At 45.3% G+C, this 56,832-nt stretch overlaps 1 protein-coding gene across 3 annotated transcripts; it reads left to right on the top strand.

Moving 5' to 3' along the window:
- Window positions 1-13,719: 13,719 nt before the first annotated feature.
- On the top strand, window positions 13,720-54,933 carry LOC149330442 (fibronectin-like). Of its 3 annotated transcripts, none has more exons than XM_089561010.1 (14): window positions 13,720-14,171; window positions 17,398-17,480; window positions 18,369-18,595; window positions 20,274-20,579; window positions 25,797-26,108; window positions 27,587-27,880; window positions 30,426-30,743; window positions 31,342-32,274; window positions 34,207-35,148; window positions 36,827-37,783; window positions 38,296-39,234; window positions 40,398-41,330; window positions 50,685-51,686; window positions 53,312-54,933. In XM_089561010.1, the coding sequence occupies exons 1-14, from the start codon at window positions 14,088-14,090 to the stop codon at window positions 53,656-53,658; spliced, it is 7,677 nt and encodes a 2,558-aa protein (XP_089417136.1). In that variant the 5' UTR covers window positions 13,720-14,087; the 3' UTR covers window positions 53,659-54,933. The 3 variants fall into 3 exon arrangements, with proteins under 3 accessions (XP_089417136.1, XP_089417138.1, XP_089417137.1); XM_089561011.1 differs by having other exon boundaries at window positions 13,725-14,171; window positions 31,345-32,274; XM_089561012.1 differs by lacking the exons at window positions 50,685-51,686; window positions 53,312-54,933 and adding an exon at window positions 44,238-48,466 and having other exon boundaries at window positions 13,723-14,171.
- The last annotated feature ends 1,899 nt before the right edge of the window (window positions 54,934-56,832 follow it).

Below are 56,832 nucleotides of genomic sequence, written 5' to 3'. Positions count from 1 at the left end.
ATTACACGGGAAAGGGGGGAGGGGTGTTCTTGAAAGAACATTCGACCTCTCTTATATTTTTCGTTTCTTCTAAGAGTACACCATGCGCCCTGCTTCAGCACAGATGACGTGCACTGATCTCACGCAAGCAAGAAGGCACCATGCCCACCTGGATGACAACAGTCCCTGGCTAAGCCTCGCCATGCTGCCGACCCGGTCTGTCCAGCGAGCCTGCATCACGGGCAGCTTTTCGTTGGCCGCGCAAGCCAGGACCAGAGAGTCGCGAAGCCTAGCGTGGTGCACTTGTAGTCGCTTGGCGACCAGCACGACACTGCTGCAGCCGTTGAGAGCGTGGAATATCAGCAGCGGCAGCAAGAGGCCGGACACTGAGCACATACCTCTTTCTTCTTCTTCTTGTTCTCCCTTAGTAAAAAGGGCACATACCCATGCGGGGGGACTGGCCAAGGTACAGTTGTGAATGCCAAGAAATTATTTGTGCGGGAAAAAAGAAGGTGTGAGGCGCTGACGTAGAATAGTAGAATGACTGAAGCTAATAAACAAATATATTAATAAAAATAGATTATTAAAAATTATATATTAATTGTTAACAATTTTAAATAAAGTAAACAAATTTGAAGTACCAAGAATAGAAAAATACATCTTTTAGACATGTGGTAGAATTTTATGTTTAGTTAACAAGGTAACCGACAAGTTTCAATGATGTAACCATGAAGGTAGCCGCAAACACTACTTAACCAGATTCGCTTGGCGCTCACAACGCACAACAGAACTGGTAGAGACACAGGGAGTCCTTACTTCGAAAGAGGGACCTCCCAATATTGCTTTCTCTTGGAAAAATTAGAAAGATTCGCTCCTTTCGCTTAGAAAAATTACTATTCTTCACTATTATTTTTACGTTAATACTTTGAAATTATAAACAAGAACGCTTAATATCCGAAATAACCATTTTTTTTATGTTCACGGATTTTATCCTTGTTTTAACAGTTCTACTGGAAGGTATATTAAAGAAGCTTGTTTCCACTCAGTTTGCCTTGTACAGGCCTAAGTAACCCCTGCACACCGAAATACGATAATCCGTACATTGTCCCTCTTGCGTTCAGTGTAAAGCGCACGTCCTCAGTTCGTTAACTCCATCGCGCCTTTCCGGATTCGACTGCAACCCGGCGCGCCTCGCCGCGGACTCCCCGTCGTTTAATGGTCACCACGTGCTGATCCGCTGACCGAGCAGTTTGTCCACCTCCCAACAGAGGTCGTTGCCTGGAGCGTCTGGCTCCAGCGGCGCTGACTATGAATCAGGTTGCCTTTCAACATACCGGCTACAGGAAGGGGAAAAAGAAAACACCGATAAAACGCCACAAGATATGCGACGCGGCGCCATGTCCGGTCAGTCGACGTCACTTTTTCCTTATCTTTTCCGGATGCATTGTCCGGTCTTCGCTTTCAGTTTTTGTTTCTTTATGGCTCCATTAATCGCTCTCCTATGCTGTGGTGCCTGCGGTGGAAAATGAATTGGGCAATTCTGGGAGCTCAGAAAAGCTGATCGGTTGGTCTTCTTCATTGTTGTTTCTTTTTTAAATTTCGTTTCTCGCGGACTGGACTGATACATCTGGTTGTCGTGCGAGATGGGGTTCGATGTAAAGCTTAGTTCCGTTTTTTAGCTGTTCGTCGTTTTCGACGGCGGAAGCAGTGCTGCGGTGCATTCTGATTCTCGAAGGTTATACAGGAGGACGAATTCTAGTTTCAAGTTTGGGTAGACCCAGACATCGGTGACCTGCTCCTCCACTACGCTCAGTTACCCGCTGTGAGATGTTGACCTCTTGGGCCAGAGTTCATGAACGATCAGACTCGCACTGATGTATCCTGAGCTTAGAACCTCCCTAAAAAAAAAGCACTGCAAGGCGGTCAAGAAATTCTGTGCCATGAGGAGGTGAAAGTGAAAGGTTGTTATGGAGACCACATCGCCGCCGTACACTCTCCGGCGAGCAACCTTGCAGTGAGGCGGCAGGGGACGTGGATAGAGGGTCAAGACTCTTGACCCTCTATCCACGTGAATAAATCATTTGTCTTTAAACACTCTTGACTCAAGAGTGTTTGAAGGTAAATGATTTAAGTGATCACGGATGTATCGTGACATATCGAATTCCCTTCGATTATGGCAGTATATTTGAAATGAGCAAAAAAAGACGGTCGCCCACAAGTTGCTTCATATGTGCGGAATCTTGACGGATTGAAAGAAAATGTATTAAAGCATTGCGCCATCTTGAGAGGAATTCGACGAATGTTGCATAATTTTCTTCATCAAAGGTTTTTTGTGTTTTCTTTATTGCACTGCTATTCTTCCTGCGGTTAATTAGTCATTAACGGGAGAGAATGCGCGTGAGATGGTAACGGTAACATGACGAAGGAGGTATACGGAAAGACAAGATAGGAACGAAAGCAGGAAACGAGAGGGAGAGTGAGAGCTAGGAGAAGTCAACTACACGTTGAAGTGTGCACCCAGATTTTTGGCACAAAGTTAAACCTCTTTCCTGGATCTCGTCGGTAGGCAGAATCTATGGAGAATTACCACTGGAAGGCTGTGAGAACGCGATAAGGGATGGTCAAATGGTTTGGCTTAAATGGATCAAGCCAGTTTTTTTTTTCCACCAAATAACCAGTGAAAGGTAGTGCACTATAAGCATCATCGCCCACTTATGTACAGTGAGTTCATCGTTGATGAGCAAATAAACCAACGCAGTGTCGGGCACTTCCCCTCAACACTGCTGTCATGCTTGCTACCGTACGTGGGTACCTGAAGCATTACTAAACGGGTTCTTGCGCAGTTTCTGCCTGCTGTGGAGTAAAATAACCTCAACAATATTTCTTTTTCTTTGAGGCTATCTGAAACTTGGAACCTAACAACAGCGCTTGAATGTGCATTGATAAAATGATAAAGGTGTAACCGATACAAAGAAACAGAACGCAATGTAATATAGGCCGAGCTCTAGTTAATTATGCCTCAACGGAAAAAAGCGATTGACGCTGAGGGTAATGAGTAGATTAAAACTTGGAAATAGACGTTGAATGTGGATGTTATCCGGAGAACTGATCCTAATTTGTCTGCTAGGGCAACAGATCGATTCTAAGGAACGACACATATCACAAGGTGTCAGAGCTTGAGGCGGAATAATTAAATTTAAAAAGTTGTCGGTGTGGAGGGGCGAGGGGGGATACTGGCCGCTGGTTGTTCCACCTAGAGCTAATTGGAAATAAAGGGTAGAGAGCCTTGTGCAAAAGTCGACACAACCCGACCAGTTCTATGGTGCACCTTTATTACGTCCTGTGTCCGCAAGCATCATTTCTCGGAGTTGCAAGCTGTTGCTACCAAGCGACCATGATAGGGCTCTCTGCAAATGTACTGTACAGATATTAGAAACATCGATACTCTCTGTCCACAAAGCTGCTGCTTAGGTGTGATCTAGGGTGTGCCATAACATGGGCACATATGTGTAGGCAACGTGAAAATATCTTCTGCCTCCAAAAACAACTGTACCGCCCATCATTGTCTAACGCTTTAACGGACAATGTGAGCAGCCGTTTGTATTTTGCTGCTGTTATGCAAACCTCGAAGATAGGGCGCAATAAAGGGGGTGATCTTTGCCAGAGCCTGCCCGTTCTTTCCCTGCGGAATCAGCGATGCTGTCACTATCACTGCGCATGTTTGCACCTTTGGTGTTTTACGAGGGCGAACGGCAAGGTGCACGGTCCGCGATAACGGCACACGGGCTTGCAACGAAGGAGGTACCGTACTTACTCGCATACAGACGTAGCCCAACAAAATTAGACCCATGAAGGAAAAAAAATAAGGTAAAGGTACGAACATGACCATAATTCTGCCGCATGTCCGAAATATGTATTTTATCCTGGTACTACAAGTTTGGGTAATTTATTTAAATTTTTCAGCAATTAAGTTTTTTTTTTGTAGTTTCAGTCATTCCACTATTCTCCTTCGCTGCCTCACCTCTTTTTTTCCCGCCCAAATAATTCTTTGGCATTCAGCGCCGTATCTTGGTCAATCCCTCCGCGTGGGAATGTACCATGTTTACTGAGGTAAACAAATGCAACAACAACATGACTATAGCTTCGACGCGCATAGACAGGTCCGCGTAGTTAGAAACGGTGCCACTCAAAAAAACAAGATGTTATTCGCCGCTGTCACAAGTAGACGCTTAGTAAACGGCGCTACTAAAACTGTAGTCCTTCTCGTCTTTATGCTGGAAGATGGTTTTTTCATGGCACCGTTTTGAGAGACAAACACTGACTCAATCCTTTTGTGAAGATAGTTTGTCCCCTGTTGCCAGTAGATGTGCGTTTGATATCGAGAAATACCAAGAGAGCTTGGAGCATGAATTAAGCATATTTTTTTTTGCTCCGGTTCATGCCTGTACGTCAACTAGAGGCACCTGAGAAACTCAATATTTTTTATTACCGATTTTGACACGCGATGCGACCTATAGCGGGGTGGATGCGGTACACGTGGCTCTCTGCACGTGCCGTCGGCTCGGAAGGCGAGGGTAGACGGTCGGAAGTGGAAATCCGGCGCGTTCCCAGACGAAGCGGCGTACGGGCGTCGTGTGATACGTGCGGAGACCCCGTACACTCACCTCTGACGTCAGGTATTGACGCAGGGAAGCGGATGAGTGAAGAGTTAAGAAGCTTTCAACGCGGAAAAAGAAAGTCTTGTGCGTCTCTGAAACAGCGACTACAGCCCCTGCGATTCCGTCCGGGATGCTTTTCAGCAGAACAGTTTCCTTCCTTTTTCTTCATTTCCTTGAGGTTGGCCTCAAACCACTTTGCTCTTCAACACCAAACAATACTTTTAGGAGCAAAGAATTAAGTTAAAAATCGTTAACACCTCTAACTAAAAGCATCAAATTGCCAAGTCACGAAGAGAGAGAGAGAATAAATTTTATCCAAGTTAACTCATTGTGCAAATCTACTTGCCTTCCTATTACATAGACCAGATGACCGGAGAGCAATAAAATCTCTTTTTGATGAATTAAGCACAATTCCATTCACCAATGTACGTGAGTACAAAACGGCCATTTTAGTCCATCAGATAATTAGCACGAACTCTCCACTTCCTTCTTCCATATTCATCTCTCCCAAACGTGACACTAGGCAGGTACAACATAATAATTTCAATTTACCCATAGCTCACAACATATACGGCCGGCGCTCAATGTCTTTTATAGGGGCTAAAATATGGAATACCGTTCCGTGTGACATGAAATACACGTCGAACTTTGTGTCTAAACGAAAACGGCACTATCTCAACAAGGAATTTGATGCATCAACACATGTTGTTCATAGCAATGCTCCATATAGTGATTGTTTAACTCTGATAATGTTTGTAATGGATCCATCACTAGCTATAGCGGCTAAGGATGCAGATGACGACGCAGCAACTTCTGTAACAATTTCTGCGTGAATAAATGTTCTGGTTCTGTTCTGATTCTGATTCTGACCCGATTTACCATCCCGTTAGCATCAGCGTCGATGTATTCTGAACAGTCGTCATCCTGTCTGGTCACAGTGCGCAGTTGGGGTGAGGTAATACTACTATATTTTCATAAAACTAAAAACTATCACGAAAACATAGTATGTAACCTGTGAAAACTGGACATTATAACAAAAAATAGTAAATTTGTTTCGAAGCAAAATTCAGGCAACGCTTATGCAAACGAGCAGGCACACAAACATATTTTCTACGCTCTCACGGAGTAATGCTGAGTTTCTAAAATGAAAAGGAAGTGTGTATACTATATTCATGCGTCCGTTAATATCCTCTGTTCGGTGAGGTTCCGACAACCGTTTACTGCGCCACAGCCTGCATCGAATTTTACACTGTACTCAATGAGCTTATCTGTAAGTAAGGAGAGGATGGCCTCAGTGCCAACTTACAAGTGAACACAGTCGTTATTAGGCAGCACCATCTCCTACGGACAGAATTAAAAGAAACTCGTGCTCATAAGTCAACTAACCCGTGCTCTTGTCATGTGAAACATACTGTCATGCCGTCAACACGATCGTCTTGCGGTCAGGCATCAGGCATCAAGAAACGGCCTGAGACCGCTTACATAGAGCCACCAGCTTGCGAAACTACGAGACGTCCACGTCTGACCAAGCGCTAATGAGAATGAATGAACCAGAGCGAAGCCACGACCTTCCGGACCAGAACGACATCTCCTACCAGCCCTTGGTCAGTGTGTCTTTAGCCTTGCCCATTAGGCAGAATTTTTAACAACCAATGTTTGACCAGGTAACCACCATTTCGTTTGCGCGTCTCTTCTCAATTCAGCGAGACACACAGAACCAATCTGGTTGAGTTGTGGCTAACCAAGACAGGAGGGAACGGCACAGAAGTGAAGGAAATAGCTTTCCGCTGCAGTAGCTTTTCTCTTTCAATTGTCATGCTGAAAAACAAGTGCGCTGATGTCAGAGCCACTTTAGGGTCGTCATATAAAAAGGAAGTGGGCGTAGGGCGCCATGCAGGTAGCAAATGGGCCGTCCGAACGCCGATATCCGCACGAGTAACGGAACGATTCATCGAATGCAACGGGCGTAGTTTCTAAGAAAATGTCCGCTACGTAGAAAGCCCACGCCGTTCCTCGCAAGTCGAACTATGATGTATGTACGTTGCCCAACCACACGATATGCCTGGTTAGAACAATGCCTACATATGAAAGTCTACGCAATAGTACCACGGATACCGATACCTTTAGGTGACCTTGGCCGATAATTCTTGGTTAGGAGCCAGATACTTCAGAAGCGAAGGACAATCTGTTTTGTCCGCTTTGTGCAAGAAACCTGAGCTGATCTGCACGAAGCAGTAAAGGTGAATTTATCGATGAACAATCGGAAATTATAAACGCTGCCAGAATTTTGCATTAGTAAGCTTCGGAGGCGTCATGGGACTTTGGGGACAGAGAGCTAAATGTGAGATCGATGAAAGATGAGGTCGTTTGGAGCCCAAAAAATGTTGCTTTTTAACAGTACACGGGTGGGAATTCGTATTGAGTGTCATGTTAAAGCACATGGAATCCGGTGCAGTTTGATCGAATATGCAGTTACCTTTGCTGCAAAACATGTAAGTGGTGCTTATTCGTTCGAGGACAGTACAGTTTGTTGACCCTAGTAATGTCGTAACACAAGTCTGTAACCACAATGCTGCCTCATTTTGTCACAGAAGTGAACATTTCAGTTACGATGTTAATTTTAGGCCCTTATTGTGACATATTTCTGATTATTCCTAGTCTAGGACCTTACCAACTTAACCATCAAAGTTGTTTCTTCATTCAACACAGTACAAAATCAGTTGCCAGCCACAAAACACGTGTAGCATCTGGGTATTGGCGCTAATATAATGAAACAGATTCAGATTTCGAACCTCCGTCCGTTGTGACCTTTTGTTCAATGGCTCACACCCCTTCCCAACGTTCCTCTTCAGTCCTTTGACTACCGCTAATTTCTATATATAGTTAAGCGGGACACCAAAAACAAGCAATAAAAGCGTGGACTCTTTTAACTGCGTTACGTAACGACAAATATTCCTCTATTTCCTGCGTCCTCACACGCGTCGTTTCCTCCGACATCTTCTTCACTAGCCCCACTACCCGCGCAGGATAAAGGTCTCTCTCATACTGATCCCCAATTAATCCTTGTCCTGCGAAACTTGCAATCACCATGTCCCTGAAAACTTCCTAATCTCATCTGACCCCCCCTTCACCCAACCTAACTCTGTGCAGCCCCCTGCTACCTCGACACCCCACCACCTTGCGAGTGAGCATATACCGGTTGACACCCAGACATCATCACACCTCAGGTGTGAAGCCGCTGCCAAAGATTTGAACAGCCACGGGGTTAGACATGGCATTGCTCGCTGACGAGTCTCTACTTTCGGTGGTGTCGAGTAATGACCGTACTTGCTCACACGACTTATGCGAAAAGCCCGTCTTTGACAAAGATAAGTTGAGCGCAAATGGGGACCTCGATCCCGTGCGACAGGAGCTCCTGAAGCTCAGAGCTGACGCTCTGCGAATGACAGTGTACTACAGTGCGTGGAACTGAATTCGCTGCGTTCGAGATTTCGCGTTTTTCACTAATGAATGCAAGATGACTAGAAGTAGCGTAACAGATGACCGGCAATTAGTTTTTGCCTATAAGAAAGATTTTGAAGCCTGAAAAAGCATTCTCTATGCAGAGGTGGAATGCAGCCTCTACTCGGATTGCTGTTTCTGCCGAATTACGTTTTGAATAACTTATAATGTATTACGAGAAGATACCTGAAAATATTTAAGGTGAATCTAATTTCCGTAGAGGGCGAGAGTTAACCCGGTTGATTTCTAAACATTTTTTTCCCTCGAAAACCGGGAACACTGGAAGTATTTTGCCGTGTTTGAGGCTTTCGTCACAGAAAAATAATGAACCACAACCAAAAATGATCAGCGCTGCACTCTGCAGAAACTTATCTAACAAACTACGCAAAATTCACTGGAATTTCTTTCATAGGTAAAGAAATATCACTGTGCTAACTGCAAGAAAAAAACTGAATAGCGAAATCCTGGAGGGAAGTTAAGGATATTTTTCATACATTCTATACTGTGTCCGTGCACTGTGCGATATAATAATATTCATAAGCATTAAACGCACCCTGCACAATATTGCTGCTAGATTCAGCACATCTAAGTAGGTTTTTTCGCTTTAATTGACGAAACTTGTCTTATGCGATATGTATCAAACGCGGGCAGCTACTACTTGTGAGGCACCTAATATTCATGTAAATAAACAGCATATTGCGTGAAACCGGCTTAATAGGTGTTATAATGTATAGCACATAGCCCTGGGCTACAAATTAAGGCGGCTTATACATACATTCCCATTCGCATTTATGCTCCTGAAAATGCAAGACAACGCACATTCTGAGGCAAGCTAAAATGTTTTAATGCTTTAACGTTTTAACGAAAATCCTGCACCGCGGTGCGATGCTCGTGATAGTGGTAATCCTGTAGTTTTGCACGGGTGAGTATAGTTTATTATTTCATGTAGATTTATTCCTGCTTGAGAGGTGGTGGTAAGGTGAGCATCCAAAGTCGGGGAGACGTTCGTAGCCGATGGTGGACATTTTAATGTCTGTGTCAGTCCCCGACCTTGGGCCAAACAGTTTGGCCAGTTTTGGGCAAAGGTCGGCTCAGTTTGCGGCTGATTCTTGCCCAAGGTTATAGGGAAATTTCTTTTTGCTTAGGCCACAACTTTCCTCAGTCAACAACGGTTTTATTTTAAGAGAACTTCTTGCTGGGCTAGTTGGTAATTCATTGTAAAAGTAAAGGCGCCAAAAAACCACACACACACACACAAGACAAGAGAACGGGACAGAGCGCCACTCACAACTAGTTTATTTTTCACACCACAGATACATATATACACACTCTTGTCTCTTGTCTTGTCTTGTTCTCTTGTCTTGTGTGTGTGTGTGTGTGTGTGTGGTTTTTTGGCGCCTTTACTTTTACAACGGTTTTATGTTTTTCTTTTAATCGTTCCCAACATATTTCTTAACTGCTGGAAGCTGGTAGTGATTAGTGAGTCTGAAAGACCTGTACGTGCCGTACATGAGAGTTCCTTCTGGGCAAAATAGTTCTCATGTGCAGCATCGCGCGGCTTAATATATGGTTTGGAACTTTCATTTGCTAACGAACGCTCTAAAGAAGTATAACAGCCGGCTCTGCCGTTCAAGGCGATGGAAGTTTGGAATACTCCAAACATAAACACGGTAACAAGGGTGTACCCCGCCATCCATTTCCATGGATATGCACACGCCGCGGTGCCTTTGTAATTATGGCGTTAGTCTCTAGAGCCCATGGTTGCGGGGTCGAATCCACGACCGCAGCTGCCGAGCTGCAGTGGCCGCAGAATGCAAAAACTCCTTATTCTGAATGACGTCCATGCCCACTAAACAACCCCAAGTGGTCAAAATTATCCTGGTCTTTCACTACAGAGCCCGTCACAACTCGCACGCTGCTTTAATGTGTTAAATTCCATGTATTCCATTCCTGGAAATTTACCTCATCATTTAATCTCTTTTACGCAGGTCCCCTCTCAGTCCACTCTTGTCGCACTAGCTCTTCACAATGTGCGCAGCTGGGAACAATTGCATAGATAAATATTTTCAAAAGGTACGTATTACGTCGTCTCCCCTCGGATTTCCCCACCTATCGTCGTCCTTCGCCAAGTTCCGCTGTTAAGATGCAAGAGCGCGTCAATGGTGACAGTTTTTTCTCCTTCGGTGCGAAGAGATAGGGCACGGGGTGAAGATAACACGCAGGAGATAAGCTCAACGCGCACCGAGGACACCCTCCAACAATGCGCGCAGCTATGCGCTTCTTCTAACGCGTCGTTTATCGTGCCAACTACCGCTGATGTCAAGGCTCCAGCCACTCCTCCTTTCAGGGTTGTTGAGCTGTGCGTACAGTCGGCAGAAAAAGTTTGTGATGCCGGTGCTCAGTAATGCACTCGTAGCGCTGCCTTGAGAACTCAGTCGCCTGGAATTGACGCCGGCAGATGGAGCTTGCATGCACACAAAATTTCACTTGACTGGCCTGATGGTCTGCGCGGAAATAATTTTCTTTTGGCGCTAATCCTCATCTCATTCACTCTTCCTGCTGACTTTGGGTATACAGAAATCGATGCACACGCTCAATGTGTGTGTTTGCGCATGCTAGTGTGTGTGCTGTAAAAAAAAATACATTGTTTTTAACCTGAATGGTACCCTTGTGAAGCTTACCAACCTGAAACCACTGTTGTAAACCTGTTTTAGTTATCTGTGCAGCAAATTTCCTTTTGACCTGAAAGGTACCCTTCTGAAGGCTACCAGTGAGAAACCACTGTTGTAAACCTGTTTTAGTTATCTCTGCAGCAAATTTCCTTTTGACCTGAAAGGTACCCTTCTGAAGGCTACCAGTGAGAAACCACTGTTGTAAACCTGTTTTAGTTATCTCTGCAGCAAATTTCCTTTTGACCTGAAAGGTACCCTTCTGAAGGCTACCAGTGAGAAACCACTGTTATAAACGTATTTAGTTATATGGGCAACAAACTTTTAACCTGAAGGGTACCCTTTTGAAGGTAACCAGCTCGAAACCACTGTTATAAACCTATTTAGCTATATGTGCTACGAAATTGCTTTTGATCTTAAGGGTACCCTTCTGAAGGTTACCAATGAGAAACCACTGTTACCAACATACTGACCTGTGCAACAAATTTTAACCTAAAAGGTACCCTTCTGAAGATTACCAATGAGAAACCAGTGTTTAAACCTATTTAGTTATATGGGCAACAAAATTGCTTTTAACATGAAGAGTACCCTTCTGAAGGTTACCAGTGAGAAACGACTTGTACAAACCTATTTAGTATTTTAATGTGCAACAAAATCCTTCTTCTTCAGCAACTTTGTCATGCGTCCACGTTGTCCGCTTCTTGTCAATTCCCGTCGTTTATTCACCCCGCGTGCGGACAAGTGTCTTTTGGTGAATTCTAATAACAGATCTGGAGTCGTCCACATGCTCCGCTACGTAATATCCCACCCAATCTGCAGAGGAGAGCCCCTTCCCCGAATGCGCTTTTAGAACACGTGGTATGCTCCGGTCGGGGCGAGCTCGGGTACTTCTGGCGTGGGCGGTGAAGGGATTACCCGGCATTCATTGCGCCACCCTGCGGGAGTCCTATCGATGTACAAGACGGACTTCGGCTTCTTCTACTGTAACAAATGCAATGGTGAATGCGCATGCGCACTGGTTCTTCCGCGTCAACGTCTCAACACAGATCCTCAGCACGCACTCACAAGGATATATATCCACGGCTGTGGCCAGAATGAGGATCGTTTCTCAGCGGAATACTGTATTAAAAGGTGAGCCGGGAAAGATGCGGCTGAGGGGCTCAAGGGGCTGCCGCTATAGAAGGTGCACGTCATGCAGACTTGCTGTGGATTTCGCTGCAGCTGTTAGGATTGCTCCTCAGTGTGGTTTTCACTCGACAGCAGCTTTCAACTTGCGGCCGAAACACGCGGACTACGCTCCTTATTTTCCGTTAGAATTGCCGTGCTTCGATAAAAGAGCAGGAAATGGTGTTCCGTAGTTCATTTGCGTCGGGAATTAGCGGCATTATCATGTTTTAATTATTAAAAATGCGTTGAATCAAAACCAAGAGTGACCTGTGGTTACCAAAATACATACATAAAATACTAAATGCCCAGTCAGTTAAGCAAGCTTATTGGAATGCAAAATGACGCCTGAAATTGTGTCCGCTTGTGAGTTCATGCATGAGAATGACAGCTGAGTCGTTCCTCTGAGCGTTCGTGCCTATTTAAGCGGACCTTATTTAGCCTAAACCTTACCGAACCCAACCTGGACAAAAACATTTTTGAACAGAAAAGTATGAGCACAATTTTATGATATATTTTAAGATTTTACTTTAATAGTCAATATATCCGCAGATTTCCCGTCGACAGCCTTCCATTTTTTTCTTATGAACGTTTTTGCTATCGTCAAAAGCTCTGCCCTTTGGTTTTTTTGTTTTTTGCCATCTTGAGCTGTTGATGCTGTGGTTCGGTTTATGGGAGTTTAACGTCCCAAAGCGACTCAGACTATAAGGGACGCCGTAGTGAAGGGCTCCGGAAATATCGACCACCTGGGGTTCTCTAACGTGCACTGACATCACACAGTACACGGGCCTCTAGCATTTCGCGCCTATCGAAATTCGACCGCAGCGGCCGGGAACGAACCCGTGTCTTTCGGGTCAGCAGCCGAGCGCCATAACCACTGAGCCACTGCCGCCGCGGTAGCTCAGTGGTTACAGCGCTCCGCTGCTGACCCGAAAGACGCTGGTTCGATCCCGGCCGCTGCGGCCGAATTTCGATACAGGCGAAATGCTAGAGGCCCGTGTACTGTGAGGTGTCAGTGCACGTTAGAGAACCCTAGGTTTTCAAAATTATCCCGGAGCCCTTCACTACGATGTCCCTCATAGCCTGAGTCACTTTGGGATGTTAGCCCCCCCAAACTATCAAACCAATCATATGACGCCTGAAGCTATCTAAAGAATAGTCATTTTGAAAACTTTAAATGTGACGCCTTACTCAGCGCAGGCAGGTTATTTCAAAAGTACAATAAAAGAGGCTGCCAGCTTGCAAGCATGACTCTGTGTCCTGAGCTGCGTGTGGTGGTTTATATTTCGCTTAAATGTCCGCGGCGTCATAATCTAACCACTTGGTATGTTTTTCCATGGCGCTCAAAAAGTTTTCCATAGCCGCTCTAAATACGCAGCGATAGGCTATGCATAGTTAGCTCAGGTAGACGTGTGCATGTACAGTAAAGCACATGCACTGATGCACGCATCATAGGTGAAATGTCATTGTCATGCCACGGCATCCTTAAACATGGACAACTCTAGAAAAGAAAATCAAAGCCCGCCCACGCGTGACACGTCGGCGCGACGTCAACCCTAGTATACACCGGTATTGGCCGATAATCGCTTCACGAGCCAGGCCTTCCCCGAGCGACACAGTTAAAAACAATGCGCAGACAACAGCAGTTCCGCTGTGTTTGACAAGCTCCGTCACCGCGTATCACCGACACGCGTTCGCACGCGGACAGGAGTAGAGGCGAGGGTTCGACTCCCTTCCCTTCCTCCCATCTTTCACTTCCCTTCGGGCTGTAGCGGCATGTGCGTTGCCGGCGTATGGTGCAAGGGTGGATTGGCCCAACAACCCGGCGTCACATCCACAGCCGGCTGCTTCTGCTGCTGAGAGAGCGGGTGTAACTTTATCTACCGGTAGACTGAGAAGAGTGAGGACGGCATTCGAGCCTCCCTTTCCTCCTCGCCCCTCGAGTATATATGCAAAGCCGGGGTGCTCGGAAGCTTCAGGAGGGAGTCGGCCCAAGCGCCGCTTTTTAGTTCACGATTGGGGCACGGGAGACCGATGCGGAGTGGTGTGTAACACGGAACGAGAATTACTAGGCGGCGGAATTAGGAGGGCTGTTTGCTTTGTTTTTTGTTGCGCGATGGCCCGCCATTTGGAGGTGGCGAAATGGAATCTCTTGGGGATGGCGTTTGTGCTCTTCGTGGCAGCTATGGATCACGCTCAGGTGAGTAAATATCTCGTCACCCTCATTTCTCATTAAAAAAAAAACTGCTGTCCTAGCTCAGGCTAGAACGAAAGGGAGCTGGTAATTTCAAAATCATGTTGAAGTATGCCACGCCTGCATGCAGTTCGAAGTGTGAAACGAGAGTGTCAGAGTTCTTAAATTCTGAAAGGGCAACTCTTTGACCTCCCTGACCCTGAAATTTCGGCCATCATAGTTCTGATTGTCGCGACCTACGGAAACGTGTCGCATCCTCCACGTACTTCTCACATCTTGCCTTCTCCCTACAACGGTTGCCCTTAATTTTACGTAATTGCCGTTTAGATGGAGAATTCTGATACGAAATGGTACCAACCGGTATTCTCTTAAGGTGTTGTTTATCTAAATCGAATATTTTTTTTTATTTTATGGTATGCCTCAGTTTTTTAATTTTTTTTTCCATTTCTGTAACGATGAAAAAAAATCTCTCAAACGCAGAATAAAACCACAATGAATTTTTTTTTTGTTGTCTCTCGGACAAGAGATGTCAATGTTGCCTTTAACTTTGCATTTGAAGGATGTTCGTTGCCCCTCATGCCTCGTATTCAGCGCTTTAAGCTTGATCTTTATGTGTATGAAACTGTTTATTCAATAGAATTTGCTTTCTTTTTCGCGTTGCACTTGTGTTTCTTTAGTTTTCTGTTTCTGACTGCGAAAGTTTCCACCTAAGTAGCAAGCTCATTTGAATGCTTTTCTGGTATACTGAATACATAAAGATAGAAACAGAACTCAAAATGAGGACAAGGCAATATAATTATCTTCATTTATTTATACACACCCATAAAACAAAGCGCTCTAAAGAGAGGGAGGGGGGGCTGGCAGAAAATCAGTTTAAAAAGCACGTAACGCTGCAGTATTAAGAATGATCAGTGTCAGAGCAGTATGCAATAAATTGCACTGTACTGCATACTACAGAAACTGCCGTCTAAACAACTTCACGAAGTACGTGCCAAGTGAGATTTTTTATACCTGCCGAGTGGGTACTTTCCTTAAATAGATAGTCCATTCAACAGTCATTGAAAAAAACATCCGTAAGGCGGGTTTGAGCACGTTCATGACCTACGTCGGTTAGTCTGAATTGACTGTGATTTTGAATTTTATGGCAGTTTGAATTATTTTACTAGATTCTTTTTCCCTGGAACTCGGGGACGAGGAGAGGCATTATACCAGGTGTTAAGGAAGAACGCAAATTTTTATAAATTGGTTTCTTTTAGATAAAGAGGGCACTTTTTTGCGGAGCAGTATTAACATTGTAGGCGGCAACCAAAAAACGGGCAATTAATGTTAAGTTGCAAAGTGATTAACTAAATTCCAATACTTCACTTTTTAACTCTTACCAATAGGCTTCTGGTTGCAACTGGGGTTTTTTTTACCTTGTCATTAGTAATAGGCATACTAGTTTCGAAAACACGATTGCCCTCGCCTCTGTGCCTCAACAAAGTTTGGCCATCTCCCGTGCAATTTGAAAACTGCGCGCCTGCAGTGCGCGCGGAGTGATATCCGTCAAATGCGTCACTCCGTGACACTTAAGCCACGTGACTTTTTATGTCCTGCTTGCGCTGCACTGCTCAACGCTCCTCACTGTTCAAGCCAAGGCGGGGCCGAGTAGGTGATGTGGCATGCTCGCCATTGAAGGACCCGTCTGGATGGACGTCGCTGCGTGCGCACCACAGGCGCGTGGTTTTCAAATTGCGCGGGAGGCGGCCGCACTTTGTCGAGCCACAGCGGCGAGGTTAATCGTATTTTTGAAATTGTAAAAACTAATAAGGCTATTACTAATGACAAGCTAAAAATATCTCATTACAATCATACCCTTATCAAAAATTGTTAAAAAGTAACTATTAGAATTCAGTTAATCAGTTTCGCAAAAGCATGATTCGCCTCTCAACTGGTGCCCGTCGACACTAGTATTACTATGCCTCGAAAAGCGCCTCTTTACGATCCAAAACCTGTCTTTAAAAGTTAGTAGTGGTCTTCGATGAAACACCTGGTAAGTATCCTGAAGCCCACTGATACACGCTTCGGCAGTATAAACACCCAGAGTTCGCACACATTGCTGCAAACTGTTCAGTCAGTCAGTTTCTCATGGCAGTAATGGAATATTGCCAGGTGTTACAAAAAAGAAGAAAGGGAGGGTAGAACGCCGGCGTTCTTTCTCCAAATGTTGTGAAGCTTGCACTACGTTTGAAGCCAGTGCTGAATGTTTCCTCCGCTCACAGTAGGGCACTAAACTTGTATTGACATTGAAATCGGTCATCTCAGTAAAAAAATAAGGCGGTACCGGAGAGTGCACATTGTCTATTTTTTGTTGGCCTTCATGTGGTGTAAGTATTTATGAAAGTTTTTTTTTGTCTGTATATTATGACGGGTTGCTCCCCGTAACGCGTATGTAAATATTAAATCGGTTCACTTTTTTTTATTTTATATTTGGAACAATGTGCAGAAGCACTTATCGAAACTTTTTTGCTGGCTAGTTAGTACTTGATTCTATTCATTAACAGCTTAGTTTAGCATCAAACCGTTCACAAGTAAGAAGACAGAGAGCCAACAAACTGTTACCAAGGAGCGCAGTCATTTATTGCAGGAAAAGTTCTGAAATGTTGCGGTAGCTCAAATTGCGAACATATTTTGTGTGTTCGCCTCTTTCCAGATCAGAGCTGGAACGCTGTTTCTTACAGACCCATTACGTTTCCGATTCCTCTACGGAGCAATGTGTACGAAAGCCCTCAAAGTGAAACAGAGAGGAAATCTTACAAGCTTAAGTAGTCTACTTCAGTGTTTCTATCGACGATTCAGGACTTTAGCAACACGCCTAATGCGAGGACCCGCAATGCGGTGTGTAAAGAACACAGACGCCTACACTCCTCACAAAAACATCGTTTTCATGGTTCTCGCAATCGCTGCTTGCTTCCTGTCCTTGCGTTGCTAAATTCTTTGCCGCTAGTGCCTCGAAGTGAGCAAGGGAGTGAAAACTTGTTTTTGAATATGCCAACAGGCTTCGGTCGTTAACCAGGGAACAAGAATTACAAGCAAATGTTTCTAAAAAGAAACACAAAAGTAGAGTGTATTGCTTCTTTTAAAACAAATTAGGTTCGAAAATGTTCACCCTCTTCGCGGCACAGCGTAATAAATCGAGTTTATACTCTTCAAAGGTCTTTCAGCTTATCTGTAATACTTTCTTTTTCACCAGGCTCAATCCTGCCCAGAGCCCTCACGCCTTCACGCCCCGGCTGTTGCCTACAATTCCATCACGTTCCGATGGGATGCGACGAAGTGAGTTCAAGCAGTAGTACTTGCTGTCGCTGCTTTGCAACTGCTGTGTAGGTGTAGGAAGCGTTAAGCTTTCAGCATGAAAAGGGGAAGAGTTGTGGTGGGGTGATGATCCGTTCTCAGCAAGCCAAAGAATACACTTTTATTTGGGCGTACCCAGTAAGCTAAGCGATGCGTACACTGCAAATAGTGTAAACACGACACTTTTAGTTGTCCGTGTCGTAGCGTCCCTCTCGGGCACGACACCGTGGGCACGAGTAAACAGTAGCGCCATCTAGTGACAAGAGGCCAAAGCACGTCAACCTTCGGTTGAAAAAATTTTTGATCCGTAATTAGTGATAACGAGGGTGGGTGCACTTAGCCTGTTTTTGTTCCAAGAAGAAAAAGTACGCAAATAGAAGAAAATGTAACAACTCAAAAGCTAGAGAACTGCTTTGCCATGTGTCGTTGCTACGAGGAAAACGCAGTGCATTTAGGTAAGGCTAAGAGCTTGAAAGTCGCCAAATTATCTAAAAAATAGGGGCTAGTTATCTCTTATACCTCTACGTGTAGGCAAGAGTGTGGAAATAAAATCGGACCGCTACCATTTGAACGAGCTATCACGTCGAAGCATCCAGCGGCGACATGCATTTATTCCGAAGCGGACGAGCAGGGCGCCGCCATCTTGTCAATGCATCCCGTAACGTGCGCGACTATGTTTTGTAGCGTACGCCCGCAAGACGCTGTGAGATACGTAGCGTTCTGCGCTTGCGCATTCGTTGTCCGCAGAGTCACTGTGTACGCCCAGCTAAAAGTGTCTAATAACTCGAAACGCCGACTGTCCTCGCTGAGCGCGCCTACTTTGACGCAGCTGCGACAGCATTAAGGCACTAACTTTTTCGCCCTCTGCAGGTACATCCCGAATCCCGTGCACTGCACGTGCATGTCTCTGGGGAACTACGGCGAGAAATGTTCGAGTGGCAGCACGCCGAAAGTTTGCACCACAAGTGTTTCCGGATACGTCAGACCTCAGTCGAGTTTGGCCACGTACACCAACTACACCTTGTGCGTGCAGACGCAATGCTCCGGCTCCAACTTTTCGAACCCCGTGTGCACGACTGTGAGGACTTCGCCAACAGGTGAGGTGCACATTCTTCTTTCTTCCAGATTCTTCTTCCAGATTCTTCATAGATTCTTCCAGCTTCTTTATCCAGCTTCTTCTAGAATGTTCTTACAGCTTCTTCCAGATTGTTCTTCCAGCTCCTTCCAGATTGTTCTTCCAGATTCTTCTTCCACCTTTTTCAAGACTCTTCTACGGGATTCTTCCAACGAGGAGCGTTATTTTTACTATAGTCCCGATGATGGCCATGCGTTAGTGAGCTCCTTGAAATTATTTTCCGATGTTGTGCTTGATCAGCTGCGCTGAATTGATCCTTCCTGTCTTCCCTGTGTGCCCCTAGAAGTAATGAAAGCGCTCTCATATTTCAAAGGGCACGCGTAGAATGGGAATATTTCGACCTTGAACGAGCGCTAGGCAGAACAAATGGTGCCGGACGCTAGATATATCACACAAACTTGTCAACACAAAACAAAGGGAACAATTAAAGATTGAGGGGGAGCCTCAGTTCATTAGCGAACTTTTTAGTCCGCTGTATACCTTAATTAGTAAGCACTGCATTATTTTCTTTCGTTTGATATATTTCTCCGGCGCGATCTATGCATGCCCCTTAATTGGAGGCTGGACTAGTTTTAAATTCTGTTGTGAAAAAAGTTTTGTTGTTCCTCAGAGACATATCAGCTTTAAAGGAGCTTGAACATTTTTTTTTAAAACCTTGCTTTAATGTGAGATTAGTGTCTCCATAGCATCAAACACAATTTTATCTCGCTGCGGTGGCTCAGTGGTTACGGCGCTGGGCTGCTAACACGAAAGACGTGAGTTCGATCCCGAAAGCGGCCGTCGTTTTTCGGTGATTGAGAAATGATAGATGACCGTGCACTATGCGATGTCAGTGCACGTTAAAGAACAACAGGTGGTTGAAATTACCCTTAGCCTTCCACTACCGCTTCTATGACAGCCTGAGTCGCTTTGGGACCTCTCACCGCATAAAACAAACGAAACAGTTTTATCTACATTGTATTTGCATGGCAGAATCATAAAGCAACAAGGTACTGTCTTTGTCAAAAGTAACCAGGCTGCATGGTTTGCTTCTAGCTTGTATAGTGGAGCCCTTGTGGCTTTCCTAAAGATCGAAAGGTGTTGGAAGGTAAGAAGACCCCCAGTCCTTCCCTTTAACCATCATTTCAGCTTCAGGGAAGCTTTAAGGGCTCCACTGTACGTGCTAGAAGCAAACCATGCAGCCTGGTTGCTTTTTGCAAGGGCTGTACATCGCAGCGCACTGATTGGCGCGGAGTTACACAAAGTGCTAAAAAGAAGCGAGTATTTTTATCCCCCCTCATTTCGTGCTATTACTATGTAGATAATGATGTTTCCTGCTTTATTCTAAAACACGTTTTTGCTTATGTGCATATATAACCAATGTTGAACAGTTGTATTCCCCCTATGCAATGCCCGAAAGGGCCGTTAGGGTAAATAAATGAAATGAAACGTCAAGCGCCATTTTGCTTAGGCATCAAATCGGCGTACTTCGCCCCACACCTGGAGAGTAATCTGCTGTGACATCGGAGTTCTCACTAGGTGCCCACTTGTTTATTTCTCTCCCTTATAAGACATGACGTGTGGTCAGCGTGTCATAACTGCCCAACGCCGACAAGGGAGGTACCTGACAAAGACGCGTCCCTTTCTCTCTTCTGTTGTAGCGCCTAGCCAGCCGTTCCAGATCTTCGCCACCAAGCATACCCCTTATTCCCTGGACATCAGCTGGAGGTACCCGACGGTCCTCAATGGCCCGCTGGACGGATACCGGATTCGGTGGTGCTGGGCTGCCAACTGCGTCTCCAGCTACCACACACTGCACGGGCCCAACGTGCGGCAATTTAGGATCACAGGTCTGACAGCATACCGTCAGTACAACGTATATGTGTCGGGCTTCAACGTGGACCCGTTCACCGGCCAGACGCTCTACGGCGCGGAGGCATCCATAAGCGAGTACACGCTTCCCACCTGTGAGTGTATTTTTCATTCATTCATTCATTCATTCATTCATTCATTCATTCATTCATTCATTCATTCATTCATTCATTTTTCGTGTCTTCCTTCCTGTCTTTCTTTCTTTCCTTCTTTCTTTCCTCCTTTCTTTCTTTTTCCTTCCTTCAATCTTTCATTTAATGATTGATTTTTTTACAACCCATTATAGAAAACATACGTAAACGCGTTACCAATAAGAGCAGATTAATCATCCGAACTGTTTAAAGAATTTGTGCGCTGCGTATTCAATTTTTATATGGTGTAATTAACAACGATGAAAAAGTAGTATTTGTTGACATATCTTTTTCTTCAGGGTTAGCTACAAAGAAGAGTCATAATCTGTCATTAATACCGTTTTTTTCACAAATAATAATTATTTTGAGTATTCACATTTTTCATGGACGCTGATCCATCGGACAAAAATGAAAAATAATGAAGTATTGCAATTAATCTTTCTGTCGTTTCTTTTTCTTATCTAGGGTGTCGGTAAGAGTTCTGATAAAATATTTACAGAATTAATTTAGTGCATAATTTATGTCTGCACGGTACCGACCCTTGGGGAAAGATTTAATTATAAAGCTGCAATCATAAAGTGAAAAGAAAATATTGTTGTCCATAGTGTCAAATTTCCAGCTTGAGTGTCAAACACTGAAATTGCCTTGCATGTCTAACTCTGTGGTGGGCATTGGGCATTAGGGCAGGAGTTGAATTTGGTCCAACAGAATGACGACTACATGAAAGGCAAATATTGAAAAGGAAGTCAGAGAGATTTGCAGAGAGCATATTTTTGAAAGTTGGATGCTTGAGCCAGAGAACATACACAGTTATCTTCGTAATCGTAATCACTTATCAAGAACAAGAGAAAGGTGTGCAGAGCTTTGCGCAGGTTCCTGATCAAATATACGTCCTCACGCAGAGAGATAACTTTCATTTTTTAGCACATGTCTGAACTACATCATATGCACTCCTAATATCGTTATCAGATGGCGGGCTCCACATGCAAATTCCATTGTCTCTGCTATTTACACAAAGAGAGCATAATTCACTTTTGTCCTGTAAGTTCAGGTCCAGATTGTCTCGAGTAGCTCACCGCCCTCCCTGTTACGATCCCTGATGGGATTGACAGTATCGAATAAATAAATAATAAATAAATGAATGCCGCTACAGGTAACGAGGAGATAGGCAGCAAGCCAGCGAATCAGTTGCTTTGGGCGGAAAGCTTCAAGTCTGACCCTTGGTACAAAGCCTTATCGGTAAAAAGCCATTTCAAAGGGCGCTGCATAGGATACTTATATCTTTTTATTACTATAGTGCAGGCTCGATGTCTTTGCGTAGTAGGTTCTGCGTGAGCGTTTCTGGGAACATATATTTCTATCGCACTGGCCTCTGTCCAGCAAAGCAACTGACAATAGATAATACGTCACTTCGCAAACCATCTGTACTCTTATCGCGACACTTAATTACAGCAATCACACATTACAATGAAGACTACAGCACAGAGCAGAACTGTCTTCAAATCCTTTTTTGTTTGTTTTCAAATTTAAAGAAAAGTACACTTGTACATTCAAAGAGAGCTTGCAGTTTAAGTAATTCTGCATATTTTCAAGTTTTTTTTCACTCCTGCTTCATAATAAATTCGGTATATAATGCGAAATAAATCTTCTGTGCTGGCCCCGGGGTTTATTCGTCTGGGACTGTGTTGCATACCCCGGAAAGCAAAATCCAAAAGAGGCATGAAGCGGGATTTCTATCCTGACTTATTACCGGTGTCTGACATGTCACTGAACTCCGTCCTGTTAACTAGTTAGTATTTTGGACCTTTCAGAGATTGGGGTTAGTACCTTGAGAACTACACTGCATACACTTTTTATTTCACCTATGTAGCAGGTCATCTTGTAGTTGTTTAGGAACATGCTTTAGTGCAGACTAGATACCACAGTTTTTCTGAAATGTTGAGATTGAAAGGTTGAGGTTTTTGTTAGCTACTGTTGAGACTTGCCTTGCGTTAAATACCTGCAGTCGCTTTGCCGTTTCGAGCTGTTAAATTCAATGCGCTGCCATGTTTTCGACAGTTCTGAGCCCTGAGGGTGGTCTTCCCTTGGTCGTATGAGCACTTCGAAACGTTTCTGGCTGTCATTATAGACACTTGTTTTGTTTTCGATACTCGAAGGCGTCGTTCTTGTCTTTTACGTGCATTTCGTCCTTACATAGTACTGTACAGATCACACATATAAACGCCTTATGGAATAGAACATGCTTTGAAAAGCGCGCCCAAGAGCGCAATAATGAAACAAGAAAAAGGCACGGCAAATGCGCTTAGCCAAAACTGGATATTGCACAGATGGTCAGGAACATAAATATTATTGGACACACCAACGAATCAGGTATAAAAGGTGGTAGAAATAGCGTTTGCCATACATTGCAAACGAGTTAAGCCTTGTGAGAGGCCAGCTCTGTGTCAGAAAACGCAACATATTGCTAGTTAACACGGGATTTTCCTTTATTAAGGTGATAACATTTAGGGGCCCCATTAGCGAGGGTGCGTAATCGGTCATACAATTCGCCCATTTTCTGGAGGGAGGTCACGTCGCCGGTCTGGTGCAGACCCAATGACTGGTTGGAAGTGGCGTGGAGGATTCCCATTGGCTGGAGGGAAATGACGTCATCAGTCCGGAAGCGACGTTACTTCCGGTGAATGGATCAACAACTGCTAATGCTATCGCACTGCTAACACATAATTGAAGAGTAGGTGTCGCTGCGAATTTTTTCTCGCTCTGCAACCCTCTCAAATATTAGCGTACCCTGCTGTGATTGTTTCTTGATAGCTCGCTGTAGAAACTTAAAGGCTTCCGGTCGTAGCCTCTACAACGACCAAAAGATACTTGCGACCATAAGATACTTGCTTACAAAGCGTCCTTGCAGTCCTTAACTTCACCATTAACTCAGCCGTCACTTTGCCGTATGACCTGCTTTCATTTAATAGGTGGATTAATTGAATCAGCCTTGACGAACGTTTACTCTAATCTTAGCAACACTTAATCCGGATTTCAGGGGCGTTTAGTCGCTGCTTAAGAAACTTTCCAAACACCTCGCTAGTATGTGACTGTCTGAGTTCCGAATTAAGGTACAGCACTGCGATTTATTCTTGTCCCGAAATTTTTCCTTGATCTGAAAGAAGGGAGCATCTCGCGTTTTTTAAAAGCTTCAGTACTCGATTTAAATAAAAACTGGGTCATCAACAGGGGCCTCATTGCTTAATAGTAAAATAGTGTAGATGCACACACAGTTCGAGATCTTAAGTCAGAAAACAATTCCATTTGGCATACATATAAAATTATCCGCGTAGCAAAGCACCTTTAAAACACGTGCAGTAGTCCGAAGAAGCTGTCAGGGGCGACCTCCCATCTTTCTCACAGACAAATGTCAAGCATTGAAGGGGCTGGACCAGGTCCCATACACTAGCCGTCAACGGCTTCTTTCAAAACAGCCGTCTTTTATAGTTAAGCTCGCTGTTTTTCATCCTTAGTTCTGTAAAATTCTAAACATAAAAACATGCGGTAGCGCTATTTCTTGGCAACCAAAAACAAAGCGCCCTTGTCACTCGAAGCTCGTCAAAAGAAAACTCGCATTGCTTCGTCTCTGAGCAAGTGGACACGGTGGTCACTTACTCGCAAGACGCAAGACAGCATCGCAGCCAAAAGATTAAGCTACTTAAAGCCAGGTTACACATGTCAACCTTTGCAGAGACTATGGGACAGGTGTTGTTTGTGGAGTTCTCCTGACTCGTAGAAAGCCGTGAAAAGATAGAGCGGTCACTGAGCCCGTCACCTTACGAAGCAGCAAAGCACAAGTATGAACAATGAAGGATCGGGGGGACCTTTTTGCGAATTATAAAGCTTGCGGCAGCCAGCCAGAAGAAAGTGGGCAGAAGAGATGACAAGGCAACGCGTGAACTTCCAGAGGCATTTGATATGCAGGAATAAAAGTTGAGGATGTCTTAGCTAAGCGCCCATTATCCTCTGTGACAGCGAACAAGGCGTTTTCAGGGCGCCTCCTTATACGTATGCCCATGTGCGATGCCGCTCTCTCAGAATGCATTGGCGAATCACAGAGGCTTGTATATTTTCCTGACTGTCTGCTTCATAAACACCTGTGAGTGGACGTTTTGCGGACCGCTTTTCCATCACGCAGTTACATTTTCTTCCTTGCGTGTCTTGCTTCAGAATAGGTCTAGTCAATGTGCAAAATCTCTTAGTCTCTTACGACTTGTGAAACTTTGTTGGGCAATTCCGATCGAACACAGCCTGGTGAAAGCTGCGTTGTAATGGTCAAACTCCGATCTGTGAACTATTAGGCTCATCAACGCAGATTTAGAGCAAGCGTACATGCTCTGAAGTCTCTTGGCAAAGGTATACACGGTGTTTCACACCATTTTCAAAAATGGGCTTTTTGTGTTAGATGAGCGCATTTTTCTGCGTAGCATTGTCAGCTGTGTATTACATCAGAACACAGCTAAGGAGTCCTTACTAGCAGGCTGGTTAACTAATACTGAATAGTTAAAAAGTTAACTATTACCGTTAGGCTCCTTAATTATTGAGAGGCGTGTAGCCCACCGTAAGTAATATCCATATCAGTTTTTAGAATTTAGAAAACGTGGTTATCCTCGGCGCTTTCGCCCAACAAATTCTGGCTACATCGAGCCAAAATACATGCTCTTTCGAGAAGCTTGCAGGCAGAGCAATCTCTTCTGGGCATGTAACTAGTCAAAATAGCCAAAATTTGCTGGGTCACAGCGGCGATAGTAACCGCATTTTTTATTTCTATGAGCTGATGCGAGTATTAATTATGGTGGGCTACACGCCTCTCAATAATTAAGGAGCCTAACACTAATAGTTAAAAAGTTCAGTATTAAGTATTAGTTAACCGGACTGCTATTTAGCAAGTCTTACGTGTACTCTGATGTACTAAACCGCTGACAATGTTATGCCTATAAAAGCTCCCTCTAACTCAAAAAGCCTATTTTTAGAAATTGTATTAAATCGCAGGCGAAACACCCTGTATAACAGTGTTCCTTTTTTAAACGCACCACGAACCACAGTTGCATTGCCTTTAAACTAGGCAGTGCAGTCCACGCGACGCAACAGAACTTCAATCCGTAAAGACTGTCAACACCTGTGTTTTTGCCACTATTCCAGATCCAACGGAGTCTTCCCTGTCCTTCACAAAAGTATCGACGTCACAAGTCAACGTCGTGATCGGTGTACCCAAGTACACCAACGGCCCAATCAGCGGCTACGTCCTGACCTGGTGTCCGAAGCGGCGTTGCTACGGTGACAACGTAAACACACGCGAGATCCTCCAGCCCAACGCCGGCACTCAATCCATCACGGGACTGCAGCCCTGGACGGAGTACGAGGTCACGGTGAAGGCCTTCAACACGGTTCCGACCAACAGCGAAAGGGCGTACAGCGATGAGGTCAAGGGAACCGTGGTGCCTATGCCGTTCTGTAAGTCGCTTGTTTCAGCCATGTATAGCCTCCCTCCCTCCCTTTTTCCCTCTCTCTCATTTAAGCAATGTCGGTGTCCCCAGTAACCCTAAGGACAGAATGAAATTGCTCTACAAATACACTTGAGATATCTGCAATTACGCTTTCATCGATATCAGGGAGATGTACAGTCGTGGTCAAAAGTCTCTGAACCGTATGGTCGACAAACGATGCCAATAGCTCTATTATTAGCCGCTGGTCAGAGACCATGCTTATGAAGGTGAAAGTTGAAAATCCTATTGCTTCACCTCCGCAAGTCCGGACTCCAGGTGGCGGTTAATAATAGAGCTAACGGCTTCGTTTGCCCATCACGCGGTCGAGGAAATTTTGACACCGACTGTACATTTCCTTTGCTCCTGAAGTAGTTTATATATGTTTCCATAAGTTCTTTGGATTGTTAACAAGGTTTGATTCGATGAATAAAAAGTAGTTCGAGTGATCATGGTCGTAAAGTTTATTTGCAGACACACCTGTGTATATTTAATTCTTCCTTGTAACGACTCTTAATGAATTCTTTTTGATTCGTTTCTTGTGGTCAAACCCACCTTTGATATTAGAACCTCGCGCTGGAATTTTACACCATAGCCCTTTATGACCCCATCTGAAAATGAGAAAAAAATTCCATGGACACTTTGGCAACTAAAGGGTTGAAAGGCGAAAGCCGAGGACACTATGCCGTGACGACTTCCGGTGGATGTGACGTCACACCATTCCCGTGGCTATATCGGTACCGAAATTGTACGTTTCGGGGGTCTTAAGAGTTGATTACGCTTAATTACACATTTCTTCATCTAATTTGACACAAATCTGAAGTTTTTCCGACCATTCTGTGACAATTTTCACTATGCCGGGACGACTTCCAGTGAATGTGACGACACTATCCCGTGGCCATAACAAAGTCCGCGCTATTTCGACGCAATTTTTACATTTTTGCCTACATTTAATTAACTAATTTCCCTACAGTCATCAAACTTGGCTTCTAGGTTCATTTTTTTTCCTCCTCTATCTGAAGCAACCACTGGTTTTCTTCTACCTTTTTTAGTTCCCGAGTTAAGCGCGTGTGACACGCTTTGTTAACGGGCGACAGTATGAGCCATTAAAGGCTTTCGCCTTAAAAATAGCAACGTTGTCTTGGTGGTCGGTATCCATGTCCGCAACTCTGACAGGCATCAGCACTTTGTACCATGCCACATGTAGCTAAAATTCCCATTACCGCAAGTGTAAAAGTTTGTTCACTTTTCTTAGCCAGCATTTAGGAAGTTCAAATAGGAAGAAAACAAATGTCAAATGCCATAAAAATGGAGCTGCTAGAGAACTGTGATGAAATGCGGCCATCAATTATTTTGAACAGTCACTGAACCCTTGCTGCTGCAGTCACCATGAACTACTATATCTGTTTCTTCCACTAATGTCGCTTTGGATCTTTTCACTTACGGCAGCTCCCAGCGGTCCGCAGAACTTCAAGGCTACAGCGCTCAGCTCCACGTCAGTTAAGCTGACCTGGGACTTGCCACCGCGTTTCGAAGTCACTCCGAGCCACTACCGGATCTTCTGGTGCACGGCAGGAGACAAGATTTGCTTCAATTTGGATGTTGGCAATGTGCGCGAGGCGGTCATCACTCCGCTGGCTCCGTACACAGAGTACCGCTTCATGATCAAAGCCCTGGCACAGTTCACGTCCCCCTGGTTGAACAGCGCCGTTTCGAGTGCCAACGCAAAGACATGGCCCCACGGTACGTCTGAGTTGGAGCGGTGAACGTTCGGACAAAGTGTACTGTCTTTGTCAAAAGTTTAGAGCCCAGGGGGTTTGCTTCTAAGCCTCGCAGTGGGACTCCTGTAACATTCGTGGTAGTCCAACCCATTGGAGGAGGCAGGACCGGAAATCTTCTTACCTTCAGCAGATTTGGAGCGCTGGAGATGCATTACGAGCCAGACAGTGTGCTTCAGAAGCAAACCCCCTGGGCTCCAAACATTTGACAAAGGCTGTACAACGTGCTGGCGCTATACTAACCAGCTGTGCGGTTGGCGCATTCACGAGCCTCACTCATATTCGCGTTTCGGTAGTTCTCCCGCTTTTTCGTGTAGAACTAACAGTCGAGGCCTAGTTCTACCGTGAAGAAATCGTTTACTGCTCTAAGTGGAAAACCCGAAACTTCCTGCCACTGATGGTGTTTCAGTGTCAACATTTCGTTGCCACATTAAAAAAAAAGGAAAGCAAAATATGATTTCTGTATCCGTTTAAAGCTTTTTTTTTTCTTTTTATCGCCCTGGCTAAGAAATATAGAAAAATTTATCATCTGGTATGAGGACAAGAAAGAAGAAAACACACTATAGCGCCGGTTGTCCCATATTTGACTGGTATTTCATCCAGTATGGGATCAATAGCCGGCACACTGCCCAAGCGAAAAAGGTTGCCGGAAATAGTGAGAGGCTGATAACAGTTAGCAAAACGCACTGTGGGGAAAGGTAGGGATCTATTTTTTCTAGAAAAGTAATTCAGCGCTACTCTTTCCTCAGGCGAACACACAGGCGGACATAACAGGACGGACGCGGACTGCAACTAAGTTTTAGCTGGAGTCGGTGTCCGTCTTGCCGTGTCTGTCTTTGTTCTCGTCTCGAAAAAAAGGTAGCGCTGAATTAATCTTTTAGAAAAGAAATAAACCAAAACTGTTCCGAAACTTCAGAAGAATAAACGGCGCGCGAACTAATTAACCTAACGTGCCGAAATTCGCCAAGATACCATACCCTGTAATGACGATACGGCATCGAAAGCAAATATCGATCGTTCTTTATTTCTCTTTCCACCGCAATTTCATTACGCAGGCATTTTCAAATGTCGCCGCCATCGGAGTATCGCTTGCCACGACTTACTTTAACGGGACAGTCCTCACGCCCAGCATGTTGCAAACGCATCAATCATTTCTGCCAAGTATGCTGCCATCAGAAGCAGTAGACAGGAACTAAATTATGAAGTTCCTTTTCCCACCTGCCTTTCTTCATGTTGAAGCATACGTCGGAAACTTCTCTCAGAAGCGCGACTACCAGCGATGGCCGCAAGAATTTCTTCTCAACCTTTGGGTACTCTTCCAGGATATTTCAGGTGTATGCTTGTATGAATGGATATCAATTGATAGGTCTGACTGGTACGTAGCTTGCTGTCCGCAACGAAATGAAGAATATATCTAGAGATGCGAAAACCGAGGGGCACTAGAATTTAGATGCGCGCCTCACTAAGAACGAGTGCCACAGTGACATCAGTGCAATGCACATATCTCGTTATGATTACCCGCAAAATATCAAACGGTATCCTATGACGTAGGTGGAAGGATAATGAACACACAAGCTATTTGCGGCGTCAACTGCATTTTTCTTGTGTACTCGAAGCTTGTCACTAAAAAGTTCACCTTTCTTGGTGCAAAGCTGGGACATTTTATTTTATACGTCGTTCAGTCACTAAGGATGCCACGCACAAGTAGAATAGCTCATAACAAAAGAAAAACAAAATTAAATGTTCCCCAGCACGTACCACTTAGGATATGAGGTTACCGAGAGTTCAATATGAACATGCTAGCAGCGAAGAAAATTATTTTGGAGAGAAAAAAAACAGTAAAAACCGAACGTCCTCTGTGAAACAACCAAAAGGTGGCGTACATGTCAACGACTTGACTTTTTGTTTATGGAGGTTTAACGTCCCGAACTGACTCAGGTTATGACAGACGCCGCAGTGGAGGGTTCCGGCAATTTCGACCACCTGGGGTTCTTTAACATGCACTTACACTGCACTGTAGACGGGTTTATAAATCGCACAGTACACGAGCCTCAAGAATTTCGATGTCAGGGGATATTAAAGAACCCCAGGTGGTCGAAATTTCCGGGGCCCTTCACTACGGCGTCCCTCATAGCCTGAGTCGCTTTGGGGCGTTAAATCCCCATAAACTAACCATAAACCAACCAGCATTTCGCCTCCATCGAAATTCGACCGCTGCGGCCAGGATCGAACCCGCGTCTTTCGGGTCAGCAGCCGAGTGCGATAACCACTGAGCCACCGCGGCGGCTTGACTTCTTGAGAAATTTCTGAAAGTTTCTGGACAAGAGTCGCGCGTAGTTTGTGCGTCCTAATGACAGGTGACGGAACGTAGTTTAGCGATACCCTGTAAGAAGTCGGCTACGTCGTCATGTAAAAGTATTGCACCCTTGACGTTTCATTATATTTAGAGGCACCTCGTGGTTGGAAAGTCGCCTCAGTGTTACAATGCGCTTTTCACAACTCTCTCACAGATCCAAGCCGGCCTGTCGATCTGGTAGTCGTCAGTAGACAAGCGACGAAAGTGGACGTAACCTGGAAGACGCCCCTGGACCCTGCTGGTCCCCTGGACGGCTACCGCGTTCGCATCTGCCCCGAGCTTGGAACCTGCCCCGCCATCGGAGTGATCAGCCGTTCCAAGACACTGCACAAGAGCACGCACAATAACACCTTCTACGGTCTGCAGCCCTACACCAAGTACCAGGTCCAGGTGAAAGCCTTCAACAACCTCCCCGATGGAAAGACTGCCGAGGGCGACCTTGCTGTCATTGCCGTGTCCACCACAGCAAGCGGTGAGTATGTCATTCACGCTTCTTTGAGAGTGTAGACAGTAAGCTAGCTGTGTTATAGCAGGGGCGATTGGTTTACACGGCTTAGCAAACCCTGTCGTGGAATGCTCACCTGTGTCCTCCATACAATGTCTCGGAGAGAAAATTTTCAGCCGGATAGAAGAAGGCAAGCGTAGCAGGGGGCGGCATAAAGTTAGGTGGGTGGATGAGATTGAAAAGTTTGCGGGGATACGGTGGCTGCGGCTAGCAGAGGACAAGGTTAATTGGAGAGACACGGGTGAGGCCTTTGTGCTGCAGTGGGCGTAGTCAGGCTCATGATGATGATGATTAGATGGAATCATTTTATTGATGGAGATCAGTCGCTGAGCAAATCTTGCTCCTGGTTCTCCGAGGCAAGCTGGTGTTCTAACTGCGCTGACGAGAGTTAGGAGCTCCAGGAGGGGGTCAGGGTGGGGATAGGGTGACAGGAGAGTAGGAAAACAGTGCTCTAGATATGCATAACAGGCTGGCCAGTTGGGACAGGAAGGACAGGAAGGTATCGAAAATAGAGTCGTAAAAGCCCGCATTGAATGGCCATTTCTTCCACTGCTTTTTTCGCCAGCAGAGCCAAGTGAGCCTACGAACCTGACCGTAGAGACTGTGAACAGCACGACTCTTCTAGTCACTTGGCAGCCTCCAAGCCATAAGAATGGTCCCGTCTACGGCTACAACGTCAGTTGGTGGAGGACCGGAGGCAGTTCGGTACATGACGTCGACGAGATATCCTCCAGCGATAGCGTCTTCCTTAGTGGCGAAGCGACCTCCTATCTCTTGCAAAGCCTTCAGCCCTACACGACTTACGCCGTTCGAGTCGTCAGAGTTAACACTTACGGCAACGGGACGCTCGAAGGAGTTGCAGCGCATGCTGAGGGAATCACAGATCCAGAGCCTTGCCCGCCACCCGCTGACGTCTCAGTGCAGGCCGTGAAGATCAACGCCACGACGTCCAAGCTTGTCGGCAGCTGGTCCCCGCCTAACGCCACCGTGAATCCACCCGTCGAAGGTTACATCCTGCAGGCATGCACCGATCACAACGCATCCACTTGCTGGGAGGCAAACACGACAGTAACCACGCTTTCACATACATTCCAAGCGGTGCCCAACTTTGAAGACTACGTCTTTCGTGTGCAAGCCTACGTCCTGAACCATGGTCGTGTCGTCGTTGGCGAGTGGGCCACAGCCAGGGTCAGCACTGATGCGCCGGTGATACCTGTCGTCTCGGACTTCAACGCGACAGCAGCCAATTCTACGGCCATATATGTAGACTGGAAACCTGTAGGCCCTGTTCAGGATTTTGATGTGACTTACAACGTCACCGCAGTCGATTCGTATGGGGTGCCAGTGCGACAGGAGTTTGTTAGTGAGCCGACAGTGACTTTTGCGGACCTGGAAGCGTATACGGTGTATCATGTTTATGTGTCGGTGTGTGTGGAAAGAGGATCGAAGCGCCAGTGTGGAGCCGCCAGACTTGGTGTCGTTCGGACATCGGCGACAGGTCAGTCGACTACTACTGTGCCATCCACTGCACTAGCTACTTAAATCACCTTAGCACAGACAGGGAACGACCATTTACTATTGTTCTAAGCCGGAAAGCTAAAATTTATGATGATATTAATCTCCCTCCATGGTCACAATTTTCCTAAAATCTCTTTTTATTTCCGCTAGCTACTTAGCAAAACATATTGTAGGATCCTGTAGTCTATAGGGTTCTATAGAATCCCATAGGATATCCTATAGGATCCTACAGAATCCCATAGGACATCCTAGATCCTATAGGATCCTATAGGATTGCTATATATTCTAGGATCCAGAGCAGCACAAGTAATCGGCCCAATATTGGAAACGTATTGGCAAAGGCCGGCTCTACAAAGGGCCAAAATGAAACCATCCATATGCAATGCTGGCGCCTGTTGCCTAGCTGCATGGGATATATCACCTAGTACGCGAGAGACTCTGTCGGTGACGAAACTTAAGCATGAAGGAATTGCACTGAGGGTTGAGTTGTCAAACGCCTGCTGAATGTTATCTGTGCTTCTCTAATGAAACATCAGTGACAAACTAATGTCATTCAGGCTGAAGTCGCGAGAAAAATGGACAGATCTGTTGACGGTGATTGCGATGTCATTTTTTAAACGTCATTTTTTTTTCGTTCGATTGGTTTCTGGTAGCATAAGTGTCTCACCCTGCGAACTCTTAATTTCAGTAAATAAACGTCGTGTTCATACGCCATCAAGCATTTGTGTTTATTCTTTACTTGAGCCAGACCTAATGCGTGACGCTCACAGTCATCACTGGTTCTAATAGCAGACGCAGTTTTTTCAGCTTGCCATAAGCTTTGGTGCAAGAGCTTCCAGCTTTCAGCTTGCATGTTACCCTCGCCCCTTTTGTCCTGCTCACCTTGCTGCTTTATACGGCACTTAAAGCATGCCAGCTGTTTTTATATATGACAGTTGAAAGTCGACATCTGTACTAAAGAGTGTGCGGGAGCAAAATATGGCGCTCCAAAACTGGGAACCTTCGCAAAATTATAGTTATTGCCCTATTTCCATGATGTGAAACCCAAAGAGTGGCAGCGCAAGCTTTCACATCAAGTGGCAGTAACTAAGAGCTAAATGACATCTATCTGGAATCTACGCGTGCACACCATCCTACTAATGGCGCGACGCCAAAAGCTCCCTCAGTCAGCGCTACAGTCGTCATGAGTATTAAAGGTGAGCAAACAACTTTCGAATGTCCAGTTCCCCACCTCCCTTTCCCTTTCGCTTTGAGAGGCACGTTTATGCAGTTGTTATACTCTGAAATGTATTCAGAGAATCGAGACTTTTTATTCCATATAAGAACGTGGGTAACTGCGATGGAACTCTAAAGTACGAGATGTTTCATTAGAGAAGTTACACTCAGCATGAAAACTGTCTACTTAGTAAAGTCACTGTGGTAGAAAGAAGGTTTCGATTGGTTAGTAATCTGGGTCGATGTAATAAAACGACTCTTTCCTGAAATGATTCTATATTTGAATTTCCCGCCCTTTGTCTAAGCTTAACCGATACCAGAGAGCGGAGCCACTTCAGCCAAAAATGAAGGGCGGGAAATTTAAAAATGGAACAAATTCGGGAAGGAATCGTTAAATTATACTGCTCCTCAAGTCTTTCCCACTTATCTATAGCAAAACCTCCATATTGTTACGACACTTGGCAGCTACGGCGATGCAGGCAGAAACTATAAAAAGCTACAAGACGTGGACTTAACGGTTGCATGATAAATATTTAGAATACATAAAGTGCATTCAGTTTAGGGTCTGTTCGCAAGTGCAACTAATTCTCAAGATTAAAGCTCAGTCGTCGTAGTTTATTCAAGCGCTTCATACTTTCCATTCGTCACGCTCACGGCTTCTGTCAATTAATTAAAATTCCGGGCGTTCCTTCTGCAGGATCAAGTGAACCAACGAACCTCCGTCTTGCTTCAAACGACAGCGCGATCCACGTATCGTGGGAGGAACCTCTGCACGGAAACGGGCCTCTCAAAGGCTACGACGTATCCTGGTGGCGAAGTTATCCGGCCGGCAACAATAGCGAACAGGTCACCCAAAGCAACATCACGAGCGTGTTTCTCCAAGGCAACGTTTACTCATACGTCGTGACCGACTTGAAACCAAAAACGTCCTATTCCATTGAAGTGCGTCGAATCAACGGTCACGGTTCCGAAAGAGTACAAGGTGTCGCGGCGCTGGTCAAAGCCAAGACGGCTCCGAATTCGTACCCCAAACCAGAGGACGCAATGTTTACGATTCGCAGAGTGGATGCGACGTTGTTTGCCATTCACATATCATGGAAGCCGCCACCACTGTATGACGACGGTGCCTACTACGATGTATTCGAAGTATTTGTTCAGCGCATTGAGGAAGGGAAGAGTCCGATTGTCTTTACGGTCAATCCGGTTGACACTGAATACTTCTTCAACGTCAGCAACCTTAATCCGTTCGTCGAGTACGTCGTCCAAATTAGAGCGTACATCAGGTTTGGAGACTTCCTCGTCAAGAGTGAAGCGGCAGAGCTGCGGATAGCTTTGGATGCCAAGACCCTTCTCGTCGTGTCGCAGGTTGAAGCGACCAACTCGGCCGATGGAGCCTTAGTCGTGCGCTGGAAGCCGAGCGGTTCTGCGGAATCAAGTACAACGGTTTACGAGGTGAAGGTGGTTGCGGCAGGAACCGGAAAAGAGGTGGAAAGCACCGTGGTGTCATCTCAAGAGGCCACATTCACGGGTCTTGAAAGGAATACCAATTACACCGTGCGAGTCAAGGCGTGTGACGTCAGGGGTCACATCCGTAAATGCGGAGAGTCGACCGAGGCCACCTTTCAGACCTCCAAATTAGGTTAGTGCTTTTGCTTATATCTCTTAGGTGTGAAGAGTGAAGTTGTTCATTCATACTGCGTAACTGCGCCGCCAAGCGTTCAACATGCTATCACGGATCAATGCATTCCAGCACTGCACATTTATCATTCTCGGTAGGTTGGCGGTGTCAGCGTCGTCTGTCTTTTGCCGGTTTGACAAAGTTACTCCCTGCGTTTGATTGTTTCGTTTTATATATCCTCATTGGCCAGTGTCTAATCACTCGAATAACAAGGAGTGGAATAAAGGGCACGGCAGTGCAGCCAAATGAGGGATGGCGATGAGATTTTGGTCTTAAAAAATAATTTGAACTCAGTATCTATATTGGTACGCCCTGGGAGTTAATACAAGATAATTGCAAGGGAAAGCAGTGGGAGAAACCAGTCGCAGCTGAACATTTAGTTGCATGCCAGGGTGTCCGTTGGGATACATTTTCTTTCAAGAGCGAGCAGCAACCCAAATCCGGGAAAACTTGAGCATTGGCAAATTAAGATAATATGACACGCTTCTGCTGTGTAGTCTGAAACAAGTGCTATGGTGGGACTAATAAAAAGAGAAACTGAAAAATAAAAGTTTACCGCCTTAATACAATTAGAAGAGGAAATAATGGCGTAAATAAATAATTATTTTGCATATTAAAAAAGGGAAGAGCAAATTGAAAACGTACTAGTCTTACCGGAGCCGCACCCATTGGAAGGGCTGTTAAAATGGGGAGTTATTGTAAGAGAATGGTAAATAATGATTGAATGTTTTCTTGTTGGGCTGGCTTTGCTAACGACAATGAAAGGCCATAATAAGGTAATGATAGGCCCAGGCTTCCGTATGTCTACCGTTTTTTGGGCATATGAATTTTAGAACGATGGAGGCAAAATGACGATAGAAAATCTTGCTTTTTGATTCCGACTCTTGCGGTGCAAGGGAGATCATGGATGCCCCCCCCCCCCCCCCCCCCCCCAGTTTGTGTAATCATGAGTGCTATTAATAGTTCCTCAGTGCTTGGTAGAGGTGTTGAGGTTTTAACTTGAGAATTACCCCTGATTACAAACATTGAGCGAGTGTTGCTCGCCGTATGGTCTATATGGCTCCATCGTAGTTTTTAGAATAGTTTTAAACTGCGGTGATGATATAGACGAATTACATTAGGGTGGTGTGAGACTTTACAAGTAGTTTCCGTTGGTAAATGTGGTGATCGTAATGTGTTGTCCTTGTTCTGAAAAAAGGGCTTTTTTGTTGGTTTGATTGTGATTTACAGTGTTAGGCATTCGTGCCGACCGTTATTTTCTGCACCGTATAAAATGTATAGGTTCCAAACTTTAGAAATAACGTATAGTTGAGTCAGAATAAAATTGTAATTACTAATATCCTGCTGAAAAAAGGCCTATGATGCAGTAAACTCATACGAATGTCACACAGTTATCATACAAATCAGACGAAATGATCATACAGATGTCATTCATTTTTGCAATCATAAGTTTGTCATAAAGATGTCATGCAGTATCATACAAACTGTATGACATTTGTATGACGAAGCCTGTATGAGTTTATTGCATCATACAACTTTCTTCAGCGGGGTAGGCTTGGTATCCTCTGGACAGGTAAAGACAGGTATCTGAATCAATGTGTGATGGAGTCTATATACTGTCTACCTTACACCATTTCAGATAACATCCCGCGTGCAAGAGACGTCAGTGTCGTCGCTGTCAACTCCACCGCCCTGAAGGTCACCTGGCAAATACCGACATCCACTTCCCAAGTTAACGTCACGGGATATCGTGTTGGGTGGCGCCTCTCAGACAGTAACCTTACAGGAACGAGCGCCCAGAGCGGGCTAGTGGAAACACAGTTGTCCGGCGGAAACGAGACCACTTTCGTCGTCACCGGACTCGAACCCTACAAGCACTACGACATTGAGGTCATCGTTTTCTACGTCGTGGACAATGTGTCCAAGAACACCTCGGTGATTTCCAAAGGCACCACAGCACCCAAACCATTGGAGCATCCCACGAATGTGGCCTTTGAGATCTCCAGCGACATCGACAACTTGACGCGAGTGACAATCAGATGGGACCCACCGAAGCAAGTCACAGGACCTCCATTGGAAGGATACTATATAAACATATGCCCCGTCGAAGAGCGCCCAACGCTACCAGGTGGCTCCACGTGCCTCGCGTACAACACGTCTTCCACTACATTTACGACGGTACTGGAAGGCATGAACAGGCTTGAGGCGTACAATGTGTTTGTGAGCGCCTACACGAGACACCAAGGCCTCATCATAGTCGGAAAATCAGCAGAAACGTTTGTCAGCGCGGATATCAGACCCGTTCTCAAAGTTGACGGAGTGAAAATTGAAGTGCTCAGCAAGGAAAACCTAACGGTCTCGTGGAACGGTGTAGACCTCTCGTCTACCCGCTGGACTGCAGTGTATGAAGTGACAGTAGTGTACAAGAGCTCCGGCAAACAAGTTTTGGCGGGAACGTTCAACTCCACAGGAGTTACTTTGACTGGCCTCAATGGAGACGATGAATACACTGTTCGAGTAGAGGCGTGCATAATCCGAGGTGGCGCAAAGCACTGTGGAAAAACGAGCACAGCCGACGTGAAGCCTTCGATTTATGGTGAGCACCACACAAATTGAATCGTGTGCTGTCCAGCTATCACGCGTACACGACTGATGAATCGAAGCTTTTGTTTCCGCGAAAGAATTTGTAAAGGCGCACGTATTACATGTCGAGAGGTTTCCGACCAATTGTGTGCATACAATACGAAAACTAAAGAACTGGTACGCAGTGTTTCACGATTACTTTTACGTTTGCTAATCTCGTTAGAAGCAAATATAGTGCAACGGCTTTTCAAGCATAATACCTCTAATAAAACATGGCAAACAGCTTCTTGTGTATTGCCTTGACTGCTTCATTCAGTTAAGAAAATTGGTAGTTTCAGTAACTAAGTTTTATTGTGCCTGTCGTAGTTATAACTTCTGTTTCCGCCGAGCTGCATTGTACAGCCTGTGCTGTTAAATACAAGAATTTTTACTTATTATGGCGCTTCACTTTTGTTAAGTTGACTCTATAATCTACTAAATCCACTTTTTCTCGCTCTTTCAATCCCTCTCTACCCATGTCAACAGTTCGGGACAAGCAAGAAAACAAGATTGAGACTGTCAACAGCACGGCCATAGCGGTAACCTTCAACCAAGTGACGTCAGCAGAACCTTCTCTGGTCGGCTTTGAAGTTTCATGGTCCCCGAAAAAACCTTCAACTGGTCAAGGACATTCTGGAAGCAGCGGTTCGGTTATTGTTCCACGTAATGAAACTGGTTTCGTCATCACCGACCTGTTTCCATTCGAAGATTACGACGTCCAAGTCACAAAAGTCTTCAAGGACGGAAACGCAGAATGGAAGACAGTCGTCTCTAACACGGAGGTCGTCACGGATCCGAAGCCATATCCAAAGCCGACAGGAGTTGTCCACACGTCAACTTCTGGCGGAACCTCTTCAACGCTTACCGTTGGCTGGGACGCACCCGTCTCTTCATCTGGGCCCCCCATAGAGGGCTACCAGGTCACGATATGTCCCAGCGAAAAACGGTCCGCAAAACCTGTGGCCTGTCAGACATTCAACACGTCCGCGACTCAAACTCATGTTGATATCACGGCACTTGAAACTTTCTCTGAGTACGAGGTCGAAATAACCGCTTACACGACCAACAAAGGACGCACCGTGAAAGGCGATGTCACGAGAACTACCGTCATCACAAGTGCTCCGCCGATTCCGTCAGTAGGCAATCAAGTCGTATCCAAGACAATTCAGGGAAGATCCGCGACGGCGTCCTGGACCCGTCCTCAGGGGATTCCGTCAAAGTTCGGCGTCGTATACGAGGTTGTCTTGACGGAAGAATCGTCCGGACGTATTGTCTCCAGGAAGGAGGTGAACGTCACGAAAATATCGGTGGAAGATCTTCTAGCTTCTACAGAATACACCCTCTCTGTAACCCCCTGCCTCGTAAGCGGAAGTCGGAGAGAGTGTGGAAACTCGAGCTACACTTCATTCAAGAGCTCATCGAAAGGTGAGTTATCACAGTGAAATTTCACGGTCTTAATTGAAATATATCATTAATGGAGCATGAAATGGTGATGAATACACATATATTCCCAGTATGGAGCGGCGATTCCTTTTTTAGGGAACTAACAAGCACTGTAAATATCTAACTACAAAAACAGTTCAGCCTTCCAGACTTGCATCTCTTCAAGAGTCCTGGAGAAATCGGGTTAAAAGATTTTTTCCTGTGTACAACCTTGTTTGGAAGGCGCCAACAAAGTGCTAGCCGCAAAACCACTTCTATGAGACGTTCAAAGCGTTGATGCCATAGGTAGCATAAGTCAGTTCTCGCATAGCTTCTCAGCCCTCACCGTTCTATCACGTACCTTCCTAGCACTCGCGGTAATTCAGGACGTACTACGTCCGCCGCTGTGGACCAGGGTGGTGCTGGTGAACACTCCCAAGGTTCGGTTACACTACACATACATACCCTAGAAAGAAGAATAGACTGCCGTTGCCGTGTACCTCAGTTGCTAGAGCACCGGACGCGAAATTCGGGGTCGTGGGTTCGGATCCGACCGGCGGCTTGTGATTGTTTTTCTTCTGCTTTCTCATCAGTTATGTTTAAGCTATAAATAAATAAAACTTAATTTCCAAGTAATCATCCCCACAAATTGAAAAAGAAAACATCTCCTATGGCCCTTGGTTTCGGTGACCGTTGGCTTCCGTCACGTGTAAATATGGTTGATTTTGTCAGCTTTTTCAGCCAATCAACCTTTTTTTTAAATTTCAAGCTCAGAGCACCGATTGTTCTACAAGACACAAAGTCAACCTGCATTGCTGGAGATAAGTCACACTCTAGTGCTCCACCACGACACTAAGGACGAAAGTACTGTCTAAAATGTACCCACATATCTTTATAAAAATGGCGCCCACTTCCCTGCGATTGTGGCATAAGTTTAAGGGAACGTTTTACATTACATGTTACAGCATTGTCTGCTTTGATTACTTTCGTTCTTGCACGAAAAGTGAAAACAAGCAAAGAGTATCAAACGTCCAGTCCAAACATGCAATAATCTAACCCTACTCTCTTGCCGTTCGCGCAGTGCTTCTAATATTCAAAGGCCTCAATTTGGTTTCATCATTGCAGTTATTGACCTGACTCCCAATATATCTCGCTTACCAACTCAGGTGGACCCAAGGAGCCAATCCACTTGCACGTCAAAGCTATCAACAGCACAGCGCTACTCATCACCTGGCCCGCACCACCAAAGAACACTACTCTTTTCGACGGCTACCATGTGACCTGGTGGACAGCCAACGATACAGCCATCGATGAGGAGTCTGTATCCAACAAGACCCTGGCGGCAGACTCCACGAGTTTCCTCATCGGAGACTTGGAGCCGAGTACCACTTACTACGTTAATGTCTCGAGAACCTATGGTGACAACGAGACCGACGCAGTTGACCTTGAGCAAGTTGCAGGCAGCACGCAGCCGGACCCTTTCCAGAAGCCTAGTGGTCTCCGCGTCAAATACGACGCCAACGCATCACAGGCGACAGTGACTTGGGACCCTTTCCCAGTTCGTCCTGAAGACTCGCCCATACACAATTACTCCGTAATGCTTTGCGTCGACGTAGGTAATGGAACTGACGAGGAGCTCGTAGATTGCAATGTGGTGACAAAGGCGCCGGACAACACTAAGGCAGTCTTCACAAACTTGAAGGGTCTGTCCGAGTACCGCGTCGAGGTGTGGGCCATTGTAGCGTACGACGGCAACTCAATTGGCCAGGGAGATTACGCTGTCGCCCGCTTCAGAACTCCCGCACCGGTCGTGTCAGAGCTCTGGGACTCGCTGCGAGCAGATCTGAAAGAAAGTGACGTCACACTTTTCTGGAACCGGCCAGCCGGACTCGATGATTATGAACTCCTCTACCATGTGACCTTGCATCGGGAATCACCACAGTCCACCATCCAAGTCGTCACCAACGGGACACAGGCGTCCTTTGAGGGCCTCAAGCCGCAGACCAACTACACAGTTTATGTGGCGACGTGCGTCGTCAGGGGAAGTCAACAGCATTGCACTGGAAACACTACCATCCAGTTCAAGACTCTGCGAGCCGGTAAGTGAAAGCTATTGCCAGAAAGTACCCATCACTATCCTCTTTTTCTTGGCACTTAAAGAGTTCCAGATGCAGATGCCGTCGGTCTAATAAGCTCTGAATTTCGTTTTAAAACCTCAACGTAGTCTGGCTTTGTCACTTTTTCGTTTCCCGCCAAAAAGAACAGATGTACCGGTTAGTTTTAAGACTGAGCAGAACCAGTAAACGATATACTAAGGAGCGGGCGTGATTACCTAGCTCCGCAGTGATGCCGTTGTCTTTTTTGGAAGGCTGAACGATACTGGGGCGCGAGATTTTTCACAAAATCACTCGTGTCCGTAGCCTGTCTTTTGCTCTATGCTACTGCTTGACGACGCTATGGCGATTTATACCGTAGCACGGGAGAGACCATGGCTGTTCTTAAATACAAATTTGTCTTGTTCATTTGATCATGAAACCATGAACAGGGACGGCAGTTTGTGAGTACGAAATTGAACGTCGTAAGAATAGTCCTCATATGCGCCAGCAGTTTTCTAGGACAGCAAGAAGATACGTAAAAAAAAATCGTAAATCTAAATTAACTCGAAGGAACGAACCGCTCATTTCTCCATCGCACAGACTGTACATGAAGTCGTGTATCATACTGCACTCTAATCACGAAAGGAGTGAAAAGGAAGTCAGCTATCCTCTAGGGCACACCCTTTACGGGGCGGGCTGTGCTGATCAAGCCCTAGGGTACATTCCATCACTAAAAACACAGAAGACTGACGGTTGGCAACGGAAACAAATTCCCTCTTCAAAACATGCGAAGTTCTAGCAGTTGTGACGATTTTACGCGAGGTTTCAACCTTCTCTATTTTCTAACCTCAGGACTTTTTGATTCACGTCTAAAAGCTTCCTCCAATTGCAAACTGTACGAAGTAATTGCGCTTTGAGGTGGAAATATGCCTCCACTGCCAAGAGCAAGGATTCCGTATATTTAGTCATTAAAATCTGCTCCTGATTTCGGGCAGCGTACCATCCCCTAAATGCGAGTTCTGTAAAGGGCAGCTCACTCTCTTACTGCAATATAGGCGTTACTGGTGACGCTGCGTTTGTGTTGCGCACAGAAGTAAAGAAACACACCTTCACTGTCGACACTTTTGGAAATGCTTGAGCCTAGATTTAGCATTCAAAACATCAGTGCCGTAGAATCCATGTACTTTCCTGCTTGGGTTTCGCTGCACACAAAACATAACGGGCGCACTCATTCCACAAACCCAGAGAAAGGTTCGTACGTATGCTACCAATAGGCGAATGTATTATTCATTATATCATTATGTAATGAAACCTCGCTGTGGAGAGTTCACTCTCCTTTGTTCACACCGTTGTCTCGTTCTCTCATCCGACGTGTCTATGCCCTTAGCAAGCTGACAGTCTATGGCGCGGTTGTGACGTCACGAAGAAACCGCCTGACATTGCAACATCAGCAGCGACCAAAAACGATATGCCCGAGTGGCACGGCTGATAATTATGATTAGGCTATCGGCCACTTTAGTACATGAATTAACATAAACCATGATTGCTTTATTAGGAAAGGATAAGCGCAGTAACTGCCCCATTCAGGTATCAAGGGAAATAAAAGGCGAATAAAATGGAGGAAGAGGAGAAATTATCACCATAATGGAGGGCTCAATGTAATTTCGATCACCTGGGGCTGTCTAACGTGCACTGCCATCACACAGCTCACGGACATCTCTCGCATTTCGCTTCTGCCAGTCGTAGCGTGTTTACAGGAGCGAAATACTAGCTGTCTCTCTGCATTATGCGTAGTCTGCATCAGGGAAGAAAGGGAGTTCTGTGCGCTTCTTCTGAAGGCTGTTGGGGATCTGGATGATAAGTACTTCAAAGAATGTTTTCTATACTTCCTTGTTAGACAACACTTGGACAGTTCTACGCCAACCATCAGCACCGTGCGACATTTGAATCAATACTTCGCACCAGACAGCTTAGTCGTCAAAATCGCAAACAGCGACAGATGTGCACCTGAAATCAGTTTCTGACATGTCCAACATTCCCGCACGAATGTTTTGAAAACTGGAAAATTCTAAGACATTACTATGGAAATATTGAAGTTGATGATCAATTCTTTTGATATATAGTAAAATCTTTGTTTTAAAGTGGACCCATTGATCGTATCGAACCCTGTTAAGGCTTCCATAGAAAACCAGTGGGGAACGCTTTTGACGATAGCAAGAACGTTAATAGAAAAAAATACAAGAGTGCCGTCGGGTGATCTAGAGATATATTGATTGCTATAGTGCAGTCTTACATTGTATGAAAAAATTGCGTTCATATACGGTTTCCTATTGAAAAATGCTTTTGTCCAGAATTGTTGGTTATGGATTCTACAGGCGCCAGCGCACATTAAGATCCGTTTCATCAGTTATTACATATTAAGTGCCCCTAGCTGGTGTATTACATGACAGGAGCTAAAAACAAAAGTACGATGCGCTCATTCCGCGTTCAACATAGATTTATCGTTGAATATGTTTCTCTGAGGCGAGGAAGAGTTCCGCAGCTTCGGTGCAAAATTCTCAGCAAAGTGCTCAACTGGGTTAGTTAGAACATAATTTTCTACAGAAAGCGCAAAAGCAATACAACAGCGGAAGAAGAGTCAGTTTTAGGCACACAATATTTCTCTTCTATGCCCTCTTGCCTTTTGAAAACTCCTACTCATATCAACAACCCACGCACACGGAATCCACGTTCGAAGCTCTTACAAAGCCAGGTCCAGTAACTATTTAGCGCTTGATGTAATATACATTTTCAATTGTTTCTATACTAGCGTCTCTATGTCAGAATTCGTTAAACACCCTATTTGAAATAAACGTTTGCTTAAGCATGCGTTTCCCGTCTGGTTTTTTTCCCCGCACCTCACCACAACAGACACGAGCGACGACGTGCCCCCAGTGTCCGTGAAAGCTGTCAATTCCACTGCACTCGAAGTAACGTGGCCCCGAGAAGATTCTGGCAAGACACCCGAAGAGTATACTGTCTCTTGGCGACCAAAGAGGGATACCCATTCCAGTCAAGTCTCTTCAAGAAAGCTAACCTTCACCCCTGAAGAGCCCGCCCGACAGTTCGTCATTACCGATCTGCAACCTTACACGCCCTACGCCGTGTCCGTGGCTCGCGTGAGCGATACGCAGCAAAGTCCCCGCGCCCTTGTGATCACAGGTGGCGAGGGTGTCACGAATCCACTTCCCAGTACCGCTCCTGCCAACCTGACACTCGACGTCGTCAAGCATCGGCACGACCGTGGAAAACCAGAAGTGACAGCTTTGGTAACCTGGAAGAAGCCCACGTACACAGGAGGCGCTCTGCCGACCGGATACCTGGTGACTTTGTGCCCACTGAACGATTCCTCGGCGGCCACTGCCTCGCATTCGAAGCCTGCGTGCGAGAGTCGAAAGACGGTGTCTGATGCGACGAGGACCGTTTTCTCATTGTCCGAGCAGTGGGCTGGAGGCGGTTACGTGGTCGAAGTGAGGGCGTTTGTAGAGCACGACTGTCATACCATCGAAGGAGAAGTGGCGATAGCTCTTGCTACTGCTGTATAACTTTGTCTACTAGCCATGCACTTAACCCCCTAACGGACTTTTTCGCAGGTGGTACTAAAATGACCATTCAGTACCGTGCTGTCATCTGTGGGCAAACCAAAAAAGTGCTTCAAACAAGCCTTCCTCTCTCTAAACCGGACACAGAGTGCCAGAAGACATACGACGAGCTGGACTCGTCATGAGCCAGGAATGACAGTTGGCTTATGAGGAGTCCAGCCAAGCCCTCCTCTCTCTAAACCGGACACAGAGAGTGCCAGAAAACATACGACGAGCTGGACTCGTCATGAGCCAGAAATGACAGTTGGCTTATGACGGGCCGGGCCCGTACAAGTCCGCTGGGAGGTTAATATTGTCCAGTAGTACTTCGTCAATGGCGGAACCGCAGGGAAGTGATTCTTGTTCAAGCCTTTTATTCAAGAGTTATGGCAACTTCCACTCATCTGATATATTTTAAGCACGAATCTTGTGGGAAGGGCTGCACAGCATTATTTTTAAATAAAAGTGCCATATTAATGACGCCAAAGCAGAAGCCAGTCATTCACGCACATTCATAAAAAGTTGAGTAAAACACATGCCCATTATTACCTGTTGCGCATTGGGCAGGTTCTCTCAGATCATGAATGGCAGTTTACCGATATCCCTCAATAGAAAAGTATAGAACAGCTGTATCTTACCGGTTCTCACCTATGGGGCAGAAATATGGAGGCTAACGAAGTGGGTTCAGCTTAAGAACAAAGCAGCGAGCTATGGAAAGAAGCATGATCGGTTTAACGTTCAGAAATCGGAAGCGGGCAGAGTAGGTGGGGGAACTAACGCGGGTTAATGACATCCTAGTCGAAATCAAGAGGAAGAAATGGGCTTTGGCAGGGCATGTAAAGCGAAGACAGGATAACCGCTGGTCCTTAAAAGTAGCGGAGTGGATTCCAAGAGAAGGCAAACATAGCAGGGGGTGGCAGAAAGTTAGGTGGGCGTATGAGACTAAGAAGTTTGCGGCGATAAAGTGGCCGCAGCTGACAAAAGAAAGGGTTAATTGGAGAGACGTGGGCGAGGCCGTTGCCCTACCGTAACTGTAGTCAGGTTGATGATGATAATGATGACCTGTTACGTATAGATAGGTAACGGTGGTCCGTAAGCACACTAGTATTCTGCGGTGTCAACAAGAAAATAAACAATGTTGTCTTGTTAAAGAGCGGAACTGAAGAATACATCTTGTTTCATACTGCCTACCTTGAATTTAAAATAAGCCTATCCAAATGCAGAACACAGTAAGTTCTGCCGTTCTGGAGGAGCTGGTCGTTTCTAAATGTTTACTGCATTTCTTATTGGCTTAAAATATTGCATCTCATGTATATTCTGTGTGTAATGAGCGTTTAAAATCCCAGCTATTGTCTTCAAGTCTTGAGACACAATCCAACTTCGCAGTTGAAATGACAGTGTGAAATTACGGGTCGGTCATGCATTAGTGTTTTTTTAAGTAAACAACTTTACCCTTGTAGAAAACAGTGAAAACGTTAAGCTAAATGAGTAGGTACGTCTAAAGCCATTTGTACACATCAGTTATATGAAGTATTAAATATTGTCAAACAGGTCATTCTGTCCCGATGAAATCTTTGTTACGATTCAGCGATTCAGCACACGTAAAGTCACGGTCTTAATTTTTCAGAAAATAAAAAGAGGGGGTGGGGAGGGGGGAGGGGTACCGGTTCTTACACAGATGTTTCACCAAAGATTTTCCGCAATTATTAAAAATAGAACTTTAGAGTTAGCAGAGTGCTTTCTTTTCGGCATAATACTGTCAGCGGTGCAGTGCATTATAATACCCCTCAGACGTGCTAATTAACAGGCTGGCAAACTACTACTGAATAGTCAACTTTGTAAATATTGCCCTCAGTCTGTTGATTTATTGAGAGGCATGTAGCCCAGCGTAAGGAATATCCATTTCAATCTTTAGAATTTCGAAAGCGCAATTACCCCGGCAGCATTAAAAAATCACGTGCCTGTGGAGGGGGAGGGCGAACAGTGACGTCCATCAAATCGCGTCACTGTGTGGCGCATGTGCCACGTGACAATCCCTGTCCCGCCCACGCTGCGATGCCCACCACGCTGCTCCACTGCGTTATTCCAGCGTGGCCGAGGCGGAAATTATCACGTGACACATGCGCTACAGAGTGACGCGATTTGATGGACGTCGGTGTTCTGTCTCCGTAGTCACGTGATTTTCGAATGACTCCAGAAATGGCTCAATTTTGTTAAGCCACTACGGCGAGGGTTATCACGTTTGTGAAATTCTAAAAACAGATATGGGTATTACGTACGGTGCGCTACACGCCTATCAATAAATATTCAGCTTAAGACAGTTGAAATCCTAACTATTTAAAAGTAGTTAACCAGCCTCCAGTTAGCATGTCTTAGCTGTATTCTGATGCACTACAGCACTGACATGCTATGCCGAAAAAAGCTCTCTTATAACTCAAAAACCCAATTTTTAAAATTGCAGAAAGTCTTGGGTGTGACACCCAGTATATGTAACCTAAGCACTAACTACCATTTCCACGGCGTTTGCAGATCACTCGACCATATGCCATGTTATATTATCAGTTTACCTCCGTTACTGATTTTGCCTGTTACTGTCCTGCAAATAGAAAAATGTTTCTCATACAGGCATTCGACCCTATCTTGCTGAGCCTTCAGTTTCAATTACTACAAACACATTTCCTAAATTCTGTCCAATGACCGGTTTCTCGCATACATTCTATGTTGAATATGAAAGATGGCTCGGATTTTGTTATAAGCGCATTTTCATGTAACAATATCGACAAATCGGTCCTCCAAGACATCTGTAAGGAGCGTGATCGTTTTTTTTTCCATTCCCTTTTTTTTCGGTTCTCGCTTTTACCGCAGCCACAACTTTGTTTCGAATTTTGATGTATTTCCTTTGCATTTATTCTTTCAATAGTGACGTCATACTCGAGTGCTGCAGCTTGCGGCTAGTGAGATCAGGATTGGATCTTCCTTTATTATTTCCGCCGGAAAAGCTTGGCTCGATTTTATTGCCTTTGGATTGGTGAGGTTTATTAATCTTTTGCAGTAAAATGTATCGCTAGCAACTGCAAAGACAGCACTCAAGATGGATCTGATAACATTGCGGGTTGAATTTTGAATATTCCAGTACTGTACTTGCTCGCGACATCCGGCCTTTATGTAGTCTTGTATGATTATTTAAATGACAATAATGTGAAGTAATACTCATCCTCGATGACGTGTATACGCATCTCGGCTATTTCAGGCATTCCCTGAACATGATTTATACGAATAATAGCAATTTTGATACTAACAGCAGTAGAATATCTCAAACTCATGCAATGATTTAGTATGTAGTTCTCAGGAGGGCTACATCTGGAATTTTAATTTGAGCTTCTCTTATTCTGGACATTTCCTACTCCTTTAATTTCACTAAATTCTTTGTAATTCTTTTCCAACGACCATATATGGTCGCCTTTGTCGCATCGACTCGGCACCACTTTACCATGCCAACAATAAAATTTGAATTGCATATATGGTCTCCGCAATGATCACTATTTTATTCTTCTCTTTTCTTCAAACTCAACTACAATTATTTACATGTTGTATATTTAGAGGCTATGTTAATACATATTGATCTGTGTTGTGGGAAAGGGAAGCATTCATATAATATTGATGTATTTATATCCGCAACGTTTAAATTGAAAGGGGGTTTACAGCGCAGACAAACAAAGGAAGAAACCAGGTGACAGAACAGAGCGCTGTGTGTATTTCAGTATGCCCACACTATAGCGTGCAAAAGTGTTCTTGCAAGTGTAAATTGAGCCTAATGTAACAAATGACGCATTTCTTGAATGTATACGCTTTACGGATAGGCAACAGGGATTGCGTGGTTGACACGTGGCCAGCCCAGTACCTGCTAATCATAGCGAGCTACTTAGTTTTAAGCGCTTTAACCACTGCCGAATGGCAGCTTTGTTCAGGGGTTAGAAGGAAAACTACTTTCTACTGCACTAACAGAATGCAACTTCGCATATCATGATACAGCTTACTGTCCCAACTGTCCACAGAACAGTGGTGATGCAGAACACATTTTGTGCGTATGTAACGCTGCCAATAATTCCCGCTTTGAACGGGCGTAGTTGAAGTCACTGGTGACGTTCGACACTCAATAGAGGCGCCAGTGGAAAGCCAAGGATATCGCCCGGTACCGTGCTCAGACTGCAAACGATATATACGGCAAAATGGATGCTCCGCGCCAAAGCAAGCAGGAAGTCGACCCCTCAAGATGTCAGTAAACTTCGTGCATATCTGTGGGAACAGATATGCACAGATATGAACAGATATGCACTGGGAACATATCCAGTAGGAAACAGATCAGCCATTTTTTAATCAGATTTTACTCTCAAACCCGACGAGAGAACAATTACTTCATGTATATTAGCAGGGCAAAACACGCATACAAGCCAACGAAAAGGCGTTTCATAATTGTAGCGAACTGGAATATCAACACCACGGTGGATCAGCACACTCTGAAGTTCATAGCGGGAAACTCTCAGCCGTTCGGAGAACAGGTGCCGCCAAAGGTTTCACAACTTCCAACCAGGTGGCGCCACCAACCTGTGACTTCGCAGAGGGAACCGCTCAATGATAAGTGTAGAGGCAGCGCTCCGGTGTCCAAAGCATGGTCCGAAGTTAGATTGGCACGCTTTAGAACCGCTTATGCTTAGAACGCATTTCTAAAAAAGAAACATGTCCAGGATTATAAGCCGTTTGCAGTGTGTGGCAAATCATAAGAAACAGCTGAGTATATTTTGATAGAACGTGGCAATATCCACTGAGATGTTGGTGCCCGCAGAGTCGGTCGGTACCCCCGGACCACACCGGTTAGGGATAAAGAACGTGAGGGGCATGCACGTGCGGCTGACATTAAATAAAGAACCTTTCCGGGATATGTGGGCTTAAAGCAGGTCAGTGACCTAAAGAAAGAAGTACAAATGCAGAGTTGGTATAGCCTAAAAGCCAAAGTGTACTAGGATTCTAGGTTGGGGTTTTTAAACATGTAAAAGTGGTTAAATAAATAAAGAGAAGAAAAATGCCGAGCTCGCGGTGGCACATGACACCAATCCGTTTCGAATGAAATGCTCTTAACATTCATCCGTCGAATCAGATCGCTCGGGTATAAATTTCTGGAACTGAAACCAATCAAGTCAAACGGCAATTTTGGATGTTGATCTTACCGTATTAATTTATCGCAGGAATTGGACAATAGGTGAGTATGAATTGCGTAATTGACGAATCCATGTGAGGTGAAATACAGGGCAAAAGTGATTGATGTCGAAAATTCTGGCCACCGTTCCTTCACTGCCAAATTTCATTCAATCTCTAGGGCTCTTAAGCAGTTGCCCATCTAGCATCCATTATTGCGCTTGTTTTACCTTTCATCAGAAAGGTGCTTTTGACAAGAATTATAACTCATAAACTCTATTTCCCTGAGCCGCTTGTGAAATGAGCATCAAGAGCTAAGAAAGCGGCAACATCTACATTAACGGAAGATTCACTATTCATTTCATGCTTTATTTGAATGCCATCGGCACTTTCAAGCTATTTTATTTAGCTCTCAGCACGCCGCTTATTTTGCAATAAAAGTATGGTATTGTGCCTGCCTTCGCTTCCTTGTAATCGTGAAAAAAATCACTTTGGGCACTTTTTGAACACCACAAATTTAAAAGGTTCTATTATGATTTCGCAGGCCCTCGAGAAGACTTCGTCAACTACACCGTAGAGGCAGTAAGCGGTTCAGAGCTCCGCATATCTTGGGCGCCCCCGGGTGAAAATGAAGACCTGAAGAGCTACCGGGTGTCTTGGTGGTTATATCATTCTAGCCAAACCGGAGAAGTCGTCAAAAGAAATGCATCTGTGTCTTCTCACAGTACGACGACACTTATTGACGGACTCCAGCCTTACACGAAGTACGTTGTAGAAGTCGTGCCTATTTACGGTTCACAAACAGTAACGTGGCAGGGCAGCGCCATACGGCATTTTGAGACCACAAAAGCTGAAGGGTTTCCCGCTATTGCGAACGTCTCCGTTACAACGACGAACAGAAAGCATTCGACGTCAGACATCGTGGTCTCCTGGTCTATTACAAACAGCGTGAAATATGACCTGGAATACCGCGTCACTCTCTGTGTTGGCTCTAACGAAAGATCTCAAGACTGCCTCAATAAGACGGTGTCTGGCGACGTGTTCAGCGCGACGTTTCCAGGAATCGACAACTTCGCAGCGGTGGTCGTTACAGTGCAACTGCTGGTCAGGACAGAAAATGAGGTATTTGAAAGCGAGATCAGCAAGACCGTTAGCACAAGTTGGACTCCTCAGATTCCGAACATTGTTGGCCTGACTGTGACGGACGTGACGGAGAATTCAGCGGACGTGTCTTGGTCGAAGGTGTCCGAATTTGATCATGTCGACGGGTCGTACTATCGCGTTGTGCTTGGTGTCCGCCCACAACACGACGTAAGCCGAAATGCTGCTACTTCGGAAGCGGGACAGAGCTCGTTGGAGAACGCAACCACGGTCGAGACCGGAGGGAGCGTCGTGAAAAACTTCACCACTCGAGACACCGAGGTAGAGTTGAGCAAACTGTCTCCTTGGAGAAACTACACCGTGACTGTCACGGCAGGAGTCATCGGACGGGGTTTGGACGCCGTGGGCCTGGCCAGCAGCAAAGACTTCGAAACGCTTATAGGCGGTAAGTGGCCTTCTAATTATTGATGTTTCGCGCTGACGGACTACGGAAAAAGTTAAACCAATGTTCCGGTTAATTTGTTCCAAATATCAACTCTTCATTAAAATAACGACGAAGGATGTTTTTTCATCATTTTTAATTTTTGCAGCTCAAAATGTGTTTCATGGGGGCCGTAAATTATTAGTGATAGCCTCTTTAGTGACTTCCGTACATTGTCCGCATCCCCGCGGCATATACTGGACACAAAATTCGACAACTTCAAATAATCATGCTTTCTTTCCTTTGAGGCGCTTCCCCAAGCACAGATCATCGGCCTAATATTGTAAATATATTGGCAAATTCCGGTCCTCCAAAGGACCAAAGTGGAACCATACATTTGCAGTATTGGACTGATCACCTGTGCTGCTTATGAAAAAGCGTGTGTGTAGAAGATTAGTTAAGAGCATCAGCTTTACGAGTGCTTACAGACCCCCCAACAAGCTGACAAAGCATTTCCACCTCCGTCAATACGGTTGAATTGCTAAAATTTTAAGCTTTGCACAAGGCGCAGCTACTGTCCCCAAGTAGTTGCTTTGTATGCAGCTCTATACTAATGTCAGAAAAAATAGTTGGTCTAATTTCATGGCCGCGGTAATGATATACATTGAAGGAGGATAGCTTGCCGGGCGAGTTTGTAGTCATTCGTCGTGGGGGGGGGGGGGGGGCGTAACGCGCGAACAAGGCGAAGGACTAAGGATGAAGGGATACACATCCGTGTAGTCTTCTTGCTTCGTCCTTCGTCATATTCGCGCTGTACCCCCCACGATGGATGATGATATAGTGAACTAACCTGTCCGTTCCATCAAGTCCTTACGCCTGCAAAAAAGCGAGAAATGAACCTACTTCCCTCATATCACGCTATATTAATATGTAGTGTCATCAAGTTTTGGTTATAAAGCTTAGGTAAGGACAATATTTCGCATCACATGCTCCAGACACCAATAGCGTGAAATATTCTGAAGTGATGAGATCTCACTGACAAAAGCAACCCGGGTCTATCTATAGCGCTCTTCCATTTTGTTTTAATGACTTCACGCTTGAATAACAGCTACCCGTGTGGATTTTCAGCTGTTCCACATCAAGCGTTTAACTGATACTGGTATTCTGGTCTGATATCTATGTTTCTGCTATCTATGACTGTGCTGTCCCGAAGAAGGGAAAAAAAAGCACTGATCGTATTCCTCTCTCAAGCGGTTTAATCTCCCTTTGTACCAGTGCATGCTCTGCACACAGCACCGATAAAAAGATAAATGAAAGCAACTTTCTTAGCGCCATTAATGCGCTACAACATAGATTTGATGCACACATCTCCAATCAGGCCGCCGCGGTGGCTCAGTGGTTATGGTGCTCGGCTGCTGACCCAAAAAGACGCGGGTTCGATCCCGGCCGCGGCGGCTGCAATTTCTTTGGAGGAGAAATTCTAGAGGCCCGTGTACTGTGCGTTGTCAGTGCACGTTAAAGAACCCCAGGTGGTCGAAATTTCCGGAGCCCTCCACTACGGCGTCTCTCATAGCCTTAGTCGCTTTGGGACGTAAAACCACCATAAACCATAAACATCTCCAATCAGTCGACTCTTTTTTGTTTTCCAGCACCCACCAAACCCAGGAACGTTTCTGTGACCGAACTGAACGACGGCCACATCCTCACCTGGCTTCCTCCGGAGTCCTGGAACGGCCCGGGCGCCGGTTACGAAGTGAAATTCACTTGCATGCACGGCGACGTCAAGGGCAACAGCACTGTCGTCACCCTGGATCCCACCAGGACGGCACTCCAGATGCCGCAGTTGAGCCCCGGCGTTCCGTGCAACATCTTCATTCACGCCTTCAACGAGTACCTGGACGAAACGCTCGATGGACCCAAAGTCAGGGTTCCCTTCACACCCACTGGAAGCAAATCAGGAGACCGCGCCACCATAGACCATCCCACCATTAACTAGATACACTTCACCCATCCGACACCAGAGGTCACAGCAGAATTGGAACATAGTCGCAGTTACATGTCTTCAGTCATATCAGTTCGGAGCAATAGCGCAAACAGGACAAGGGACCAAGAACGAGTAGACACAAACAGCGCTAGCTTCCAAAAACTTTATTAGAAACAAAGGCATAAGAATTTGTACATGCATTTTTGCCGTGTCATTCCAAAGCATGCGCAAATTCACTGCGAGCGTAGGTAAGCAATGGTAAGGTAAGGTAGGTAATTTGCGCATGCTTTGGGATGACACGGCAAAAATGCGTGTATAAATTCTTGTGCCTTTGTTTCTAATAAAGTTGTTGGAAGTTAGCGCTGTGTGTGTCTACTCGTTCTTGGTCCCTTGTCCTGTTTGCGCTATTGCTCCGAAGTATGAACCAATAAGCCCGAATTTCAACGTTGTTAAATCATATCAGTTGTAGTACCCGGATTTAAAACCTGGACATGTCGGGCAGCCATTATCTAGAGGTTAGCATATGGTAGCGGCACCATTAGCCTGTGCAGTTATCTTTATTTTTAACTTTTTATGGAGCCCTGAACAACTCATTTCATAGCCGCAAGTGGCGTGGCAGTCACATCACCGCCGATTATTAGACCAATCAGAGGGCCACATTGTAGTCTGTGTGCTTTAAAGGGAAATCGAAACTGGTGCGCTCACAGAACTCTCAGTCCCAGGGTTCTGCGCACAATATTTATTTGGGGCCAGTGAACTGAGGAATCGCAGATCAGCCTTCCAAAACTTGAACATTAGAGCAACGGCGCCGAACACATTCCCGATATCATACGTTGGGGGTATTTGTAACCGTACCGCTTATAGCTACTAGACTTAAGCTTATAACGACGAAGTGAGCGTATTTAAACATTAAAGAAACAGTACGCCTTACAGTAAATTCACTTTAGACAGATAGGCTACCTTTCAAGATACCACCGATGGCACTGCAGTGACTAGGCTGCCGTGGTCTGTTTTGCGAAGGAGAGATTCCAGTTAGGCACTCATCTTACGGCAATCTATGCTTAGTTTAGAATAGATGGGACAAGTGAAAGCAGTGTACAAATATTTTAAAGTGACTGCCTTCGGTGATATACGCGCTTTCATTTTTTTACAGAATCATATTCCGCGAGAAGCATGAATTGATTATATCTGGCTCTTGCCAGGAATGGTAGTGTTTTCTGGTCACAATCTTTTCGTGCGACGTATTTGTAAATAAATGGGGTTCTGTGTGCCAATACCCAAACGTAATTCTTTGGGTTCTCTGATTGAACACTGAATTGTCGAGAGCGCATACTGAGAGGTATCCACTTGGTACGCACCCGATACGCACTGCTGATCCTGAAATAGTGATCATGTTTTGTTGGAGCTTTAACATAGTTGACGCTTTATGCTTGCCTCAAGCGTGAACCTAGTGCCTTCGGTACTTCTACAAAACCATGAAAGCACGGCAGTATCTGGTTAACGAAATTAGTGCCAGTTTACCCTGGTAACTGAGGTGCACCAATGTATTTGTGAGCATGCAGAGTGTATTGCATACATATCCAGTCATAAAAAGCTACAGAATCTTAACCAAAACACCACAGATGTTTTGTTGTTTTGTCGTGATGGCAGATGTTTCTGCAGTATTGCGGTATTTTTCTGTAGTATGTTTTTGTAGTTCGATCGCTATGATAAGGGACAACGCAACACTTTAGGAATTCATTTGATATTCCAAGAACTTCTCCCGGACAACTTCACGGACAAACTTCACGGACAAAAATAGTGTAAAAATCACTTGTGACAACTGAAAATGTCCAGTTGTGTTTTTCGACACGGTGTCGGGTCTAACGTAAAGACTAGGTTGTCCATGCTCTCTAGGGAAGCGTTGCAGAAGGTGAAGAAGTCGAACACATTCCCGCCATATTTTAGTGAGAGTGGTAAGATACCGCTGACCTAGTCCGAGGACCACACATGGGGGAGGGATACCTATCGCGTACAGGTGCTGGCTGGTGATCGGGATGCTGGAGCCCACCAAGAACGTCCTCAATGCTTTTCTGCTAGAAAAAATGGCGCTGTCCGCTACATTTTCAACGCATCCGACCTCGTCATCACATATACCAAGAATACTTTGGCCTCCGTGCGACCACCCCAGCCATTGACCGCTACAACGTTTATAGCTGTGTGCGATAGGCTTCAAAATACACGGACCCGTCAAACCCGATTTAGACCGGTGGCATTACTTGGCTGAAGGTTCGGCGATTTTGGGACTATGGCTATCACGCTGAATAGATATAACGCAGATCCAGTAACAGTTGATGAACTCACTCCTGAAAGGAGCGACATTACCGAAGTTGCGTGAGCAACGTGAGCTGCAACGTGAGCCACGAACTGGGCGTTCTACGCGTCGAAACAATCGGCGGGAACATTGAGCCGCCTTTATTTGTGTCTCCAACACAAGGTCCCCACTGTGGAAACCGCCGTAAAGTCCTCTGCATCCGTGGCTCTTCCCATGTTATGTTCGCCTTGGGCGTGGTGACAGGCCACCATTATCCTTTACAAAAAAATTTAGTAACATGAAGTGGAATGTCTTTTCGCAATTTAATAAAACCTATTAACACCCAAACCCCCCCCCCCCCCCCCCCCCCCGCCGGATTCCTTTCTACTAAGCTGACGTATTTCTTTTCACAGCTTTGCAGGTCAACCGGTAAATCCTCTTTAGCTGCCATTATGCCTATGACGAGATTCACATTCACCATCCTAACGCTCTTCCCACTTGATACCCTCTTCCCCCTCACTGGGCCTTCTTCAAAGTGAAGACCCTATTTAAGCACCGCCAATGATGAACGCTTTGCCCAGACTAAGACAAGTCCTCTTGCCGAAACGTTGGCGAAGCGTCCTGAGGCTTTCCCTTCCCTTGTTTACTTTGTCTGTGTGAAAGAACCATCTGCCTACCCTCTCAACAACATATCGACGATCTCACGGTAATTTTCCATCGACATTCAAAAGAACCATGTTCATAGAAACTTTTTATACTTCTACCGTCGACTTTACGACAGTTCGTCCAACGACAACCTATCGGCAGTCTTCCGACAACAGGCCGCACTCATTGAATTGGAACATGTTTAAATGCGACAGCTAAAAATGCCCTGTAAACATAAACACCACCTT

This window comes from Amblyomma mixtum, chromosome 9, assembly GCF_055824585.1.
Source record: "Amblyomma mixtum isolate Tamu chromosome 9, ASM5582458v1, whole genome shotgun sequence".
In the NCBI taxonomy this organism is placed as follows: domain Eukaryota; kingdom Metazoa; phylum Arthropoda; class Arachnida; order Ixodida; family Ixodidae; genus Amblyomma; species Amblyomma mixtum.
The sequence above is the reverse complement of the archived record's forward strand: the minus strand, read 5'-3'. Positions and strand labels throughout refer to the sequence as shown.

Excerpts from the sequence above, each read along its gene's own strand:
- LOC149330442 (XM_089561010.1), top strand. The coding sequence starts at position 14,088 with ATGGCCCGCCATTTGGAGGTGGCGAAATGGAATCTCTTGGGGATGGCG. Across the intron at positions 20,580-25,796 it reads CGAGTACACGCTTCCCACCT|ATCCAACGGAGTCTTCCCTG; the intron begins GTGAGTGTATTT and ends CCACTATTCCAG. Across the intron at positions 51,687-53,311 it reads CTTCGAAACGCTTATAGGCG|CACCCACCAAACCCAGGAAC; the intron begins GTAAGTGGCCTT and ends TTTGTTTTCCAG.